Raw genomic sequence first — 72089 nt, 5'->3', positions numbered from 1 at the left:
AATGATTGAATGATAGATAAAGTTAATGCATGGCAGTAACAGAAATAAATGGAACATACAATCCTATCTAGTACACTATACATAATTAAAATATTTATTCTCTAAGTCAGAAGCTCTCCACTGGGATAATTTTACCTGTCCCTCACTTGTCTCCACCCCCGTAGGAACATTTAGCAATATCTGAAGTCACTTTTAAATTTGTGCTTGGAGGAAGGTGATACTGGCATCTAGTAGGTAGAGATAAGTGATACTGCTAAACATCTTAAAAAAAAACAGTACAGCCCTCCCCCCCAAGTCAAAGAATTATTCAGTCCAAAATGTCAATAGCACCAAGTTTGAACAACCTTTCTCTTAGTAAATTGTAGACCTTCTCACACATCCTTAGAGTTTTGTATTCCTCAACTATATGTTGAATATTAATGACATTCTAAGATGTATACATGGTTCCTTTTCTGATGGATTGTGTTATCTGGGATGAGACAGGTCCCTTAATAATGTGGTGTGAGTTAGAATGGTGGGTGCTACAATGCAGTAGGTTTTAGCATTCACTGGAAAAATGAAGGAAATAGTCAAGGTTCCTAAACAAGAGTTAAATAGTACTTTTTCATTCACTTCTTAAATAATTATTTTACAGTACAACTTCATTAAAGCAATGTAGTTTTATTCTAAATAACATGATTCAAAGAAAAATGTGCTCCTTAGCCAAATAAATGTAACTTTGTTTTTTTTGCTAATAAGTAGATGCAATAATCTAAACCACCTCTCTCCCCTCCCCATCCATTCTTCCCCCCAACACACACCATTCTCTGCCTTTGTCATTAGAGTTTGGAATGAGCCTTTAGTCTTAATGAAGAGAAAATAAACAAGTTTTGGGTTTACATTGGAAAATAAGCTTTTTATAAATCTAAGTTATAAGAGTTTCTGTTATCATTTTTCTCTTTATCTTCAGGGAAACTCTCTCCCTCCCTCCCTCTCTCTCTAGCTCTTACAATGTCATTAACATCTGTTTACATTGATAATAAATAAAAAGCATCTGCAGGGATGAAGACACACTGATATGTTTTCAAACTTTATGACTTTCCCCTAGTATTTGATCTTCATAATGTGCACTTTCTGCTATGATCCAATTAATCTTAGACACGATACCAGGCATGTAGACTGTTTGGTTTTAATTTACTAGGTTATAACTAGTGGTATTTTCTCCTTGGTGATTGCTCTGCACCCATAAATTATTTGGTGGCAATTATCTCTTAAAATGCATCCAAGTGCTTTCCACTTGCTTCTTGAATTCCAAGTAAGCCTTCAGTTAAGATACTCGTAGAACTCATTCCAATGTTCTTTTTGTTCTTTCTTTAACAGAGAGATATATGGATGATTTATTTGGCTTGCACTGTGTGTAACTTGATGAGTGCTAGAAGCTACCTTCACCAAAAATAACTCCATCTGTGTACAATTCCATACTCCATTTCTTTGCCAATTAAAAATAATGGGTTTATACTCCAAAACTCCCTACTAACATTTAATTATCAGGTAAGCTGTAAAAATCAGAAGTTAAACAAATCAAATTTGGGGACTGGTTAGGTACTGTAAATTTCTGATGCGTGGGCCACAGACACTGCTTATATAAATGGATAGATCTATAAAAGGAATTAATGGGCTGAAATAGGAAGGTAAAAGAGGAGTTTTAACATCAGTCCATCTTGTCTTTGACTCCTCAATGTGTCTCTTATAACCTGCATTATTACTGCAGCCCCCTCACATCCCTAGTCCTGAGGTCCTCCTTTGCAAAGTGGCTGCTATTCTTACCTTGAAGGGCTGTTGTGCAGAAGAAGAGTAATGATAATGATTATGGCACAATATTTCTGAGTTTTTTACCTACACTATCTCATTTAATCCTCACAAATTATTAATTCTTACAAGAAATGAAGTTAGGAGGTGATTAAGTAATTTTCCTCTAGTTTGCACAGCCATTAAGAGGTAGGGTTAGGAACAAATCCAAGCCATGTGGTCAGAGCCCGTGTGTAGCACTGTTTCACATATGACACTGAATAGCAGCTATGCCTGTTGAAAGAAGGGGACATACACATTTGCGTCATGTGTTAAAATTATAGTGGGTAGAATATTTAATATATCCTAACATCCTGAAATACTGCAGTTAACTGAATCTCTTTGTCTTGCACATCATGGCCAAATATACTAGAAAATTCTAGCCTAGGATCTCCATCCTCTGCTAAAACTATTAACTATAGAATATTTTGACAGCTAAATCTGTGTTAGAATGGATGACCAAAGTGTTTCTCTACGAATTGGGCCTTGGCATTAGTTCTTAAACTAAATTTGCTTTCCTTAATTATCTAAATCAATTGTTTGAATGGCTCCATATCTATACAATAGTAGCCCAAATTCACACTTAATTTTAATTAGCTAAGCATAAAGTAGCTGAGATGGCAATCAAACAGATGGAAAATTGATAGCAGTGAATCCACACTGGCCTGAATGTTGAAGCCCATATAACACAAAGAAGTTTTTTTCTTCCCTCTACTGTTGAAAAAAGGACAATTTCTCTATGAAAAACTTAGCAGACCTGGCTGGTCTACTCTTATTTTAAATAGTGCATGAATAATGGTACTTAGGCAAGCCTGTCATAGTATATATAACACCTGTTCACAAGCTTGGTAATTTTGCACGCTTATCATTGGAAGTAATTGAAGAGCTGTGAGTTTACAAGTAGATAATGAGACTTAGAATATTTCTGTAAATAGTGTAATTAAAATGGAAAATTAAAAAATACCATAAAAGATATCATTGGGCGATGGATAAAAAGCCTACCATACAACGTCCCAAGAAGCCTTACTGAATAGATCTCAAATTGGTAACTCTCCTAAGGCTCTGGCCCTCCTAGTTGCAATCTCAGTAATTTTATACATTAGCACCCAGTTTTATATTATAGAGAAGAATTAAGTTCTGCACTATCACATGAATAATATGGTTATTTTTAATGTATAGTGAAAGATCATTCCTATAGGAAGTAGAATACTCCAGTTGACAAACTTCTACGAAGGCTTCACAGTAAATGTTTTTTATATATTTTAGGCCACAATCATCTCCGTTGCAACTATTTAACTCCAATTTATTATCTACATTTTTTTGTATTTTAGTTTTCCCTAATGAACACATATAATAATAAAAACATTTTAAACAAATAGGAATATTATTTAGTGATATGATGGTAACCATGAGAAGAAAGAGAAGAATAAAGTCTCCTTAAAATCAGTGGCAATGACAGTAGGGGAGAAAACTCCCTTTTTTCCTATTTGATAATTTTTAATAACAACAAAAGGTTGTTACATAATGGAATCAAAACAAAGGCAGTTAGCTGGGTCATATGGCTAACGGCGTCAGCATTGTGTTCGTCTCTATCACCACCGGGACTCACCTTCAGGATCTCATGGCCTGTTATTCACCCCTTCCTCACCCATGCCTGCTCACGGAGCCTGCTCTTGCCCCAGGTCCTTTCACATTGCTCCCTCTGCCCCCAGATATTTTCAGGGCTCACTCTCTTACCTTCTTCAGACCTTGTACAAGTCTTCCATTCTCTGCGAGCACTTCCTTGAGCAGGTTAATATTGATTCTTCCCCCAAACTCCCTGTGCCTTTTTCCTGCTTGTTTTTTTTCTATAGTGCCCATCAACATCTAACATATGGATATGTATTACATGTGCATTCTGTTTATTGTTGACCCTGGTTAGAAGATAAGCTTCCTGAAAGCAGAAAGCTGTCCATTGTGTTACTGCTAGAGCTCTAACATAGAAATGTGCAATACATACTTATTGAATGAATAACTTCCAATGCTCTGGTTAAGGTGACAGGGTTAGTGGTAGTGAGTTGGCAAAGACCCTTTTGTTAGGCAGAATTGGAAGCAGCATTGTCAAAGTTTGTTGGTATTGTACTTCCACAGACAACCAAGCCCAAAATATTTCTCTATTGTTGATGTCCCTTACCAAGCATTGTATATATTTTCTAATCACTTACATATTTTATCAAATAATCCCAACAACTTTGTAAAATAGGTATTATAATACTCATTATACAGAAGAAAAAAATGCAGGCCATGAGACTGTAATTAACTGATTCACAGCCACTTGGCTAGTCAGTGCCAGAACTGACATATTCAGTCAAGTTGTAGTCAAATTCTACAGGCCTAGGAAACATTTAAACATTTTAAATGACTTTGCATTGAGAGCATATCAGTTAAATGTTTTTGTGTGCAAATTAGAGCCAACTCAATACCAACTGGCTTGAGTAAAAGTTATTTATTGTCCAATGTAATTAAAAAGGATGGGCAAGCTCTCCCAATGAGGGTTTATTCCTGAGGTTTATGGTATCTCAGGATGACAGCTGTATTTCCCTGCAGTGTCTTTAGCTCTGTCCTATGAGTCTGCTTTATCTCCAGCTGATATTCCTTATGGTCAAAAGACAGGCACCACCAGGTCCCTAGCTTTGTCGTTTTCTTCTTTACAGGTCCCCCCCCTTTATCACTCCACTAAATTTCATGTTTTTCCTCTGATTCAAATGCTTGAGAACCAATACTCTGATTGACTAAAACAAAACCAAAAAATACTTAAGACTTACCTATCAAACTGGAGATGGGGTTGTTCATTCAAACTACCCCAAAGTGGCAGGTGGGATGCATATCGTGTAAGCAGCCACAATGTCCAATATCGAGTATTGCTTGGCCCCCACATTTTCTATGTTTCATTTAAAAATCTTCCCTGGAAGCTCTATGTCTAATGATCACATACTAGATGTAAAATGGAAGGGACTTCTTTCACAAACATTACTACATTAATACAGTAATTACTTTTCAACTCTAGGCAATGGGATTGGAAGGAAAGAGACATACAAGAATATAAAAAGAGAAAACAAGGGGAGAAAACAGAGAAAAAAGGGACAATTAGCTTTTATAGAGGAGAGATGACAGGAAGGAGAAGTATGCTTCAGCAGAAGATGTAAAAATATTCATGACAAATCCTGCTCTGGTAACAGTTTTAGTTAGATGTTTAGCTTAGTGTGATTTTTATCTTTTACTTGGTGATGAAACACAATGTAAAATGTTAGCACAAAGAAAACACAGCGTTCTGGTTTTGTCAGATGTAACCAAATTAAGAATCTGTAGCTATGTAGTATTAGCAAGTACCCAATAACAAGGTGGCCTCCACAGTCAGAATGGTGTCTGCCAAGCGTAACATCTCTGCTTTCTCAGGCAAGTTATCTATATCTCAGAAACAGATTGTTTCCCAAGTGAATTTATCAGGCCTGAAAGGCAATTGACAGCCCCAGAGATAGAATCCCTCTATTAGTTTATAGAACAGGTATCTCATATGTGTGATTCTGACTACAGCATTGTCTCAGGTTGACGCAACAGTGAGCTTAGCAATTTACGTTAAATGACAGAAAATACTTTTCTTATTCTGGCTCCATATAATTCAGGAGGACATTGAAATATTTACTTACACCTTCTCATTCACAACCTGCCAGAATAAATGAGGAAGCTTGGTATGTGTTTGGGTATATACAGTATTTAATAATTTAGTAATTACATTGTTTGGTAATTTGAGTTATTTTAAAAGTATGGTAACTTTACTTCAAAGTATTCTGATCTCTGATCTTGTTTGAAAAAGTTAGGAAACCTGAGCACAGTGGGGCGCCGTGCGCACACTATAACAGGAGATCCACAGTTGTGGCTGCCTCTGTAGATGAATATGTTCTCTCCCATTTGCCATTTACACTATGCATGGGATAGCACCCGCCTCCTTTGCAAGCTTTACTAACCCATTACTCTCTATGTAGCCAGCATCTCCTACTGAGTAGCAAAGAGAAAAAGTGGTCAGTCACTGTTAAAGGCAGCAGGGCATTTTATTCAGACTACTGCAGTGAGGGAGAGAGGCTCCAGTGTAAACTGAACCCAACTCCAACTAAGACAAGGGTGGCAGAGATTTTTAAAGGGAGAGTGGAGAGGGAACAAAAAGGGACTATGGAGGAGTAAGGCAGACTTGGCCGTGTTCTGGTATGATGGTAAATATTAGGTGTTAACTTGACTGAACTAAGGGATGCCCAGACAGCTAATAAAACATTATTTCTGGGTGTTTCTGGAAGAGATCAATGTTTGAATTGGTGCAGAGTAAAGGGGATGGTCCTCCCCAATATGGGCTGATATCATCCAATCTGTTAAGGGCCCAAATATAACAAAAAGGCAGAAGAAAGACAAATTCACTTTCTGCTTGAGCTGGGGCAATTGTCTCTTTTCTTCAGGCATTGGCACTCGTGGTTCTTGGGCATTTCAGGACTTACACTCTCATACCTATGATTCTCAGGAGACTCGAACTGGGACTACACCTCCTAGTTTCCTGGTTCGTCAGCTTTCAGGTGGCTGATCATGGGACTTCTCAGCCTCCAGAATTACATGAGCCAATGTCTACAATAAATCTCCTCCTGTATAAATTTTTTTTTTTTAATATATCTTTATTGATTTCAGAGAGAGGAAAGGAGAGGGAGAGAGAGAGATAGAAACATCAATGATGAGAGAGTCATTGATCAAGCCCACAACCCAGGCATGTGCCCTGACAGGGAATTGAACCCTGATCACCTGGATCCCAGGTCGATGCTCAACCGCTGAGCCACGCCCGGCCGGGCACCTCCTGTATAAATCTATATGTAGTTTCTTAGTTCTGTTTTCTTTGGAGAACATGCCTAATACAGTTGATACTTGAACAATGTGGGAGTTAGGGGCACCAATCCCCTACACAGTAAGAAATCTGTGTATGACTTTTGACTCCCCAAAACATAACTACAGTTGTTCATTGGTATCCATGGAGGATTGGTTCCAGGACCCCCGTGGATACCAAATTCCACAGGTATTCAAGCCCCTCAGGAGCAGTGGTGTAGAACCATGCATACAGTTGGTCTTCCATATTCACAGGTTCCCAACCATGGGTCAAAAATGCTGCTTTTGATTCAAGATTTATTGAATGTCTGGGTGTGAAACCTGGGGATACAAAGGGCCAGCTATATACTTACTGAAAAAATATTTGCATATAAGTGGGCCCGTGCAGTTCAAGCCTGTGTTGTTCAAGGGTCAGCTGACATCTGATGAGTCCTTTTTGCCACATGGGAATTCACAGTTCATACCTACAACTCCTGCTTTAAAATTAAGACACAAAGCAGTAGAGCAACTTGGAGGCAAGGAGAGGAGAGGGGAAGTGGAAAAGGATGGCAAGGATCTGCAGCCTGGTCGGCAAATCTCCTATATGAAATTGCTCTTCAAACTCAGTGTCCATATCCACTGGAAGGGGAAGGGAGTTGCCAGGGGAGTTGGCACAGGATGCACAAGGCCCATTGCCTTTGGTAAAAGTTTTACTAAATAAACAAGTCATTTTGAGCACACTTTAAATAGCTGCGAGTCTGCATGCTCCATGGCAGCCCAGGTTTCATCTGTCTTGCTCGCTGTCATCACTGCGGAGCCCACTGTCATGTTAGTCCTGCACTATTTCACCTTCTTCTCCCCCTTCCCCCTCCTCTGCCTCCTCACACTTCTTTATATATTTCTCCGTTTCTCTTTTTCTATTCTTTGACTCTTAGTTTATATTAAAGATGCTCAAGAAATTGAGAATAAAGTATTTAGTCTGTATTTCTGGACTGTTAAGAATATAAATCTTTTCAGGTCTCTATTTTCAGTAATAAGTTTTATGTATATATAAAAATCTTAGGTATATATATTCATATATATATGTATATATACTTGAGAGTGTATGTGTGTGTGTGTGTGTGTGTGTGTGTGTGAGAGAGAGAGGGAGAGAAAGGGAGAAATGGAGAAAGAAAGAGAAAGAGAGAGAGATCCTGGAGTCAAAAAATTATAATTCCTGTGTGTAAATTATCCATTTTGCAATTTCCTACGCAGGCTCAGTCATTTGGTCTATTTCTTTTCCTTTTGGAAAAAAAGTATTTATGGTCTAATTTTAATGCAGAGAAATTCAATAATTAAAAAGAGCAGTGCTGAATGTTGTTAACACACAAAAGTCAAGGTGTCAAATAGTCATTTGAGAACATTTAAAAAATTGTGTTCAGTTTAAATCACTTTCTAAGGTGTTTGGTTGTAGGCTTTATAATTTTTTCAGATTTTTCTGGTCTCCCAAATTTAGCTTGAAAACATGCCAAGAGGCATATAATTTTCCCCCATAACTTTCTGCTCCCTCTTGGAATGCAAATTATTTCAGAGCAACATCTTACACAATATTGTTAACTCTTTCACTTCTGTGGTCAACTGCGGAGAATAGGAATGCATGTCACTAATATCTGTTAACATTCCCCAATGTTTGGGATAAAGTGGATTTTAAGGGGACCAGTGCAAAATAGCAGAACCACAGAAATGACTGTCTGAATTTCCATTTCTTGAGTCTGCTTGATGATCCCAGAATTTTATTACTTGTCTTTGTTCTTGACGGAGCGGCTGGTTGACTGACAGGCTCGCATCGGATGCATGTCTTATAACTCACAAGCTGTCACTTCTTTTTTCTGATCAGCACCTTTCATTGGGGAAGATAAAACAAATTCCTCTGAGATTTGATTTTTTTTAAATTCAAAACTGGGGGAGTGAAGGGTTTTCATAGTTATAGCTATTGTTATCATTTAAAAAAAAAAAACACACGCGTCTTTGAATGGTAAAGTGTTTATTCCCTGCAGAGTGGCTGAAAGGTCACTATCACAATCTGTCACTGTGCGGTAACCTCAGCCTGTTCTTTATTAAAAATCAGAAAGAGAGTTGAAGGGGAGAGATGTAAGCAGAGGGAGATCCTAAACTCATCTCCTCCCACAGACACGCCAAATTCAGAGATATGTATGTATCATTCACCTCTAAAAATGATCTGAAAACTAGATGAACTGCTCTGCAACAAGAGACAGAAGAGCCACACTGAGGTGGGAAGGGGAGGCAAAGACCCTATCCCCAGATTGGCAACGCTCATTAGGGAAAGATCTCATCAGACGGGTGCACCTTCCTAACGGAGGGGTTGGTGCTCAACAGCTGCCACCCCAACCCACGGAAGCTGCAGAAAAGAGATGAGCCTCAAGGATATATGGCTGAGAACACCAATGAGGTTGCCATCTGAGGGATCCAAAGTGCTATAAGAAACTGAGACTCCCCTCTTAAAGGGCTCATGTGTGGTCTCACTCCAGTAACAACAACAAACGAGAACAGGAACTTGAAAAGCACCTACAGGATATGGAAAGGACTCCTTTGCTAACCTAAAATATGGGCTAGAAAGGTAAAGGGCAGTTAGAATGTTTCCTGGAAACTGAGGAGCTATCAGACACCATGATTACACTCTCCACCTGCCCTGCTATCTCAAGGGAGTGAACTTAGACACAGCACCCTCCCACTGCTCTGCTAAGTCACACAGGGGCCAGAAGTTAAGGCACAATCCCACTGCCTTGTTAAAACCAGAGGGAGTATAGCCAGTTGCAACACTTGCCTGCTTTCTGGATAGGCCAAGAGTGTGACTGGCCAGGGCATTCTCCCACTCTGCGGCTCAAGTTGTGAAACCACACTCCCTGCCCTTTGGCTGTGGCAGGCAAGCATGAGTGGTCATGGCATGCTCCTGCACCCAGCCTAAAGCTGGCCTTTGTACATAGGCAAGGCCCTTTCTCCCTGTACTGCTGAAGCTCGAATGAATATTTTGATGCCTTCCTGAAAGCAGTGATCGAACCTCGCTCTCTACACTCTGAAGCTGACTTTCACAAGCCAGCTGGGGAGCACAGACCTCACAGGAGACACTCCTTGATTGCCTCACCCCCATGGGCAAGAAGGATGGTGCACTGAGCTCCTTAGAACTATAACAAGCTGAAAGACAGTTTTTGTCAGGCCTCCACTCCCAGGGCACTGCACAGAAAGCAGACTGAAACAGAACCCTGATCTTCCTGTGAAACAGGCCTTTTTACTTAGCCTGGAGCTTCTGCCTAAGGGACAAGCTTCAGGTTTCCCACATACCTGAAGGCTAAGGAAGTTCTTCCAGGAAACAAAGGCAGGGAGACACCATCCCTGTGCACTCCACTTGGCCTCCTATAGTTCAACAATAATGAGGATTCCCAGACAGAAACCTGTCTGGAATCCTGAATTTGGTAAATGTCACAGAGGCCACCTCCATATCTTACAGCGTAGAGGCCGGCAGAGGTAACAATTGCAGTCCCACAGAATTATATAAGTTTACACACTATAAAATCTGCTGCCTGAGGATCTACCTTCTGAGCAGATTGAACTTGGTACTAAATGTCCCTTCCTTTGGGACACTGAAAAGTCTTGTTACACCTTAATTAATGGGAGCATATCAAGAATGACTTAGGTGGACTGGACAATAACAAAAATTCAAAAGACAGCCAAGAGTTAAGGCAAGGTGTGTATGATGATCACCTACTCAAGGTCACTCCTTCAATGCCAAGGAAGGTAGCTGTTTTGTCTAATACATAGAAACAAACATGGAGTCAAGCAAAATGAGAAGACGGGAATACGTTCAAATAGAGAGAACAAGACAAAACCCTAAGAAAAACCATAAGGATATGGAGGTAAGTAATGTACTTGATAAAGAATCCAAAGTAATGGTCCTTACAACGCTACCTGAACTTGGGCAAAGAATGGATGAACGAAGTGAGAAGTTCAACAGAAAAAGAAAATATAAGAAAGTAACAAACAGGAGTTATAACTGAACTGAAAAATATAATAGAGGTATTCAAAATCAGAGCAGAGGAACAGAAGAACAAATCAGCAAGCTGAAAGACAAATCAATGAAGCCTACTAGGACAGGAGCAAAATGCAAAGGGAATTTTAAGAAGTGAAAATTCATTAAAGGACCTCTGGGACAATATCTAGCAAAATAACATTCATATTATAGGGGCCCATGAAGGAGAAGAAAGAAAAAGAAGAAAAAAAAAAAAAAAGGCTTGAAAAATTATGTTCTTTATAATTAGTATCTTGCCTCAGATTATAGCCTCGCCTCCCCTGACTGTGTCAGATGCTGGTGTTACCGTGAAAGAGACAGGCAGGCCTCAGCCTGAACAAACTTTGTTCTGGAAGGACAGGGCTCTAGGAAAGAAGCAACATTGTAGGTTGACTCTTTTAATTACAAACTTTCTTAATGAAGTTATCTCTTCTTCCCCTTTCAGTGAATGATTGCTTAAAGAGATTACTTTCCCTTCAAATTTATGAAAGAGTAAGGCAATCTGTCCTTAATGATAAACCCTTACTGATCACCAAATATGTGTCCTTTTACTGTGCCAAGTTTGGAAAACATGTGAATAAATATATTTAATTTTCTATCCTTGGGGAGTTGTAGTGTGAGATAAGAAGCAGATGATACAAATGTGTAAACCTAACCTTAAAAAATAGGCATGCCATAAAATGTGAAGAGATAAAGATTAGTGGCAAAGCAGATGAGGGGGAAGCTAATTCTTTCTAGAGACTGTGTGGAGGAAATCGAGGTCAAAAGAAGGTAAATAAATGGTTTGGCCTTGTAGGGTATGCAGGAGTTCACTGGACCCACAAGAGACCAAGAGGATAGTGGGGAAAAGGAAGGAGATGGTGACTTGGAGGGTAGTTGTCCTAGTAGCATAGCCTAAGGCTCAGGTGAGCAAAGTTTGTCATACCAGGGCATCTAAGGAGAAATGTTAGAAATAAGGTGGGAAAGGACACTTTTCCAAGGGGGCATGTCCTAAAGGGTCAGGGAGAGCATAAACTAAGAAAAAGAAGGCAAGGAGGCTGTGTATGGAAAAGATCATTTTGTTTTCTCAGGAAAAACAAGACAGCAAGGAAAGAACAGATCAGAATGTGTCAAATGCTCAGATTAGGAACATGAGCTTTATCTTGCAGGGAGCAACAAAGGGGTCAATTGCAGGCATTGTAGCAGAGGGAAGATATGTGCAAAGCCCTCTCATAGAAAGATTAATCTGGCAGAGTGTGATGGCATGGAGGGGTAAGCTGGAATAGGCCAGTGGCTGGGAACCAGTTATGACTTCCAGGTCAGAGTGATAAGCGCTGCAATGAGGATGCTGTCAGGGAAAATGAGATCACACCAGGGCCAGAAGGAACGCCCTTAGCTAGACCATGTAACTTCTTATTTTTCTGCTCTTCCACTAAACCACGTTGTTCTCTCCAGCTCAGTGGATGCCAGGCCAGCATGGACCTCAGATAGGGTCTGCAACTCTTTCATGGGTGAGCACCATTCTATTTGCAGTTACCTTTTCCAGCAGATTTCCACTCCATCTTTTGGTTTTGGAGAATGAAATAGAAGAGAACAGGAGGAATAGCTTGTTCAACCTACAGTGGTTATAAAGAAGATGTTGAACATTTTCACGTGCATTTACTTTGGCAGTGGGAACACTCCCTTTCATCTGCTGCAGCTTGGAGCATCACATGGGAGAGAGCAGATGAGAGTAGCTGCAAAGCCCTTGTTTTTCTACTTGAGGCATTAAACACAGGCCAGCCCTCCCTTCATGACACTGGGCCCTAGAAAAATGGAATCCTTCTTCTACGTGGCCTCAGTTTTCTCTGTTCTACTTGGATGCTGTAGTAAGGAGAAAAAAACACCAGGGGGTGAGGGGAAAAGTTGGGCTGGTATTCTGAGCACCATGGGGGAGAGCGCTGCTGAATAATTCACTGATAATGCAAACAGGCTCCAACTGGCAGACAGTTCCCTTTCATCCAAATGATTTATCTGAAAATTAAAAAGTCTAAGTGAAATCAAAATAGCAGTATTAATTTACAGAACTCAGAGTGTAAATTAGAGGAAAACATTTAATATGTATACCAGAAAAGCATTATGGGAATGGAACTAAAATAGTATGACTTAAACTTTTATTTAAATCTATGGCAACTGCCATTTACATTCAGTCCAATCTGGAAATTAGATTGCAATGATATAGAGATGCTATTAAGGTGTAGATAGTAGGGCTGTATTCTGGTCCCCAGGTGCCGCTAATCGAATTGTTTAGATGACAATAGATAAATATTGAATACCTCTGTGCAGAAAGGAAAACAGATCTCATATGATCCATTTTATACTCAACCCATAGGCAAAGCCAACTAAAGACATTCTTCATTTATTCAGACTCTTTAAGTCTGCATTTCGACCACTTTTCTAAATGATGATAGATAAATGCATGAAGCCAAGATATCCAAAAGATGGAATTATTTTATCAAAGTTAATTCCTCCACAGAATCACTACCTTAAAGTTTTCTGCCAAAGGAGAGTAGTCAAGGCAGAATTGAATTATGTTTCCTTGGCAAGAGCAGGAAGAGAGAAGGTAATATGTGGAAGATTTGATGCCGTTTCTAATAGGCTTTTTCCTTTCCTTTCTGACATAGTTGGTTTATCTGTTTTCCGGAAATCAGCTACAGGGCTGTATTTGTAAGAGAGAGAAAGCTCAGGAGCATGTGCCACATGCATAACACACTTAAAATCATTGAATATTTATAATTTGGATAACAGCGTTTCCGTAAAGTCTTGTTGCCCTGGCTTATCATAGGGCAGAGAAAAATAAGTAAACATGTATTACAAAAGGTAATAAATTTATACGATCTGCGTGTAGCAATGAAATAAATCCAAAGGGCTTCGAGGTTTCATTTGAGCGCCCTTATGAAAATTCAATAGCTTTCCTGAAACTTCTCCCATCCGATTCTGAATGCAAATTTATTTCTAGAGTTCTCATGCAAAGGAGGTCCGCGTGCAATACTCTTGGAGTTTACACATTTAGCACCTAATGGAATCCAAAGGGCAGGCAGTACATGAAAATGAGCAGTGATGGTAAAATTGCTTCAAATAATGGCCACATAAATGAAAATCACAAAAGTTGAGCATTATGCTGAGATTAAGGGTTGGGGAAAGTACTTGTCTATTTTAAAGAAAATGTTATTATTTTTCTAACTAAAATCATTCTCCTTTCCCCTTCCCTTTTACCTTTTATCATCATACTATACCAACAAATTAGGTTGCTCTATTTGGTTACCGATAGACCCCTGTGTCACTGGTCTTCATTTGTATACACAGTAAAGTTTCAGTGGCATTGGAATAGCCTGTTTTGTCTGCTGTCCCCAATTATCTACATAGCCCATTTTTTCCTTTACTCCTTTACACAGAGGCCACCTTTGCAGACCCCCATTCATTGGCTAGAACACATGGCCTGCTTTATTTTCCCACTATCATTTTCTAATAAATATTTCTTCTCTCATCATTCCCTCCTATTCTCTGATTTCTCCCACCCACCCGAAATATAATCTCTATAAGGGATGGTAATTAGAATTGTTTCTTTCACATAGCAGGTGCTAAATTAATACTTGCTACATGAACTATTTTTCTTAGAAATAACCATCCAGAAGGTTTTCATAATCTTTGTCAGTAATGGGCAAAATGTCAGTTCTAACTGTTAACAAAATTCAGAACCTGGGAATTAAGTGCAACGTAAGTGATGAGGGAAGAATAAAAAGCTGAATTTTCTAACTTTTTAAAGTCTCCAATTTATATTTAAAAAAATGCAAAATGTATAATTCACTATAATTTAAAATCTGAGGTACCCTACAGACTTCTATAGCATCAGTTAGAAGCCAGTTATCTTCATTATGATGGGGACTATTTTATAGATGTATTTCAAGGCCTGCATTAAAAAAAAAAGATAGAAATGAATGACTAGGGATTGTTTTTAATATTGTTTTTATTTGAATCTGACTTTGAAAAAGAAAAAAAATGGGAAGTAACAGTGTATATAGTGTCCTCATGAGTTACAACTATAAATCATGATTTTGATAGACTAGGGCAAGTGCTCCTGACACAAAAGGGATTGCACTATTTTAAAGTTGTTTAGGCCAAGGAATACTAGCATTAACATGAATTTTAACTGTTCCTCAACATTTTCATGATTATCAACATTTTCATGATCATCAACATTTTCAACATGTTTCACCCATTCAATAAACATCTGTATTCATTTGTTCTCTGCCAGGCCACGTACTAAATGATGTAGGTAAAAAATGCACAAGACAAATACAGTCTCCGCCCTCATGAAAACTACATCCTACATTGTGGTGTAAAGCAGTAGGAGCAAATGGATTGGATTAGGATGAGTGTATAAAATTATGGGGAAAAGTAATTTAGCTTAATTGAGAAATGCGGTCTTCAGAAAGAAAATATATCTCTTGTGAAGTACTGAGTTCTTTATCACTGGAAATATTTGAGTAGAAGCTCCTCAGTGACTGTGAAGGGATTCTCTATTAATGCTTAATATATCAGAGAGAGGGTATATTAGACAACTTCTAAGGTACTTTCCAAATCATAAATTCAATGATTCAGTATTCAAAGGGGCTCAATATCCACGATAGGTGTATTCAGGTTATTAAGTATGTTATGTAGCAGTGGGAGAAATTTACCACCAAATTAATTGCCTAACTAGCACCTAGAAACTCTGCAGCCCAGTCTCTATGCCATTATTGCAACAGGATGTATAATATCACCTGCAAATTGGAACGTCTGGTTTGTGATCAGCTTTGCAGCAGTTTAATCAAGCGTCTACATCTCTTTATCACAATCGTTTAACATGATTGTAAATGCCCCCCTCTTTGTGGTTGTCAAAAAATTTTTTCAGCAAGAAAATTTTTCATTGGCTTCTTAAATATATTAGAATTAAGTGTTTGTGAAAATTATCCAGGGCTATGGCTTCGGGGTTTTCCTTAACTATCTTGCATTGTGCAGTCTTTTTACTGGAGCCTATCTGATATTATCTCTGATTTACTTACGTTAAGCTTGCAAATCTACTTACTTGAGGTCCCTGACAAATGACACCCGACTTTGTTTGTGACAACTGCCAGAGGGATGGTCCGCATGGTGCATTCTGATAACTCTTAATAAGTGATAAATGTGGCATTGAGTAGAGTTTACCCAGCACACCTGGCACTGCAGACCCACACAGCTGTTAACCGGTGCGAACACTTGTTTACCAGCCTTGCTGGCGGTTTGCTCATATGAGTCAGCTTCCTGGGCTCACTACTGCTGCTAAATGAGTCCAACTCATCTTAATAGCCCTGTTGGCCGTGTCTGTGCTCTCCGGTGCTGCTTAAATGAGAAGAAACCAGCGTGATTGAAAAGTGACTTTCTTGCAGTTCATCTGGGTTTGACCTTCCCAGGAGCGGGAACTCGGGTTCCCTGCACATTACCTGTCTCTTCTGGGGCTTCTGCCAAAGCAGCGAGCCTGCCGCTCCAGCCATGCACTCATAGCGCTCAGACCTTGCTGCAGGGAGATAGCCATGGGTTGGAAAACTGCCTGAATTCATCCAGGAGGAAAGCTCACAGGTGAGAAACAAAGGAGACTCTGTTTCCCTGGAGCATTTTTGAGCATTTTAAGCGTTAGATTCATCTGGCAAGGTTCAAAATAGATGATCTCTCCCCAGTTAAGTGTTTGCTTTGCAACGATTCTACCTCTACACCCTGGAGGATCAGGGGTTTATGTTGGTTATAAGAGTTAAACTTATCTAAGCTTTTAGGGGAAAAAATATACTCAAAGTGCTTTTGATATTAATTCTTGTAGCTGTAGAAGAAATGTTGGCGCTGAAATGACTAGACAGTGTCAGGGTTCTCTCTGAAAACAGACACAAGCAGCACGCGATTCTCAGCTACTGCTGAGGAGCATCTCCCAGACTTGAATGTGAACTGCGGTTGGTCACGATTTCAATGTGCAATGAAATGCTGGAGCTAAACCAGTTTGTCCTCAGTTGGGATGAGGGTGCATGGCAGGCTCAGGTGGAGTTGGGTTTATGAAATGGTGAGGGGTGAAGGGATAAAGAAATAGAGGGCAATATCCCATCGAGGCAAAGTGAAGGAGCAAAGAGCAATGCAGAGCGAGAACATGTGGCTGAGAACCAGCTCTCGGCCTGTGACAGTCTTCTGCCCACTACATTTAACCACGGAGGTTTCACTAAGAGCAAAAGGACCTCTTTCCTAGTGCCAAGCAAAAAGCAATTCTAAAACAATTGCATCTGTATTATTAAGGGTGATTGTTATAAATAATTAAATCAGGCAATGATTTGGCAAACCAGAGATGTCCTTTATTGCAAAAAGCACAAAAAGCATGAATACGTGAGCGAGGCCCTGATGGGAACCTGATTTCTTAACCAAATGCAATCTTATTATTCAGGGGCCACTTCTTTCTTAACAATGTTTACTAATGCTTTATGCAGTGTTATTTTCCCGTGCTATTACAACCACCATAAATGATTAAGAAAATCAAATGTTAGGACTGATCTTTTTAAAAGAACAGCCATTGGCTTTTGTTCTCAAGCCAAATTTAGCATCCTTTCATGTTCTTTATAATTAGTATCTTGGCTTAGATGATAGCCTCGCCTCCCCGGAATGTGTCAGATGCTGGTGTAACTGTGAAAGAGAAAGGCAGGCCTTGGCTTGAATAGACCATGCTCCGGGAAGGCAGGGTTCTAGGAAAGGAGCGACTTTGCAGGTTGACCCTTTTAATTGCAAAACTCCTTAACAAAATTATCTCTTAAGACTTCCTCCTTCAGTTAAAGTTGGAATAAATAAACAGTGACCACCTATTACATTATCAGCAGAGCACCCTTTACCTTCTGAAACTGACTATAGTCTCAGCAACAGTGAAGTAATTATCAGCACCCTGGTGTGGCTTTTCCAGCTACCAGTTAAGTAAAGGTAGGAAGATCTCAGGGGTGTGGATTGAGATTCTGTTGAGCTAAGCACATGAAAATCTGATGGGCCTGTAGAAATAAAGAACTTTTAAGCCATCAAGCCCCTGTATATATTGCACCATATGAGTTTGTTGTATTAATTCGCCAATACACATCTTCCTGAATCTCCCACTAAAATGTTTCTTCCTTCCTGGTATTAAAGGGAGGAAGAATAATGGTAAAATTGAAACATATTTCATCAGCTTAGTTGAGAATTTATGGGCCAAAAATATAGGGCACACATGAATACATAAGAGAAAAGTCTTGGTGTTAAAGAAAAGTATAAATAGAGGCTTCCTCTGGTTTCATGAGAGAAAGATCATTTCGTGTTAAAGTAAAATTCAGAGTTAGATAAGGTTTTATCAACCAAGAGACTGAGAAGGGAGCGTCCTTATGATATTTACGGTTCCATTAGAGTGCTCCCAGTTTCGTATCTATCGCTACCACATGCTTCCTCTTCTTACTGCAGTTTAAACATCAGCCCAATTATCCTTACTCAGTTCTGAGAAAACCCCAGATTTCCGGGAAAGCTTCTTCTTCTTGTCACCTTATGAGGTATCCTGTCCACCCAGCTTTGCACGTGTCATACCTGCTTCCAGCACTCTTTCTGTACTGATCATTCTAGCCCCAGCCACAAACAGCGCATCCACACTGCATTGGTAACAGAGAAGATGAATAAATCTCCGCTGGAACGGTGGTGTCTGGCCCCTGAATAAAAAAGGAAAGTAACTTTATTAAAGAACATATTGATTAGAGCATGACTTCCACCCAAAAATAATCTTAAAGGAAGTATGCAAATGTGCTAAAATAGTGCGGTGCAAGCCAGCATTCAACCCATTCCAGCTCACTCAGGAGAGAACATGAGCTCAGACTGTGGGGAGGTACACGTGAGGAGACATTTACAGGTAACATAAGAGAGCTTGACTAATTACACAATTTATGGCTGCATTAAGAAAGCACAATCCTAGCCAACCTCAAATTAGATCAGTCCTTGGGGAGGAATTTGCTGAATCGTCTGGTAGGTAATGAATAAACAATTTTGAAAACATGTGATTTTTATCCACAAATGTCACTCATTCATTAAGTGGTTGTCACCTGTCAGACAGAATTCTAATCATTTATGTGTATTATCCTGATTTTATTTATGCAACAACCTTAGGAGATAGATCCTATTCTTATTTTCATTTTACAGATCAAGGAACAATTACAAAAAGTTTAAGGAATATGTCCTGGGTCACAAAACTGTTAAGAGTGCATTTTTTAATTACTTGGCTATAAGATTTAGAGATTTTTCAGAATATTAAGGCTAGGAGAGATTTCAGACATTATTTCTCTATACTACATAAACTTCTATAAATTACACAAAACTGAGCTTGGCATGTTAATGACTTGCCCATGGTAATATAAACAGCTATGCCTCCTGGCTCCTCGCCCAAAGTAACAGCTTTAGCAACATGATTCACTGGTTTACCTAACCACACACGTCAGTGTTGTGATATGCCCTAGTTGTGTGTATCCCTATTGAGACTCATGCATTCTCTCTGCTCCCAAGAAACCTTTCTAATGGATTTTCTTTTGCATATTTTAGAAAAGACAAATCTATGACTAACAATCTTTCTTTGTCCCAATTTGCACAGATGAACTTCATTGTGAGTCATATCTTGCAGAGGCTAACACTACTTGAAACTCTGACTCCTGATGTCTTGAAATCTTAAGACAGATGAGTAAGAGCATATTTACAGCACGTATCAGGCTGGCTTTTCTCTCCGTCTGCCCTTGTCCCCCAAACAAGTCCCCAGCATGTGAACCTTCCTCTCCCAAAGTGTTGTGGGTGTTAGACAGGTGTGATTTAGAAGTGGCTTATAATCAGATGGTGTAAAGTAAATAATGTTAACAGGAGAATAAAAGGTCCAGAATATCATATTATCTTTTCCCCCTAAAGTTAAAAGTTTGATAACATTTGCCCTCTTAGATTAAAAGGAAGAAATAAAATGCTTGGGCAAATATTCTCCAAAAGTTAATATAGGTGGCCTTTCACGGCATCTTATTTTTTATCTCTTATTAAATTCTTCTAAGAAATCTCAGAACTTTTAAATAAATTTTCTTGTAATGCATGATGTCATCTAGTGATGATTATAAGAATTATGGATTCTGTTTGATATAATTTATATTCATTCAGAACCAATAAAATCAGTCATTTACTCATTTAGTAACTAAAGCAATTTTTTCTCTCACAGGACACTACATTAATCAGGAAAGGCTGAATTTTGCTGAAGTAACAAATTAACTCCCACATCTCATTATATTCTTACCACAAGTCTAAAGTACCTTTTGGGAGTGGAGGGTGGCTCCGTTTCACATAGACACCCGAGAACTTGGGCACTTGGAGGCTCTACCATCTTAGGATACAGCCAACATGTGGCTTCTAGTGTTGCTATAGCAGGAGGAGAGAAAATGAGAAAAATACATAATCCCCACAGATTACCCCAGACTGCAAACAGGACATGGTGATTCTGCTCACAGTCCTTTGCGAGAATGACTTACATGCTCTCAAGCTCACTACTGAAGATCAGTGGGGAGCACGTGACATATTTGGTGCACAATAGAGTCATTTCCGTTGGTGATTGAATAATGGCTGAAAGTATGGGCTTTGGAGCCTGGCCCATCCAGCCAGGGTGATGTCAGGGCTCTGTTATTTACTTAACTGGGTAAATTTCATAATCCCTCTGTTTCATCTTCTAAGAATGGAGATAATTATCTTATGTACTTCATAGGGTTTTTGTGATCTTTAATGGAACGACTCTCATAAAAGTGGTTAGCACAGGATCTGTTACACAGTAAGAGCTCAATAGTATTTGCTAATTGTAATATCACTTGACAAATATTTATGACCACCCACTAGAGAGCCGGGGACAGAGGGAGAGAGACAAAGGAAGTAAGGCGCCCACCTTCATGGAAGTCTTGGTACATCAGAGAAGAATATTTTACAGATTTTAAACTTTTATTTGAATGCTCATTTTGTTCTAAGAGCTTCTGCAGGTTTCCTATCAAAAGGATAAAGATAAACGCTAACTTGCTTGAAAGGGAGAAAATAACAGAACAGAACAAAAAGCTCCTTAAGCATGTTTAAAAGAGCATCGGGCTCTGAAACAAGGACTTGCATTTGCAGAAAAATATTATAAGTAAAGTTCGTAAAATTGAAGATATGAAAGGGTCCCCTCTTTCTGTAACTGACATAGGTGTATGTAGGAAATGTGACAAAAAGAAGAGCAATTTCAATTGCAAAAATGTTATTTATTAACTATAAAATGTAATTCTCTTGTAGACCTGCTTATAATGCTGATGGCTTTTTTGTTTTTCATCATAATTCAAGGCTGGGCAGTTGACCTTGAGCTAAAGTCCTCCATCCTAAAAAGCAAACCAAACCAAACCAAACTAAAAACATAACAATAATGAGTGAAAACTGAGTGAAAGAAAGAACAAGATCTGCAGCCAGTGTGGCTCAGTGGTTGAGCATCTACCCATGAACCTGGAGGTCATGGTTCGATTCCTGGTCAGGGCACATGCCTGGGTTGCGGGCTCGATCCCCGGTGGGGGGCGTGCAGGAGGCAGCCAATCAATGACTCTCATCATTGATGTTTCTCTCTCTTTGTCCCTCTCCCTTCCTCTCTCTGAAGTCAATAAAAATATATATATATTTTTTAAAAAAGAAAGAACAAGATCTCTGAAACTGTTGTTTTTTTGAAGGCCATAGATTGAGTTATACAAACTTTATAATTAGCCTTTAGAAGAAAATCCAGGTCAAAACTCAGTTCAATTAACCTCTTGAGTGTCTCATTAATCAAAACCTGCTTAAAGTGATTATTCTGTTCTAAGCACAATGAAATGTGAAATACACTGTTTATAAATCCCCACTGTTTGCTGAAACCATGACATAGCAGTAGGTTTTGTTTGTTTCCGTCTTTATTTCTATTTAGTTGGTTGGTTTGGGTTTTGTTTATCTGCTTTATCTTTCAAGATGTTTATGAGGAAAGAATTACCTGCTCATTTCATGGTGTGTACCTTTCATTTACTAGTCCATGGCTTTAGGAAATATGAGATACATTCAAAAAGGAAGTTAGTTTAAATTTAAAATGTGTACGTCATGGTAGACAAGCAGCTCAGAGATTGTATCAATGCTATTACAGTCACTGACAGATTTGGAGACTAAAATAAAAAAAAAAAGGAATCAGATCGGAACAGTTGAAATCTCCTGCCCTCAATTCTCCTAACATATATTCAGTTAGATATGACAGAAACAGTAATTGCAGAACTTTCTCAATCTGTCCATCACTTCATTCAACAGCAGCCACAAGGATTAAAATGACACATCTATAGGTCATGATAATTTTAAAGGAAAATGTGTTATGGTGCATTGTGGGTAAAATATGCAAATTATAAGACAGCAGAGATAATTAGATTTTCTCAAATCAGAATAAAATGACCTTCTCTGAGTGAACCCCAATTTTTTTGGAAACATGAATGTATTGCACTCATTGTTATAAGAGCATGCCTTGTAATAAAGTCAGGCTTGACAGATGAGGAGATTAAGAAGCCTGGAGATTTATAATTTAAAAAAAAAATAAATTGAGGCAAAGAAGATGCTAGATTCCCCATGCATGCCACATTTTCCTCAATATTATTTCAGTTGTTTTGATAATCCATAAAGGCTGTTAATTAAATCTAGCAGAGAATAGTATAAAAGTAAGGGATGTTAGGTCAGAAGAAGTGATAATGATTATTTATGAGAGATGGAACTGTGAAAATATTTGTAACTTTAATGAAAATGGTTGCGTAATTTTTTTTCATGTTACATTTCCACTGTGACCTGACACCTAGTAATATATTTGGGAAGTTAGAAGGACTCAGTGAATATTTGTTGAATCAATGACTAAATAAAAAAATAAGTTATTATGCTATATTGGTTCTATTTCTCATTTCAGACTTATTATGCAATGCCTATGAAATATTACTGCCAACTTCAGTGCCACCAAAATTGTTATTTTTCTTTAAACTAGATACATTAGTCTGTGAATTACTGGGTTTGAGTGGATTAAAATGAAGATTTGAAATCTTATTTGACAACATTTGCATGCTACATATTTAAAATCAGTCATCTGCCTACCTATCCATTGCACCGATTCCCTTTGTTTTAAGTTATAACTAGAAGTGGTGTGTTTGCCCACATGTGATATACAGGTGTGTGTGTGCGTGTGTGCATCACATGCACGCATGAATGCATGGTTTTCTTGACATCTTTTGAATTGACAAAGCTTGTTTTCACTGCCAAGCATGCCTCCCTCTACTGTAACCAGGAGATTAATTTGACTTTTAATGTCAGCAATATGACTGTGCTCTGACCTTTGGGTTATAAATCAGTGTTTGTATTCAGAATCACCAATTAGAAGATCTGTGACTCTGAGGCAGTAATTTTTTTCTCTGAGTTTTGTTTTTCTTGACAAAAATAGTATTTTATACTTACTCTTATTACTATTTACAGCTATTCTGAGATGCAAATAAATGTTAGGCTCTAAAGAACTAGATGTGAGAAATTCTCTTCATTAGCCCTTAAGATTTCAATTAGCTTATTTGCAGAACAATTCTTCTGGCTCTAAGAAAACATCTAATCCTAAATCCAGTGCTTTTCAGATGAAGATGTTGGGGGCCAGGGAGTACAATGGCTGCTGTGCAAAAGGGGGCATCTTCCTCTGTCACCTCATTTCCTGATAGCCACAATCCCCCTTTCCTTTAAGTCACCTCTTCCCAAAGTATATATCCTAGGAAACCATTCCTAATTTTTAAAAATCTGTATTTCTCATTTTATGGTGAATCTAGCATATATCTCCCATGTAAATACCCCAAACAGATGATCATAGCTCTGAAGTGATAGATGCTAAGATAGCAGCTTAGGGTAAAAATGATGTCTGGACACTCATGGTGAACTGAAGGTCAGGACATGTATTCTTTCTGACAGACTCAATGTTATACTTTGCATTTGACCCCAACCCCGTCCCAAACTTATATTGTTGATGTTCTAATTCCCAGTATCTCTGATTGTGACCTTCTCTGGAGGTAGAACCTTTACAGAGGTTATCAAGTTAAAATGAGATCATTGGAGAGGGCCCTAATCTAATATGGCTGGTGTCCTTATAGAAAGGGGAAACTGGGAGACAGGCACACCATGCAAACATGAACGTGGCATTTACAAGCCAATGAGAGAGGCCTGGAACAGAACCTTCCCTCACAGCCCGCAAAAGGAACCAACCCTGCCAACACCATGATCTCAGCCTTAGGTTGCAGAGCTATCTGACAATGAATTTCCATGTGTGCATCATCCAGGTTGTTGTAGTTTGTTACAGCAACCTTATTTTAAAAAATATTCATTATGTAAAAGACTGAGAAACAGAGGCATAATATATAATATTTCAAGGAGACTGGGAAACAAAAGTTGCTGACAGAACAACCCACCTCTGCCATTGCCAGCACCAAAGAAAGACTGAGATCCCTGAAAGGCATCACAGGCAGAGACAGTGGACTCTAGAGTGATAGAAACTCTCTCCTATCCTAAGGGAAAGAGACTACATATGGAATGGGTCTCACTGACATTCTGTGTCCTTCTGAAGATAAGAAAAATAGTAATATTACTATGGCAACAGTCCCTATTCCCTCATGCCTTCACAATGGTGAAAACCTGATATACTGAAGAGGTCAGTCAGGCATCACAAATCACAGGCATTCTGAAAAAATGAAGTGCATATTTCATTGGAGGAAAACATTAGCTGCTCAGAGATTTTGCTTTGTGGAATTCGAGACAGAGCTTTGGAGAAATGCTTAACTAGGTTGCCAAGTTAGAATATTTTCTAGGAGGTTGTTGGAGGATATATATATATATATATTACTTTATTCCTTTCTTAAATTTCTGCTCATGGATTAACACTGGGAAAGTCATTTGTAGACTACAATTGTGTTCATTATTGATGAACGCAGTGGTTTTCTTTCAGTGTCTGTTGCACATCATCGGCAACCATGAGAGGGACATACATGATGCAAATTAAAGTAATAAAAACTAGAATTTGTGAAGCCAGACTAGTCATGATTGATTACTTCTTTTCTAGACTTAGCATCCTCCACATTAATTTAAATTTTGTTATTTATTAGTTAGATATATTTTTCTCAAAAAATACTTTCTGAAACAAAAGACTAGTTTGTATATTTTATTTTTTCAACAAACCATTCCCTATTTTTAAGTATATGTTACTAAATATATGGTATCAAACAGCTGTGCAGACCTCAAAGTAATAAATAATATAAATAATTCTCCAAACTGTTAATCTGACTCTTTGACTCTCAAAATGGTCTTACACTTTTTGAGGAATAGTTTCAAGTGTATATTTGTCAGGGTTCTCCAGAGAAATTGTACCAACAGGATCAACAAGATATGTGTGTGTGTTCATGTGTATAGAGAGATTTAATACCAGGAATTGGTTCACATGATTATGGAGACTGGCAGGTTCAGATCTGCAGTGTGGGCAGGCAGGTCAGGACCCACAGGAGCCAATGGCATAGATGAAGTCCACATGCAGTCCACTGGAGGTTCCCCTCTTGCTCTGGGAGGCCAATATTTCTATTCTATTCAGGCCTTTAACTGATGAGATGAACATATTCATATTATGGAGGGCAATTTTCTTACCCAAAGTTCACTTATTTAAATGTTAATCTCATCCAAAAATACCCTTCAAGTTGACACATAAAATTAAGCATCACAAAGTGCCATGGAACTTTCTACTTGAAACAGTCAGGGCTAGCCACACTTTCAACTTTGCTATTCTCTCCACTTACAGCTAGAAGTTTTTGCCTTCATCTGAGGACCTTAATATTCCAGAATCTAGGGTAGGAGTGTTTTACATGCATTTTAAAAAATCTTTTGAGCTGATCTGACCTGGAGGAGGTACCCTAATCCCATATTTGTACTCTATTTTTATTTTTATTATCAGCAGTTCCTCTCTTCATTGTGACTGGGAATGGAGTCCAGCTCTAAATTTCACCCCTGTTGCCAAGTTTCTAATTTTAAAACTCACTGAATGCCTCAGTATTTTTTGATAATTAAGGTTTTAGCAGATGTTCTTCCATAGAAACAATGCCACAGTCCTCAACTTAGCTTAGTGACAATGTCCCATCAACCCAATGTCAGGCATGCCATATAAAAGCTTTCTGCCTGTTTTCTAAATATCAGCAATGCTTTTCTCTGCCTACCTGCTGAGAAAAAAACAACCTAATGTTTGGTAAGCTATTGTAGAGTGATTACCTAAATTTCTTCCGTGTGCATCTGAAACCCCTCTAGACATAAGAATCGTACACAGAACTCAATGGATAGGTTCAGGGATGATCACACCATCTGCCTCCTCCTGCTCTTCACGCACAAAGTAAAAAGAACACACATACATCAGTAGCCTTCCATTCTTTATCCAACATATCAACGTAGCTCCTCCCTCCATTTAACTCCTACTCTCTTGATATTCTGTCTCATTATTGCACCATTTCGTATTCCTATTTCCTTGTGTTACCCTGACATGCCCATGTCTTATGTATGCACTTGACTGTGAATTCCCTGGAGGACGTGTTTTTGCCACCACTATGTGAGACCCCAACATTCTTTGCAGGTGGATCTGAACAGAGCCTCATAAGCTTTCTCAAAACTCTCCGGGCTATGTTTATCTCACCTCTGAAGAGGAGAATGTTGACCATGACCATCAAACTAGTTTGTGAACAGTGAGTAATAAGCCAGGCAGCACACCCACCCTGCCTGTTTCTCAGTGAGCCGGCTGGAGGAACGCTGTAAGGCGCGTCTTAGCTCATTTCACCCAGTCGCTCCATGCACGCTTAAACATTTGCAGACTCTGAAAACAATAAAAGCTTCTACTGTTAATTAGCCAACGTTTTAAACAATAAAATTGATGAAAAATAGGTTTCACACATAATAACTTAGAGATACAGCAAAAATAAGGCTCTATCATTGACTTTAAATGGGCTGAGGAGAAGGTAAGGTTTAGTCCAAAGAGCTTCTGTTTTTGGCTCCTAATTTTACCAATCATAAATTGAGAACCATACCTATTGCTTGGTTATTTATAGGATAGTCTTTGATAAAAACCAAGTTCAGCCTGGCCAGAGTGGCTCAGCGGTTGAGCATCGACCTAGGATCCAGGTGATCGGGGTTCGATTCCCAGTCAGGGCACATGCCCTGGTTGCGGGCTCGATCCCCAGTCGGGAGCATGCAGGAGGCAGCGGATCAATGACTCTCATCATTGATGTTTCTATCTCTCCCTCTCCCTCTCTCTTCCTCTCTATGAAATAAATAAAGATATATTTAATAATAATAATAAATCTAGTTCAGCCAACACATGATCTCAGCAATGTGACTGATCGCATTGTCAGTCTTCTGTAGCAAGAATGCTCAGCTGAGAGAATTTCCTGTCTTGGAAATAAAGATGAACTATAAGGAGATAAAATCTGTAAAGATCGCTACATCATTCTCTACCACTGTACTCATTTCTTTATAGAGTTTGCTATTACCAGGGCTCAATTTAATTAGACCATGTAAATGGAATAAGTAGAATGTGGAGTCGCTGCAAGCCCATTGCTTTTGAGAAAATTTTATGAAAGTACAGAAAAGTGCCTAAATCATACATGCACAGCTCAACAAGTTTTTGAACAACTGAACTCATCTGTGAAACCTACATCAAGAAATAGAACTCTGCAAGTATTCTAGATGTCCCCTTCCAATTACTAACCCCTAAAGAATATTGAGGGTCCTGACTTCTGACAAGATAGATTTATTTTGCCTAATTTTGTATATACATTGCAAGTACAGTAAATTATATAATTTATTATACTTCACATTAAAAATTTAGTGCCTTAATTCTTGTGCTCAGCCATTGAGTTTATAAGACTGTTATATGTATTTGTAGATTGCTCAGTCCCATTGCTGTATGATATTCCCCTGTGAAAGCAAATTATAATTTATCAATCCATTCTAATGTTGATGGGTATCTGGATAGTTTCCAGTTTGAGGTTATTACAAATAATGATGCTTCTATAAATATTATGAACCATTATTTGAGGGACTATGTGTAAGCATTTCTGAAGGCAGGTTGGATTTCCCGTGATTTCAATTCTTTCAGAGAATTCAAAGGAATTTCCAAACATTTAAAATAAAGACAAATGCCATCTTGACTACATACCTCCCCTAGACCTGTGCCTCATTCCTCTACTCCCTTTACAGCAAGCACCTTAGAGTTACTTATCTTCTTTCATTTTTCTACTTGAACCCTCTCTCAGTTAAAATAAAGGGTCATATTGTCAAATTGGACTCACAGAGATCTTTCACGGTGTCAAGCTTCACCAATCATTTCAGGGATACAAGCCATCAAGTGGCACAGGTGAGGCGATGTCTCCCTATGTCCTTCCTTGCAGTGTAGCATGTGCTCTCTGGCCCAGGACAAAATAACTGGCCTCCAATAGAAAATAGACAGTTATCTCGCACAGCAGGGAAGGTTTAGGTAACAAAACATCTCCATTTCATACTCCCACAGGTACATAGTTGATGTGATATTTCCCAGGAACACAGGCTTCAGAGATCTGCTCAAACCAAGCTGGCCCAGTGTTGGGGGCAGTGGCTTTCTCCAGGGGTCAAGGAAGGGAGATAAAAGGGCTGGGCTTCAGAGGGCTTCCCTCCATCCACAGGCACAGCCTGGGCAAGAACGCAGAGGAAGCTGTGAAGCTGAAAGTTACTTTCCCACACTTTCAAAAATAAAAGGCAAAATTTGTTCAAGTTGGCACAAAAGAACAAGTTTTGATATTTTTCAATGAATTTCTCTTCTCTCTACTATAAATTGATATGCAATGAGGTGACCAAGAAAAGGGCTTCTGGAAGTACAGGGAAAAGCAGCATAGAGACAGATGAGACAACTAATAATATTAACAATAATAACGTATACAGTAAATACTTTTATGAATGCCCTTGTTAATTGTCAGATTTGCAATGCCTTTACCTTTTCTAAATAAGTATTTACTTCTTTACCTGACTCTATAGTAAGGACTTGGTATCTTATAAGAGGACCCTACAAAAGCCACGTCTGCTCCTGTGCATGGCTTTGACCTTATTCCAGGTGTCCATCAATCTCTAATTCGGATTATTAACTCTAGAGCTTCTGCACCTCCTTGATTAGCCCTGGCCCTCTCTCCAGTTAATTCACAAAAGAGCAGTCAGAGTAATCATTTTACACTGTAATCCAGGCCATGCCCCTCTTCTGCTTGAAACCTGCCAATCACCTCCTACCTCATTCAGAGTCAAGGCCAGAGTCCTACACTGGCCTAGCTCCTGCCCCACTTAACTCTCTGACTTTAGCTGCCCTCCCTTTCCTCTTGATCGCTGAGCTACAGCCAGGTTGTTCTTGCTGCTTTGGGAATGTGACAGGTAAGCTCCAGCCTGGAGAGCTTCTTACAGGTGTCCCTCTTCTTGGATGTTGTTCCCTAGGATATTAATATGGCCTTTTTCTCGGTCCCCTGTAGGCTGCTTGCAAACAGCAGTGTCCCAGTGGGAAATCCCTGATTATCTTACTTTACAATTGATTCCCATGCCCCTCCTTCTCTGCTTTATTTTTCTGCATATTATTGTCATCTTCTAAGACACAATTAAGTGAGCTTGCTTATTTGTTCATGGCATTTCTCCCCTCCCCTCATTGCTCCACTGAGGCAGGGATTTTTATCTGTTATATACACTTACTCTTCTCCTTTCTAATATCTAAACAATGCCTGGCATGGAGTTGGCCCTCAATAAATATTTTATGCTTTCATGAATGAAACAATAATTGAGTGAATAATTTATGTTTTCTACATTCTTGCAGCTCAGAGTTTAAAAACAGAAATATCAGTCCTCAATTATTGCTTTGCTCTTAAGTATTCTAGGAAGTCATTAAAGATTTGTGACTGATTGAGTAACATCATGAAATCTCTGTTTATGGAAGATGGTTATGGAAACATTGCTAAAGGTGGCATGTTTGGAGTAACACTGGAGAGAAGACAACCAGTTGTTAGGAGTAATTTAATAATGGTTTGTACTAAGATAGCAGAAATAGATGTGATAGTGCTTGGGGCATTGATCCTGAACATTTTATGAATGATTTTCTAGGTTGTGTTTTTTTGTTTTTTTTCTTTTTGGTCTTTTCTGTTTTCATTCAAATAGTTGACCTTATGTCAGCAAATCCCAAAATGAAAATTAATAACCAGAGGGTACCCAATCATATTCAGGGGATTCAAATGAAGTAATGTGCCTTCTGAATCTTTTTTTCCAGAAATAAAAATTTAAATAAATAAGTACCCATTTGTTACCAGAATTTTAACGTTTGAGGAATACCTGTGGGAAATACTACCTTAGCATTCCTCACAAGATTCACCCACGCAACCCATCTACCTACAAAATAGCAGAGCATCTTATTACAGGGGACAGAAGAGAGCGGCCGTGGGAAAAGTGGGTGCTTCTCCATCCTTGCTTTCCACTGTTTGTGGGCATCCCCTCCCCAAAAACTGAAGAGAGCAAATTGCTCTTCAAAGACCAAAACACACATGAGAGTCTGGAGCAAAGGAAAAGCAGATGGAGGGGGAGGAAGAGGGGGTGAGGAGAAATGGAAGGGAAGGGCTGGCACCTCTAATCTAGCACAGTGATCATTACAGTGGTCACGTGATGCCAGGAGCTTTATTTTAAACCCCTGTCTGCTACCTCTGGGTTAAACACATAGTTTTGAATATGCCTCTCATTCAAGTTGCTTTCCATCACAGTCAGTGACTACAGTCACAATTACTGGGCAGCTTTGTGTCCTTACAGAAAGGCAACAGGGAAGCACAGGGAATGCGATCCCTTTTTTGTTCATTCAGGAACATTCCTTGTTTCTAGATATAAAGTAATTATATTTTATACCTCAATAAATGCTCTCTGATAGGGCCAACTGCTAGTACTCCAATATTAATGATAATAAGCGTTAGGGAAGAAAGTGATTTGAAGTTTAGAATAGGCAATGATTTAATAGATTAGTACTGGCCCCAGGAGAATTTCTCACCATGAAGTTTTTATCTTCAAATGGAAATTTGTGGACATAGATGCTGTACTTATATCAACTTGGTTTCTCGTAAAGAAAATGGTTAGTGTGTTGGGATTACTCAACTATTTTTGGAAATACATATCAATGCTGGTAATTACAAATTCCATCTATAATATAGCAAGGGGTTTTTGAAATTAATCTTTATTAATTAGTAAATATTCATATCCTTCACTCTTATTACTACTATTATATGAATATATAATGGCTGGCCCTGCCTTGTGTAGCTAAGGGGTTAGAGGATCTGCCAGAGCACAGAAGGATCAAGGGTTCGATTCCCAGTCAAGGGCACCTACCTGGGTGGCAGGTTAGATCCCCCCAGCCCCAGTTGGGGTATGTGCTGTAGAAAATCAATCCATGTGTGTCTCTCACATTGATGTTTCTCTCTCTCTCTCTCTCTCTCTCTCTTTTTCTCTCTCCCTCCTTCACTTCCACTTTCTCTAAACAGATGTTTCTAAACTAAATGGTTTGTTGATATAATCAGTAACTATAGAATTTATTACAAGCTCACTCACCTGTAGATCCACAGGGAGAAATAAATGTTTGTTGTTGTTGTTAATTGTTATAAGCTCTTAGTGTCATTTCTCATTGGGATCACACTTTAAGATTATAAAAAAGAGGAACAATTAAACCCAAAGTATGTGGGGGAAAGGAGATAATATAAATAAGAACACAAAGCAATAACATATAAAACAAAAATTCAAGTGGGCAGTAAACTGCTGAACTGGGATTGAAACATAAATCTTTTTGCTATGAAGCTAAAATCCTTTTTGCTTCATCACTGTGCCTTTTTTCTTAAAAGTATATTAGACTCGCCTGGCCTGGGGGGCTCAGTGGTTGAGCGTCGACTTATGAACCAAGAGGTCACTGGTTCGATTCTGGGTCAGGGCACATGCTGGGTGCGGGCTCCATCCCAGTAAGTGGCATGGAGGAGGCAGCTGATCGATGTTTCTCTCTCATCGGTGTTTCTATTTCTCTATCCATCTCCCTTCCCTTCTCTCTAAAATCAATAAAAACATAATTTAAAAAAGTATATTAGGCTTGAATGCTAGATATGTACATCAGTACAAATATTTCGCCAAAGCTTAGTCATAAAAGGTTTTGCTTACGCTAAAGTTGATTCTCCAATAATTTAAAGATAACCTGATGACAAGTATTTTCCGTATCTTCTGCAAATTTTGTGGTTTATAGTAGTTTATTCAATAATACTTATAAAACATAATACAAAGCAAATTCCTTCTTAAATTTGGCACATAAATAGACTTAATGATCAGAAATGTGTGTTTAATTTTAATCTGAGAATTAAATAATGTTTATAGCTATTATTTTGCCATTTGAAAGCGTTTATGTGGATATGTGCTTTTAATATAGCTTAAATATTATTTTTGTCATTTTACCCCATGTGTTTTTCTATTTTTAACTTGGCTGCCAGGAAGTTTGTAACAGATATTAACATTCAGTTTTAATAACTATTTAGTTCTAATTTAATGGCACACAATTCTTCCATATTACCTAATTTTATAGGCATTTAATATTTGTCCTATATGTGATTTAATATTTTATGCCAGTGTCAGTACTTTTGAGGCAAGTAAGCTACAAACAATAGTTAGAAAAAAATAGTATAAAAGGTTTATAAGAAAGGTTTGTGTTTTTTTGTTTATAATTGTTTTGTTTTGTTCTTAAAAATCAGCATTCACATTTTTTAGGTTAATATCCCAAATCAGGCATCTAGCAGCACTGCTTTTCACAAGGTTTATTATAAACTATAATAGCTATTAAAAATAACAGTATGCATTGGCAGGTTACTATAATACTGAACTCCAAAAAATGCATATGTCTACACACACATACACACGTACAATCTTCCCCATACACACATGTTCAAGCATGTAATTTTAACCAAGTGCATCTTTAAAAGTGAAAAACATACTTGTAAATTCAGATAACACACATTTTAAGTACTTGTATCAATTACTTAACATAAGTATATTTATGTGAATAACACATAAACCTCTTTCATGAATTGTAAAAGGAAAAAAGGACTATGCCTTGGTCACCGTGTGGCTTAGTGAAAATAGTTTCTGAGTAAAATATTGAGGGAAAGGCATGAGCTTTTTCTGTATTTGATAAGGCCTGGAAATGAAGGTATAAACATCAGTATGGCAATGCAGAATAATTTCCTTCAGGAGAATTGGATGGTATAAGTATCCTATACATAGGGTGATATACATGGAGATATGTCAGATTTAATTGATGTTTCTGAACTTACCTGGAGAGATTACAGGTAGAGAGGTATTTGATCTTTTTTATGTGGCCTGTCACTGTACCTTTCTGACCTGTTCAGGGAAATCTTTCATCATTGTACAAGCCATTAATTCAGCCCATTACATACATCCTCTTGTTTAGAAGACACTGCTTCATATGAATATCTCTTGATAGAGTTTCCAGGTTGGTCATTTGGTTGGTGAGTTTTTGCTTCCTGAGTTCTTAGATACAGAGCTTTGCATGTGGAATGTGTCCAAGGTCTGAATGTGTCCCTGAAAAATTTATATATTGAATCCTAACCCCCCAAAGGTGGTGGTAGTAGGAGGTAAGGACTTTGAGAAGTGCTTAAATTATGAGAGTAGAGCCCTCATGAATGGAATCACTGCCTTTATAAAAGAGACCCCAGAGAATTTCCTTTCCCTTCCACCATTTGAGGATACCACTAGAAGTCTTCGACCTGGAAGAGGGCCCTCACTGGATCATGCTGGCACCCTAATCTCAGACTTCCAGCCTCCAGGAAGGTGAAAAATAAATATCTGTTATTTATAAACTCTCCAGTGTGTGGTATTTTATTATAGCTGCCTGAATGAACAAAGACAATTGTTATCTTGACTAGTTTGAATTGATGAGAGTTGGAAGATTAAATCACCACTAGCTGGTAAAATCTTCATGGGCTAAGGTGAAGATTTGAGTATTTAAAAAATTACCCTGCTCTCTCCAGGGTCTGGGCCTAAGGGTCAACAGGAGAATAAAAAAATACCTTATCTTCTATAAAACTCATGAACAAATCTGCCTCTTTTCACAATCAGATGGTGTGAGACTGAGAAAGGCCAGGTCCCTTGGACAAATATCCTAATCCCCCCCTGTGCAGGAGTCATTACAAGAGGTCTGTTGTTGGAGTTCAAGTGAGGCTGGGAAAGATCGCCGTTGCCAGGCACTGCTCTCTAGGAAGCCCAACTAAGACCATGGGAAAACAGAACCATTTCCAAAGATCACAGGCTTTGAATTAAGGGAACCCAAAGAAAAACACAGGGTGGTGTGAAAGTTATGAACTGAGATGGCTCCTCTGGCTTCATCTGGGTAGTGCGAGCTGGTCTGACTGATGCATTTCACGCGCACGGGCCAGACCCCATTCCCCATGAACACGTACAGTCCTCTGGGTTTCTAACACAGTTGGCTTTTTCAGTTACGTGTTAACCACTCTTGAACTAACGATGTAGGAGAGCAGAGAAAAACTCTGAGGGTGAGAAATTCTCAGAAGATGTAAACTTTTAAAACACAATTAAGGACACTCATTTTAAGTCAAACTGGTTTTTAATTATTGATGTTGCTACGGGCCTGACCCTCCAGATTTCAGTCTTTCTGTAAACACATTCCTCTAGATTTGGCCGCAGAATCCCCGTGGGCAAGAAACTGCTAGATGGAATTTCTAATTAAAAAAAAATAGAAAGGGCTCCCAGCAATTTAACCCCAAGCTCCCTCGTCAAACGTTTACCTTCACACTCCCTCTTATAAGTGTCCCCATAGCCTCTTGTTCATATTGACGACTTGTACTTGACAGCGCCCGTGAAAGAGCTGACTGCTTTCCTCCAAAAGCAACACCCTCCATCCTAGAATTGCTTCAACACCTTGAAATTTACCTTTCAGACTGAAAGGTTTCATACAGGGTGATTAATACAATTCACAAAGGATCTATTTATAAAGGGATTCCTTGTGCACTTGGGTGATAGTTGCTAAAGTAATTTTCTTTCGCTTTGGGTCAAGGCTGCAGAGCATTCTGACTTCACAGGACCCTCGGGTATTTACACAGGTGTGGAGCCCGTACATATTTTATACACATTTGTTTGCCTCTCTGTGGTTTTTCTTTGTCTCTTCTGTCTTCTAGTCTGTCTCTGTCTGCACCCCTCTCTTATACTCTAGCTCCCTGTTTATGGGGAAAACATGTTGCTTTACAGTTGGTGAAAGTTCTGGGACGCTACATTACCATCTTCAGTACATTTTCAGTAAATTTTTTGATTCCATGTTCCTCTCCCCAAGGCGACTGATATTAACGTCTCACAGGAAGCTAATAAAAGGAAGATAAAAATGTATCTTTGAATTTCACCTTTACAGTTTGATTAGGGGTTTTGGCAGGACCAGAAGAATTTGATATCCAAATCACAACTCTCTGCATGGTAGAACTCTTTTAATTTCCTCTCTCTGATTTCCCATAATAAATATATTCATTACATACTCAAGAGACTAAGTGTAGGATACTTGGAATACTTGCTTAGTAAGTAAAATGTTACTATGTACATTTACTTTGAATTCATTCTAGAAAATTGTGTCACTGATCATTTCGTTGTATTTTTGTTAACATTAAGTAAAACTTACTTCAAATAAACAAAACTCAGAAAGAACAGCTCCTTTTTCTTCTCTACCAAGATGCTGTCTTCAAATTCAAGGCCAAGGAAAGTATCTTCTCTGTAGTGTGCTAATTCTCTGATGCAAGAGAGATAGGGTGTTAAGAAAATGTGGGTCTGTGGTGTCATAGTAGATGCAAGCTTTAAAATAAGTTAAAAGCACCCTAATCATTCCTGAGGGGCAGTGAAACTCGAAAGCAATATTACAGTCAAAATACTAAGGAAGGCTATTCATTCTTTTAGATGGATTTGGTTATTTCTTAGGTTATTTCTACTGCTCCTAAAATAATTCCTGTTGCCACCTGTTCTTTCTGGAACAGGCCTTTTAGACATTGAACACTTGAAAAAGACTAGGCCAATTAGGGGCTACAGGGTACAGGCTACTTTATTAATAGAGAATCCCAATTAATATGTCTGTCTTTTATTCTGTTTAACTATCTTTGCAAATTATACTAATAAGGATTGAGCCTTTGTATATTCAGGTGTGTACTAAGCTTTGGTTTTCCTCAGTAAGCTCATAAATCGGTTTTCTTGACTTAGACTAAGATGAGGCTCTAAAGCTTAGTCACAATTAAAGAAGTAACTTATGGCTGAATAATCTCTCAGTCACAGGTAAAAAGATTCTCAAATAGGTTATCATTATAGTGGTGTGTTTTTTCTTTATTTTTGAATGGAGGTCTAGATATTTGGGAGTATTGATTAGTGATGATAAAATGGACTTGATTTTTTTTTAAAAATCAACTGAACGGGGCCTGATTGTTTTATGCAGAAAACAAAATAAAGATGTTTAACTTCCTCAGTGGATACAGCCTAATAAAATTACCAAAGTTTGAAGGGATACCTAACTTAGGAATTAACCAGCCATATATATTCTAGAAATGAAATTTCTTGACCTTTTGTGATCAGCATTTTGTATATTTCTGAGTTATTTGCCCACACTAACCTTCCTTCCCAGAATAATAAAAACAGGAAAAAAATTCCCTTGGTACCTTATATGACCTTGGCTTTTTCCATATATTTTCCTGCAGCAGCTGAGAGATGGAGAAAGGAAGCCACTGTTAAATTTTAATTAATCTTTAGATATTAAAAAATGCCGAGAGAATGAATATCTTAGGTGTCGTGTGTTGTTGTTGTTTTATAATTGACATATAGCAGTGTATGTCAGTATAATCTAGTTTTATTATTTCCATTATAAGGCAATATAAGAAATTTTCGCATGATTTTTTGTGTGTGTGTGTGTGTGTGTATTATTTAGTTCCTAGAGATTGTTACAAACACAGAATGCTGAATGCAGATTTCACACTGCCAAAATGTTGAGGGATCGTCATCATATTTGATATTGAATATTATGACATAAATTGGGAAGCACTATACTTGCAAGCTTACCTGGACCCTGGAGTTACACACGCTTAAAGCAAGGAGTTTGATAAACACCAACCTATTTGACCTGAAACTAACGTTTTTTTAGAGGCAGTCAGCATAAGATGACAGCAGTTCACTCTATACCTAGAAAGTTCCCAAATCCAAGAAAGATATCTGGACCCACAAAGTTACGGACTCACTAAACTAATGTTCATCCAAAATAGCTCTAAATATTAAATAGACAGATATAGACTGGCTTTGAATCAACAGATAGATATTTGGATTCTGGCCTTTTCTCTTAAACTTCCTAAAGCCACATTTTTCTTCATGCATAAAATGAGGATAATTTTAGTCACCCTATAAAATTGAAATAAGGGATAAATGAGATAAGGTTTTGAAAGTATTTTGCAAAATGCCAGACAATTGGTAATGCTCACTAAAAAAGGTATACTTTTCCTTTCCTTTGCCTTCTTAAACATGCACCAAGAATCTACTATGGATATAACTCTCTCTGAAAGGTATAAAATTATATAAATGACTGATGAAATAAAAAGTATAAGACAAGAATATGAAAATTATAAATTGTGGTTTGTGTTCAGAAGGTGAGGACTTCTCTAATTGGGATGGTACAAAATATGACCATGTGGAAATAATAGAACATAGGTTGGGGTTAGTATCCTATGGATAACCTTAAACACCAGATTAAGGAGTTTGTATCATTTTTTTTTTTTTTTTTTTTAGGTGATAGGGAGCCACTAAATGCTTTTGAGGCAAAAGAAGTGCACAGTTAAGAACTATTTCAGCTGACCACTTTGAATACTATTAATATAGTAGACTAGATACTGCACTACCTAGTATCTATATAGGATAGGATAGGATAGGATAGGATAGGATAGGATAGGATAGGATAGGATAGGATAGGATAGGATAGGATAGGATAGGATAGGATAGGATAGGATAGGATAGGATAGGATAGGATAGGATAGGATAGGATAGGATAGGATAGGATGGGGGAGACAAGCTGGCTTTGCAAGGAGGTTATGGATTCTGACTCTGACATGAGTGGCTACAGCACAAGCATAACCTTGAAATGGAAATGTTCAGTTGCCAGTGGGAAAAGTAACACTGGAGCTAGAAAATAAAGTTTAAAATAGAAGTAGAAGAGTGAGTACTGTCAAAGTACAATAAATTGTGCTATGTAATTGCTGAGGGGGACCCCCATTGTGAACAGGCTTGGCCAAGGAACTTGCTTTACAGTGGAATAAAATATCATTTCTGGGGTGTGTTTTGAGGGCTTGGTCACAGTCTCTTTTGCTCTTCCACATCAGCCAGCTGTATCCCCTTCATGTAGGCCTGACTCTTAGAGCCTGGACAGTTACAATGAAGAGAGCCCACCATCACTCCCCCCACCTTATCCATGTCCCTCCAACCACCACAATAACTGTTGTAGACCTTTATTGCGCAGGTTCTGCAAGGGAAACAAAGCTTCATTGCTATAGACCACTATCATTTTTGGGTTGCTTGTTTGCATAGCATAAGTTGGCATATTTTCACTGATGGAGATAAAAGTAACCAAGTAACTTGAGATGGATGCCACTTTATTCAAGAGTTAGGGGGATATACATTTTTTTAATATGACTGTAGAATATTAGCACTATATGAGATCTTATAGACAATTAATATAACCCTCTTGATTAACAGGTGAGGAAATTAAGGAATAAGAATTAAGGGTTTTTCCTGGAAAAACATGGGCAACAATGCTAGAAGGGTCTCTAAAGACCAGGGTACTTCAGGTACAAGTTCAGAAACTCTTCCCTTAATTGCACTCATTTTTTCCACTACAGGTCAGAATTTGTTTAAAATTACAATAAAGTTTGGAGTAATGATACAAAGAGTAACACAGATGTCATCCTTACCCACTGATTAATTATATTTTAAAAATATCCATGGATCACCTACACTGCACCAGGCAATTTACATATATTACTTCCACTGAGTTATCTAAGAGCCCTGCAAGCTAAGTATGATACTCTCTGGAAAATAAAGCCAGACATTTTGAGTAGGATTCATAATTGCCAAAAGGAGATGAGATTAAAATCTGGATGATCTGTTTCTAGAGGCAGGCTCTATCAATGCTTAACTAAAGCAGACCCATACAAAAGAGAAGCTGCTCCTATTTCACTGTCCATAAACAGTGTTTCATCTTTGTTGAGGAGCAAATAGGACACCTGGAAAGAAAATTAAAATTAAAATATAGAGGTAGAATCTGTCATGTCATGATCATTGCTGGAAATCCTAGATAGTCATCAATTATTTATCAACTAATCTGTTCCTGGTGCTCTTCTACAATTGTTCTGAAATTTAGATACTTAATCCCACTTGAGACATCTGAAAACAGAAGCTTTAGACTCAATTCAGTATCTCACTCTACTCAGAAACCTTGGGCTTTTGCCAATTGAGCACAAATTAAGGATTGGTTAAACTTCAAAAGGCTAGAGTGGGGAAAGGCTGTCTGGATTTCAAGTGAAAAGTGTGTTGAGAAACAACAAAGGTGGGGGTGGTAAGTTGAATCCTTGTGATGAAAAGCTGTAGGCTATGGACTTTATTCTTAATTCATCAGGCAAGATCAAGGCATGGAAGACTTCAGAACTCTATCAAAAGTAGACATAAGGAAGATTAATCTGGCAGTGGTAATCATAAAACGCATTAGATCAGGGAAGGACAGAACATAGGGAGGTAAGTAAGATGGCTGTTCCAATACTTTAAGTAGTAGAAGCAGTAATAGTAATAACAATAGTAATAATAATGATAATAATACCCAAATTGAAGTACTGGCAGTGAAGAGAGAAGAAAGTGGAGAAATATCTGCTATACAGGCATTACTGCAGCTGAGATACAGTCTGAACCACAGTGTAGCTAAATCTGTGCTATCACTACACGCCTTTGAATGTTTTTTTCTGTATCCAAGGGCAGAATATATGCATTCTGAAAATAGTAATGTAATACTCATTTGCTTCCTGTAATCACATCACTGTGATATGTAATGGTATGCTGAACACTCGGGTAGTTAAGGTATTCTTTGCCAGAAACTGTGAACCACATGGAAAAGCTTCAAAAACCCATTTGAAAGTGCTGTGTGGATCCTTTTGGAATTCTATGTACATTTATTACAACGGCAGTGACTGCTGTGTCACATAAGTCAAATCAATGTGCGTTAAAAGTGTGGCCACCCTACTGCTGATTCCCTTTCAATAACATGCTTTCTAATAAAGAGCAAACTTGGCCTAAGTGTTCCTTTTTCTGTTTATCTACATGACAGTGTTTATCTACATTAGTGTCTTGCCTTCTTGTGCGCAGGCAACGGCTGCATTATTTGTAATTTAGGACATTTCACAAAGAAAAAAAGGAATCAAAGATTTATGAGTTTCTGAAGGCGTCCAGAAACTAATTTTCTACAGTTAAACTCTAATCCTTCCTTTTCTCTTCTAACATCTTACTGCTTCTTAAACAGAGATTAAATAAACAAATCTCTCTCTTTTTTTTTTTTATCTTCTTGCATTACCTTAGCTCACTTCACATTTGCGTGTTCTGTCTGCTTTGGAGGCACACTTTGCTAGAATTTTCTGTTTCACATCTGAACTGACTGCTACACACACACATACCTTGGATACCCCTCCGTGCTATAATTTCACTCCCCTTTTAATCATGGAGTTGAAAGTCGAGAGACAACAGTTGGGCTTTTATTATGCCAATTCCAAGATGTTTTAATAAGAGACCACGTGGAAAGCAGGGGGTGCGGAAAGTAGGCATGTGGAGAGGGGAGCACAAATATTCCTTGACTTCAAAGCAAAGAGAACAGGATAAGTAAGCCTCTCTGTAGCCATCAACTATATGTATTTATTACCTTTTAAAATTGGCCAGAGGTTCTGAAATATAAATAGAAGGGACTACTTGGGAGTCTGACACTATTCGCTGTCCTTCTCTGAACCATGCAGAAGTGTACTCACTCCGAGAACAGTGTACACTTTTAATCTTTTTTTAGTTAAACAAGAAAACATGCTTGCTTTAACAAATTCAAACAACATATCAGTGTATACAGTAAAAAGTGTAAGCCCTTCCCTGCCTTCTTTGTCCTTAATAGTCCTGTGTTTATTATCCTAGGAGGATCTGTCTGTGCACATAAATATGCATCTTATACGTTCAACTATAATTTTGTGTTGGTCTTTTAAACAAATTGGGATCAGATTCTTCATTCTGCTCTGTAACTTGGCGTTTTATTTAACAATATGGAGTGGGTATTTTTCTAAGTCAGAATCTAATTCAATTATTTTAATGGCTGCCCAGTTTTGCATTTATAGATATTGTGTCATTACCACCCCCCCTCAATTACTTTTCTTCTCTATTTTTATAGCACCAGCAGCGTTCCCATGAGCTTACTTGTCCATAAAGTTTGCCCTCCATATCTGCATCCGCAGATTCACCCAACCCAGGTTGAAAATATTTGCAATTAAAAAAACAAACTTACGTTGTTGTTGATGAGTACTTTGTAGTTAGGCCCTGAATGGATGGTTGGCTGAGCCTTTACTGAACATATACAGACAGTTTTTCTTGTGATTATTCCCTAAAAAATACAGTGTAACAATTATCTACATTGTTTTGGGTAATATAATAAATTAGAGATGATTTAAAACATAAGGAAAGCTATGCATAGGTTATCTGCAAATACTGTGCCATTTATATAAGGAATGTGAGTATTCATGGATTTTGGTACCCAGGAGGGTCCAGGACCCAATTCCCCATGGCTATTGAGGGAGGATTGTATATTTGTATATATGTGTTCATGTATTTCATAGAAAATATATTCCTATATATTGATCAACACTTTAAACATCATTTTCCTCCTTCATATAATGAATGACAGACTCATTTACACACACACACACACACACACACACACACACACACACACACAATATTTTGCCTGTGTCTCCATTATCTCTATAGACCAGAAAGCATATTTTAGGCAAATATTTGTACATTTTATAACTAGACTGCAAAATATTACTAAGTATAATTTCCCTAATGAAACACTTCTGTACTTTGTCCAACCTCCATCCACTTAGCTCTAAATATTCATTAAAATATTCAAGTATTCTCTTCCTATTATGAATCAGCACCCATAGTCATTTCAGCTTCATGGTCCGGTATTTTCCTCTACTTGACATTCATCGACATGCTGGTGATGCTATTCTACTTTTCTCTTTTCCTCCAGTAATTTTAGTATCAGCCTCTATCTGCAGTAAAGAACAAAGCTGCTGTGGAAATGACAGTTTCCCCAGATGCCATCTAAGTACTGTCCTACGCTCTGGATTTGTTTGTTCTTTTTAGAAGATCAGAGGGCGCAAAACATGGACTGCATTTGACAAGATGCTGGGTTGAACTCATTTTTGCAAATGTCATGCTGTGCCTGACAGTTTTTGCAGCCAGAAGAGTGATTTAGGACAGTGGAGGAGAGAATGAAAAGTATTGCAGCATTTGATATTTTCTTTGTGATTTCACAGACTTTTCAAAAGAAATATTTTGTGATATAACAGAAATTATTGTCATTTTTGGTGACAAAAAGGCCACAGAGTTGAAGTGATACTAGTTTTATGAAAAGCTAACAAATTAATTTAGTCGTAAATGGTGGAAAGTTTATTTGCTCCTGTAATTATGGATAGACACTTCAAGATGGGTATAAAAATTAGAAAAAAGAAACAGAAACTGCATCTTTATTGAGTTATTGTAAAAGAAGTTCTGGAGCCATTGTAGCTAAACAGAAAGGAACTATGTTTCCAAAACAGTTGTGAAAACCAGGGAAGCCAAAGTCTCTAAAACCACTCTTTTTCAAAGAAGCATTCATTCCTACAGAAAGGAATACTTGGGATTTAGAGTATGCATTCATTTTGAAGATGTTTAAATAGACAAAATCCCTGACTCTGTCCATATGACAGCCCAGGAAATATAACTGGCAGTATGTAGGTTACTTGCACAGCCCAAGGCTGCCTGTTCATCAGCAAACAGACATGATAAGTCTATTTATATTGGATGGAAGTCACAGGAGACAAAAATCAACAGTTGAATCAAATCAATTGTCTTAATATGCAAGGAATCAATGATTCCAAACTAAAACCTGCATTCATTTCAGTTGATTGGCACCAGCTGAAAATCAATTTGATGGGATCATTTGGGGCTCCATGCAGTTCTGCATTATCTGTATTATTTGCTGGTTCCATTGTAGCACCTACCAAGAAAGGCTAGGCAGAGGCCTGAAGGCAGGATTTATGCAGCCTACCTAAATGCCTTTGGGCTATAACCATTTTAAACTACTTAAACTTTATTAGTCTGGGAATTCTAAAATTTGGGAGTAAAACAGTATATTGTGTATAGTTTGATATTTAACAGTAACAAAGAGGGATGTACAAAGGGCCAGAGAGTCTTTTTCTTCCCTCACATTTGCATAATCTCACTATATCCCCAATGAATTTAGTAAAGATTAATTGTGCTCAGCTCTGATGCACAGGTATTATAAACAAGGTGGCTAAGAGAAATACCCTTAATATTGAAATTAGGCCAATCTACATGCAATACCACCTTTAATGTCTCAACAATTCGAATTGCTTCACAAAAAGGACAATTTACCTAAAATACTTGAGCATCTGGAAGAATGTCTTTTATTTAGAATTCGCCTACCAGAGAAGTCATTAAGAAATTCCAGCAAACACTAGCTCTGTTTTCAAGACAGGAGGTCCAAACTAAACTATGAGTCAAAAGAGCCATTTGGCTAAAGTATAATTTCATCCAATTAAATCCATGCTGTAAATATATTGGCAAATTATTTAGACCGTTCAATAGCTGTGGGAATGTTGCCAACATAACTAAGATGGAAGGAAATCTACTTTATAAAAATGACTGCTTCTTCCACTACAGCATTCAGACATCATGGTTCTGGAATGCTTTATTGTGCTCTAGATCCAGGACTAATGGAGCTCAATGATGCCCTCTTTAAATTTTGGGTTGCTATTTAACACAAAGACACTTATTTATCTTAAGTCAACCACTCTAAGTTCACTTAAGAGTATAGGTCTTTAATAAAACCCAAACATCAATTTCACTTTAGATTTTTTTCAAGGCCCCTACTTGCCCATTTGGCACTTTTGTGTACATTAGATAAAGCTACTTTTGGAATGGACATAGCCTGTGTCAGCAGCCCTTGGCCTCGACTTTGCCCCCTCATCTGGGCACCATTCTGCACCCGCAACCTGCTCAACTGTACATCATAGCCCTGCATCTTCAAATGATCTCTAATTGGGTACCTGTCACATTATTTCCTCTACATGCTTTGAAACTTTCCTACTGATCTCAAGCTTTACATGATATCCAGAACCTCTGATCCTTTGCCAAAAATTTTGCTATATATTTTAATAAAGTAAATTATTTAAAGGTATCTGATTTATATCTCTTCAACCCCCTTTTAGTCCAAATGACTATATATTCATTTTCTTCTTGTCTCAGAGAAAGAAGTACTCCTCCTCTTATCTGGGACTAGACTGTTCTTCACTGTCCCACCTGCACAGGGAATTGGCTACTCCCGTCTTTCCTGCCTTGGTTTTGCATGTTCAAGCATATTGCTGATATTTCCATTCTCATGGAGATTGTCTTTCACAGAGCAGAAGTATTTAATTCTAGTGAAGTCGAGTTTATTATTTCTTTCAGAAATTGTGCCTTTGGTCTGTACCTGAAAAGTCATTACCAGGCCCAAGGTTATCTGGACATCCTCCTACATCATTTTCTAGGTGTTTGTAATTTTACATTTTTTGCATTTAGGTCTATGCTCCACTTAAATTATTTTAATCCTAGCATTGAAATATATTTTAGTGATGATTTAGGCTTTATCATATATATCTTAACTTTGCCTTCCTTTTTGAAAGGCAACTTTGCTAGACATGGATTCTTGATATTTTTTCATCATCTAGAACATGTTATCCCATTTGACTCTTGTCTTTCTTACCAAACTTTCATAGATATTTATGAATAAATATTCATGTATTGTTTTCCATTTGGGTTATTTAAAAAAGATTTAATTTTTCTTTTTTTAATAATTTTTACTAGTTTTACTCAGGAGAGGGTCAGCAAAACTCCTCATGCTTATCGACTTCCTTCTGTGATTTTCTTCTTTACACACAGGAGACTTGGTTGTCAGGTGTTTTCAATTTTATATGAAGGGGTTGCTCTTAGAGTTTTAGCATGAGATACAGTAATCACTTGGAAAGTCCAGAGTAATTCTCTCCAGACACTGGCAAATGAGAATATACCTCTTAGAGAGAATGTAATCATTGCTTCATCTGTTTCTAAGTACTTTAAATCCCTTCAAAGGAAAGATAGTCATAAAGGAAACAGAGTGCTCCTGAACTTACCCAAACATAAGAGTATGTGTATGGATGTTTATATATGTGTTAATTAATTGGGGGGGGGGTGGGTATCAGAAAGAAGAAAATAATTTTCTTAAGATGTCCCTCAAAGTTTAGCTCTCTTTAACAACCTGTGTATTTGGACATTGGAAATGAGCAAGTAGTATTTTGGCAAATTTAAGTGAATTTGCAATTTTTATCTTGGTAAGATAGAAATGACCCTGAATTGAGAATTAGAGCTCATTTAGCTTTATTGCCAGCACTGCCACTATCTGGCCCTGTTAATTTAGACAGGTCTCTTAATAGTTATCTGCTTCCTTATGTGTAAAATTACTTTAATTAAATCTGAATTACATACCATACAGAGACATTATAGGACTAGAAGCAATAATGTAAACATAGTATGTAAGTGCAAACTGTCACATACATCTTGTATTTTAGTAGAATTTATAAAAAGAGAAAATGAATCTTCATGGACTCCACATGGATTTACTGAGCAGCCACTATTCTAGGCAAACAGGTTCAGCAGTGAAAAATCAATGTCTCATGGAGTTTATTTCCGATGGTGCAGACAGCGAACAAATAAATGTGTATGTGCAATTTAATTATACATTTACATAAGAAAATATTTTAAAATTCCACCTCAAGTTTTATTGTAAGCTGAAATGACAGTGAAAATTCAAATTAGCACATGTCTATTAAATGTTTTTTCACCTTGGAGAAATGAATACAGGAAGGGGTGTTTTCTTAGAAATATAGATCTAAATATTACATTATTTGGGGGATCATAGTTTAATTGGACCACTTTTATTTATGTTATTCTGATGAAATACTGTGTTGTTTTATAGATAAGTCCAGCCTATCTATAATTCACAAATATGTATTAAGTTTTCACAGTGCTAAGACCCTGCTTGCCAGGAGTGGAATGATTTCAGAGCCTGCCTGGAGGAAGTCCCTCCCCACACTGACTGATGTGATGTTAAATACCTCTCACAGCAGGACTCTGATGGACTCACACCAGTGGGACAGGACGGATGACACCCTTCCCGTAAGAAGGTTTTGACAGAAGAGAAGATGGAGGGAAGCTCAAAGATGGTGCACATTTACACAGAGCCATAGAATGAACACAATTAAGGAGGCAGAACAGAGTAATTCTAATTTCTGTGAATATTTATAGTATCATGGAGGTAAATATTTATTCAGTGAAAATATTGAGCTTTTACTACATGTCCATCACTCTACTTGAGCTGATGATTCAAGACTAATTGGGCATGGATTGTGCCTGCAAGTTGCCTAAAGTCAATTAGGGTGAGGCAACCGTGGAAATGCGCCAGTATCTCACCGGGCCCTTCCACTCAACAGTAGATGGAGCGCTGCAGTAACTTGACAGGAAGGAGTCCCAGAGAAGCTAATTCCTTATGGAGAACAGGAAAGACTATAAAATGTAAGCAGTTCTGAGCTGACTTTTGAAAGATGTTCCCTGAGAGATATGATGGGATGGGCGGTGGTGATGGTGGTAAGAGGGTCTGCAGAACGTTTTCTGGGCAGACAGCAGGATTAAGCAGTTCGAGATACGTGCACAAAACATTTATGAACGTAGAACTGGGGAAACACTTTTACTGCTAAGTTTCCACAATTCCATGAGAATGCGCTTCACTGCACAACGCAACACTGCAAAATACGGGGGTTGGTAAAAGAAGGTTTACAGTTCCTGAGTACATGAAACAGTTTATTCTTGTAATCTTGTATTATTATTTACTACTGTATTATATATTTTTCCCTATGGACAACTGTAAACCTACTTTTGCCCACCTCTATATTGCAGTTATTATTCTGAAATATTGGATTGTTTTAGTCTTCTCGCTCTACAGAGACAAAAGAGAGGAGCGTATTCTTATATGTAGGTCTGCCAGATAAGCTTTACAAAATACCTTCGAAAACTCAGATTGAAAATTTACACACCTTCAAACATTATTAATATCACCCAAAGGGTTATGGGTAAACAACTCCACCCCATCTAGCCAAGGTGTTGGAAATTATTTGAAACTGCAGTTTTCCCCAGTCTCGGGGTGTTTTGTATTATACAATGCTAAAATGTCATTAAAAGCTATCATAGGTTAGCACTGGAGAAAAGACATAGAGAATATAAGTTCTACCACTAGGGATCTGTTTTGCACACTACAGGTGGAAAAAATGCAAAAGAAGATGTGGAAAGACAGACAGCATCTGGAGAATATTTTATTACTATTCTTTAAGCCACTATCACATAAATTCCAACATAAGCTCCAGGAAATCTCAAGTCTGTATGTTTCTGAAATACTCATAAACCTTGACAGGACTTAATTCTCACTATTAAAATAGAGAAACTACCCTTGCCCACTTAACATCAATCTGTTTTTAGAGCCAGCTGGTTCAGCAAAGGTTGAAGAGTTGTATTTGCATCATGGATCTTTCTTTTGGTAAATAGGTGCTTGTTTACTTCTGAATTAGCCAAAAAAACCTACAAAACTTGCCAAACTTGCAAAATATCCTGCTAGGAAAGGTATGAGTGAATGGTTGTAAGACTTTAGGTTAGTTTTTTCCTTAATGTAATTTTTAAACAGTAATCTTCCATATGTAAGAAATTGGATCTGAAATAAAATTTATTCTCCGTTCACAATTTGCTCACCTACCAGAAAGGCATGCCTTTCTCCATTAAGAAAAAATTCAACCACACAAATTAAGTGCAGCCCACTTTCCAGTTCCAAAGGTATAGTGCAGGGAAGGAAGGAACCGTGGAAAATAAAAGGGACTCTGGAGGCTCATGCCCAAAGAAGTTTTCAATCACACTTTAAAATTAAGTGTCTCAAATCAGGATTTAATTTACAGTTTAAGATTTAATAACACAGTCATTGCATGCTAATTAAACAGCAATGGATCATTTACCAACCTGTTTAATGAGGTGTAACAACTATTGCATATAAAACATACCGACATTATTATTACATTGCCATTAAACTCAATAAATCTGTTTGAATAATTATTGGTATTTAAGTACTATAAAATTGCTCACATAACTAGGTATACCTATTTATATTTAATAAAACAAGAATTTCATTGTAGGAATAATTAAATTCCCAGGACCACATTCCTACGTTTGTATGACAAAGAAATTCCTCCTGGCAACAGTGGAAGTCACAGCTCCAGTAAATGAAACATTCAAGAGAGAAGAATTCAGCCCACACAGGAGGAACTATCCTTATCGTTCGTTTGAAATCTCATCTTTCTTTAGGGGCAAAGCTCACCTTTAAGTTAATCAATAAATATAATTGTAAGAGCAGTCCCACCATTATTCTTTGGCCCTGAGGATCGTAAATCCTTAGACTACCTCCCTTTTGCTCACAGGGCATAAATTCGAGAGCCCTGCCTATAAAAATGACCTGACCTAAGGTGCAGAAAAGCAGTAAGTTTTACGTTGAGAGGTTTGGTGAGCTGGTGAGGGGCTGAGGGTTCTGCTGACCGGAATAAACACAGGTAACGAACCCTGTGTGCTGCATGTGTGCCCAGGCTGCCCCCGAGATGAGGAAGGTGTGATACCTTCAAGAATTGATTCTTTCTGAATAATAAATGCGATGTTGTGATGTGAGGTGGGAACACGGAACTCCAAGTGGGGTAATGATTGGTATCAAAGACTGGAAGAATTTGTATGAGAAACATCAGATATTTGGATGCTAATTTGTAAATGCAGCTATCTTCCCCATTTATCCAGAATTTTTAATAAAAATTTGCTGTGCTACTCCAGAGAGTAAGTAGATTATTGTGGTATCCAGTTTGAGGGTGGCGTTTTATAGAAAGCAGACAGTATGTATTGGAGACAGAGATAAGCATCCATTTGAAGCTGGATATTGGAGCTAAATGCCATAAGGGTAAATGTGGACACCCTATGAACACCATCAAATACGTATTGGCTGTTCAAATATTTTTATGTAAATTTTAAAGTCCAGATGGCTTTGCGAGATCTAAAGACTTGTGGAACCCTGGCAGCAGACACTTACATATTTACATATTTAAATGTGTCACACACATATTTGTTAATTTCAGCCAGAGATCAACAAGGGTCAGATAAACTTTGTCATCAAATTAGAGAGGCTTGTATTATGTGACTAAAACAATAAAGAAGGAAAAATGGTCAGAGTTAGTATAAAGATCAGTGCATGGGGTTGGGATAAATACATAGAATATGGAGGTTTCTTAGGGTAGTAAAGCTACTCTGTATGAAACTGTCATGGCGGGTACATATTATTATATATTTGTCCAAACCCATAGAATATATACCATCAGGAGTGAACCCTAACGTAAACGGTGAACTTTGGGAGATAATGATGTATCAATGTCTGTTCTACATTTGTAATAAGTGTAGCCTGGTGGGGCACGTTGATAACGGGAAAAGCTATGCTTATGTTGGGGATGCGGTATATGGAATATATCTGTATCTGCCACTCAATTTTGCTATGAACATAAAGGCGCTTTTAAAAATAGTCTGTTAAAAAAATCAGTCTATTTAAGTGCTAATTATGTGCTGCAGAAATTTTATAAAGAAGAACTTTGAGAAGTGGGGAAATCAGGGAAGACTGAGAAGGCTTTGTGGAGTAGAAATGTGAATTTTCCATAAAGAGCAGAATGTGAGTAAGGGGGGTGCATAGTCTAGGTTATTTCAAGACAGAGAAAGAGCTTGAAAAAGTGTAAGAGGAAGTGTGGGAAAATGTCTTAGTATAATAAAATTAATAAAAAATTACACCAATTAAAATATAGTTTTTTTTAAAATAAAAAGAAAAATTCTAGTGTTCTTATTAGGGTAGATACAGCAGCATTATTATTAAATATCTTATGAGCAAAAAGGGCTAGATTCTCTATTAAAGGACACATTGGGCCACTGATGGACTTTGAGATAAGAAATGCCATGTCAACAAATGAGCTCCTATCTATACGTTTGTTCTTCACCAAAGTGAGGGTTGTGGTTAAGGAGATTCCAACAGTAATTTGAGTAAATTATTCTATCATCTTCCCTTCCTTGAATGATTCATTGGTTTCTGCCAACAGGCCAATATGTGTCTTACTTCTGATTTGCTTATACAGATTCCCTGTCATAGAATGTCCTTGCTACTTTGCAAACCTCATAATAATCTACTTGTCATTCAAAATCAGCCATGTGTGGCCTTCCTCTGGAAACTTGTGATGATTTACCAGGCCCTTGGTAGACCTGGTAGAATGGAGCAGCTTCGCTTTAAGGTTCCTATCATCCTGTATGTATTACACTCACGGCACCTGCATATGCTGTTACATGCCACTGCTTACTTTTTATTTCTCAGTTTAGGCTAAAGACATTTAATAATAGGTCCATATTTCACACATCTACTTCTATATTTTAATTTTTAAATTTTTTGTTCGACCTTGACTGAGATGTAATTGACATATAACACTGAGTAAGTTTAAGGTGTACAACATATTGATTTGATATACTTAATATATTGCAAAATGATTACTACCATAGTGTTACCTAACATTGGCATCATATCCCATAATTACCATTTATTTTTTGTGATGAAAACATTTAAGATGAACCGATTATCTTATTTATTTTATAATTGGTAATGTACTCTAACTAACATCTCCCCCTTTCTTCAAACCCTGGCCCCTGGTAATCATCATTCTAGTCTCTGATTCTAGCATTTGTTGTTGATTTTTTTTAATTTGACATATAAATGATATCATGCAATATTTGTTTTTATCTGATTTATTTCATTTAGCATAATGCCCTCCAGGTTCATTTATGTTGTTGCAAATGGCAGGAATATCCTTTCTCATGGTTGTTGGGAATGACAGGATGGCCTTCTTTCTCAAGGCCGAACGATATCCCATCATACAGGTCACATCTTCTTTACCCACCCTTCCATCAGTGGACACAGCTTGTGTTCATATCTTAGCAACTGTGAATAATGTTGCAGTGAACACCAAGGGAGTGCAGATATCGCCTCATACCTCACACCTGTTAGGGTGACTGTCTTCAAAAGATAAGAGATAACAAGTGCTGGCGAGTATGTGGAGAAAAGGAACCCCTCTTGTACTGGAGGGTGTACTGTAGAAGCAGTTTGCAAGGTCTTGAAAATCATAAAAGCAACCACTATATGACCCAGCAATCTAACTTCTGAGTATATATCTAAAGGCAATAAAGTTAATTGGATCTTTAGGTGCATAGAAGTTGACTAATCACTAATCTTGGTTTGTGATACCCTCTAATCGTCTTGTTCATCTATCTATCCCGAGCCTTTAGTAGGGAACTGGAATATAGTCCATAGAGTAGGAATTTGATAAATGCATCCTCTCTGAATGAATACATACTGTGTCAAGTAAAATTTTAAGATGACCTCTCTGACCTTTGCCCTTGCTGTTACTCCTATGATGATTTTAATTTTTATTCCAAAGGGAATTGTCATGACAGGCCTAATCTAATCACTGAGTCTTTTAAAAGCAGAGTTTTCTCCTACTGGTGGCAAAAGAAGTCAGAGAAAGTCCAAGAGTGAAAAGGACTTGGAGAGCCTGTTTCTGGTTTGAAGATGAAAGAAGCCATGTAAGAAGGATTATGTTTTGCCCCTCAGAGTAGAGCGAGGTCCTCAGAGGGCAGCCAGAGGGCAATGGAGACCTCACCTTATAGCTTCAAGGAGATGGATTCTATCAAAAACCTGAACAAGCTTGGAAGTAAATTCTCCAGAGATTTCGAGTTAGAGCCCAGCCTAGAGGGCACCTCAAGTTCCATCGTCTAAGAGCCACAGCATAGGAGACTGAGAGAATTTTAAAGCTGCTGTCTGTGTGGTAATTGGTGACACAGCAACAGAAAATAATACACAAAATCCTTTTTCATGTATTTGTACAACAATCTTATGAGCAATGTATTATGGGCATATTAGTACATTTGATATAAATAAACAACACAGCTGTTAATCTAGTCCAGGAAGAGCAAGGTTGCCATGATGGCAGGAATTAATGTTTAATTTATGGAAAGTGTCAAATGTTAAATTAGTTATGTTTTTGCTTCAGAGGTGCATTAGCAGAGTGCAATGTTTTTCCGGTTAAGGCTGGACTATTTCTATCATTCTCAAAGAGGAGATGTTTCTCTCCTAACATGGAATAGAATTTTCAGCATTGACAGGTGCCTAGCTAGAGGAATAAGCCAGGAGAGAGGGATCTTACACAGCACACATCAGAAGTCAGATCAGATACAAGTCACCCAAAGGAAGGGCAATGAATTATGACAGCAACAGGAACAGGCTCACAGAAGGTGACCAAAGCTAAGAAGTTTATGGGAACCAAAAGAAACGTGAGGTCCAAAGAGAACGTCTCCTGTTCTCTAGAGATTTTAAGAAAATGTTTCATCTGTCTTTTCCAGGTATCTTCCAAAAGGCAAACACTGAGGTTGCACTAAGCTTAATGTTTGCATTAAGCCTCCTTAGAGCATACAATTAAAATAATATCTGTTATTTCATAGGGAATATAATCAATAATATTACAATATCTATGTATGGTGTCAGATGGGTGCTAGACTTGTCGGGGTGGTCACTTTATAAGGTATATAAATGTCTAATCACTATGTTGTACATCTAAAACTAATATTGTAAGTCAACTGTAACTGAAAAATAAATTTATAAAAGAAATAATATCTGTTAGGAGTTTGGGAACATAGGAATCACAACAGTTTCTAACATAAATATAAAAGCAGAAGGAACAGAGGACTTGTAAAGATGAGACATCACAGGAGAGCCCTCAGGTGGATATTGAGACTGTAAGGAGCACCTGTTTTGAAGAGATACGGCCCACAGAGGGCAGGGTGCATGACATCAAATGTCCTGAGGGTGGGATGGTTGTTGGGGAGCTGCGCCATCATCTTCAGACAGGTCAGCCAGACATTCTTAGATAATACAGAGCCTTGGGCTGAAAGCAAACCCCGAAGGAAGGAAATCCGCCCCCAGCCACAGCAGTGCCAGTATTGTTTCTCTTTCACACGTGGGGTTGGAGAGGTGGAGAAAGAGAGAGGGAGAGAGAAACGAGGCGTGCTAATTAGGGCAGTAGACTTTCATCATGTAAGAAGTTGGTGTTTTCTTTGGAAGAAATGTACTGAATGCTCACTGCACAGAGGCGTTTGCCTAGTTAACTTAGAAGGAAAACAGGCTTGGTTATGGTTGATGGATAAAATTAACTGGATTTTGAGACATATTCCTTATTTTACAAGATCAGAATCCAATCCTTTTCCAAGCAAAATTAGGAGTCCCCATGGCTTAAGCAAAAAGCCTTATTACCATCTGGCTGACGCAAAGTGAGCTAAACGTACAAACTATAAAAAGTGCAAGAATGTCAGGACTCCTTCTCATGAGGGATGATTGATGTTTCACAAAGGAGACCCTAAAATCAAGGAGCGGGGGAGCGTTGCTTTTAGGAGAAAGGAGAGAATTCAAATCTCTCTATTCGTTATGATTAAAGCACTACTCGGCTCTAACGCAACTGAACGGCAGGTACCATTTACAAAGAGAAAGCCGAGCAACCAAACCTAGGCTCAAAAAGATTTATATTTCTCCTGGCCGGCGTGGCTCAGCGGTTGAGCATCGACCGATGATCCGGGAGATCACGGTTCGATTCTCGATCAGGACACAGGCCCGGGTTGTGGGCTCGATCCCCAGTGGGGGGCGTGCTGGAGGCAGCCGATCAGTGACTCTCTCATCATTGATGTTTTCATCTCTCTCTCTCCCTCTCCCTTCCTCTCTCTGAAATCAGTAAAGATATGTTTTAAAAAAAATTTTATTTCCTAGGACACACACACACAAAACAAAACCCAAAGAGATGAATGGAGCTGCAGGGAGTGGCAGTTGAGGGAGTAGAGGTCTTGAAGAAAAACATAAATGAAAATTGCTGAAAGGGGGTAGAACGTCAGTTCCACCAAGCTGCTCAGAGGCTTGTGCAAATTTGGGAAAGCTTCTTCCTGGGGGTGCAGGGTTGATTGGGGGCAGGGTAGGTAGTGCCTTTTGCATCCTTTCCTCCTAGTAGTTCCAGGGCTTGGGGAGTTTGTTTCAAGGACAAATGTATGACCATTCAGAGTGTTCAGAGTGGCCCTGCACCAAAACACCTGCCTTGGGGTTCACCAGAAGGAGAAAGGTAATTGCAGTGAAAACAATAAATTGTTGGCTGTAAAAAAAAGAAAATAATGACTGTTACGTGTGGCCTAAAATAAAAGTTAATTTAAAAATCAGGCCAGGAACACCCCAACTGTGGAGGGTGAGTGATCAATAGGTCGCTAATATTTGCTAAGTTCCCTGCTGGCTTAAGATTTCAGGACAGCCCCTGGACAAGTTATAAATGTAATTGGAATCTTCTCAGGCAGCAAAGGAACATAAGTGGGAAGACAGTGAATCACAGGATCGTTATTTCAGTCACTGTGCTAAAATGTGACCCCAAATCTCAGCAGCGTATACCACTGAAGGTGTGTTTTCTGCTCCCAGGAAGTGTCTACTCTGGGCTGACCTTGGCTTGGCTGCATAGTTGCTTTTCGCCTAAATCTCCTGGGTTTTCCGTAGAAGTGAACTATTTGATGAGTCAGATTAAGAGAAATGAGCGAAGAGATGGCTAGAAAGGCTAAGCGAGGAGGCCACAGCCCCGGTGCCCCTTACATGGCCTGACCAAGTTTTCACTGTTCTTCGCCCTTTATCCTGTCCTGGCTGGACTGACCTTTATTGGGCTCCTCTCGTCACAGGCCCCTGGGCTTTAGCTTCCCCCCAAGTTCCAACAAACGCTACAATATAGAGCAACCTCCCTACAGCTCGCCCTGAGAACTGGCTGACAGCAGCAAGAAATTCCCCAGCAGAGCACCTGGCTGCTCACCCCCACACTTGCCCAGTTCCACCTGAAATCCCTGCTAGCCCTGCTTACCCGTCCCAACAAAGGCCCTTTTCGTTTTGATTCTATGATACTTGCAGGTCCTGAGATTGGAGAGTTCTCTTTATTGCACTAGTTTCTGAATAAAGACCCTGCTTCTCTAAGTCGGGATTTGTTTTTATATGACATTTTTAAGGGGATGGAGAAATTGGATATGGTCACAAGCTCTGGTACATGTGCTTGCCTGTGCTTTCAGTACAGTTACTACTTCAGTTATAACTAGGGTTAGGTTTGTGGAAGAGAAGTTGAAACATTTCTTTAAACTATCTGACCTGAATGGATTGCAAACACGAAAAGCTGTATTTTCCTTTCCTCCAAGATAACATTCTGGTGTGTCTGGGACGGTTTACACTATAAGAGTTTATACCTAAGGTGGATTGGTTAAGAGCTGTAATTATATTTGGCAGCCCCTCACTCTTACTTTCAAAGGAGTCCCAGTTTAGATGACAAATGATACAGTCAACTTAGACATTTAAATGTTTAGATCTGAGTAGATTCTGCAACCTACAGGATAAATTTAAATAAAAACGCCCCTTGCCCCCAAAGGGAAAAAAGAAACACCCAAGCTCATTGATACAGAGATCAGATTGGTGATCACCAGATCACCAATGGGCAAAACAGGTGAAGAGAGTCAGAAAGCACAAACTTCTTGTTACAAAATAAATAAGTCATGGTGACTATAGCTCGTCGTATTGTATTGCATAGCGGAAAGTAGCTCAGAGAGTAAGACGAGCGATAACTTAATTAGCAACAACTGAACTATTTTCATTCTTTGAGTCCCATCAGGTATGACCTTTCAGTTTACAACTTTCCACTGGCCTTTTCAACTGCAGGAGCTTATATATATCCTGTGCCTGAGCAGCTTCAAGGACAGGGACTCTCAGGATTGAGAACAGGTAGGGGCAGGTGCTTTGTCATTCAAGGTGATAGTTTTACTGCAAGTCGCAAGTAACTGATCAAATCCTGCCTGTTCTTAAGAACATATGCAAATCCACATAATAGGATCTACAGTCCTAAAAATTGGTTTTTAAAATGATAATATTTATTTTCTATTGCTGATATAAAAACTTCTACTCAAAAGTACCAAGCGTACAATGAACTCTCCAAAGGTGAGCTACTATATTTTGATTAACATATAGAAGATTTCTTATACATTTAACCAGGGGTACATGGTGAAAAATGTTGGGGAATATGCTGAATTGTGATATTAACAATTTTTTTTTAGCATATCAACTGTTTATTTATTGATAAGCTTACTGATTTTTTTCCATCTAACCTCTACATTCTATTTCTGCACATATTATATATTTTAAAGTATTTGGCCTAGTGAATAATTTTCACATTAATATTTTAGAACCAGTGGAAAGGACTCAAATATTCTTATTTTCACCTTCTGGAAAACTAATTAATATTAAAAAATACAACTATTGCACTTTATGTTGCAAGGAAATGTATTAAAAATAAGGAAAAAAAGCAGAAGTGGAGATTTAAGTGGTAAATTTAGCCTATTAGGTTGTAAATAACATTTTGTTATTTGTAAGGTAAACTTGAAACTTACCATATTGTAGCTTCTTAATAAATACCTGAAAAATTGTGACAAAAAAGCCCTTTGCTTACTATGGATAAACAATTAATATAGAAACCACCTTCCTTTGTATAGTGTTTATTTTTTTCTTCAAAAAGGAGGAATTCATCTTTTGTCGAAATGAAAACCCCGCGGTTACTGAATACAATAACTCCAACAGCCACTCCAAATCCTTCGTTGGAAGGAGTGTGGCAACAAGGCTTCTCTTGGGGCTCAGCAGAGGACAGAAACTTTTAAATGCTCTGTGGAGAAAACATGTGCTAGGATGTCTTTGCTTTATATTTTTGGATATGTTTTCAGATAAAATTTCTGTAATGGATACACTAATAGGACAAATGTGTTTCTGTTAAGTAAATCATTGCAAAAAGAGAGGAAAGTTCAGAGTTGCTGTACTTAAAATATAGCTAGGTGTTTTATAAAATTATGTATATGTATGTATATACATACTGAAATAATTCAGAATAAGAAATAAAAACGAGACATGCTTTGATATAGGATAAGGAGTCCTAAATGATCCATTTTGCCTTTGAGATGCGTTACATTGCCTTAAACATAAAAAATATAAATGGAAGTTGTGTGTTTAGTGCTCTGCCTCCCAATAGGGAATGTGCTAGTCTCTCTCTTTTCTCCACTGAACTATTTTGCTTCCCATGAGGGTACTTAGGGATCAAGCCGTAAATTTCCAGTTAAAAGGGATCAATTGTTATATTTATTTCTTTATTGTTAACGCCCATTCACAGTAATGATCTAGGTCTACACTCGAGACAAAAAAACATTTGCACACCCTACCCTTTAAGTGAACTTCAATCATCTTATAAACAAAACCTAAGAAAGTGCTATCTTAGTCCATACTTCATAAACTTACATTCCACAAGCAAAAGAAACAAGGGCGAACCCTTGAGCCTTTGCGTAGTTAAACATACATTTTGCAGCTGAGACTTTTCCTTGTACTGATGGGAAAAGGCACATGCTCTTTCCCAGGCTGTTGTTGGACACTGTCATCAACAGTGGACTCACTGATGAAGACAAATGTGATAAAGGTGAAACAGAACTCCTTCCATATCTCTCATTTTCTTCTCATCAGAACCTGCCACATATGGTGATATATTGGTATAGGAGGCAATGTGTTACACACACACACACACACACAGGCACTCAAATATCTGCCAACAGTATTCTTTTTATTTCAAACTACGTTTCTAGCAATAAAACCACCGACATTAAGCATAGGACATATTAATAGCAACGACAATTATATAACTATAAATTAAGTTTATAGCCTTGAAAATAGCTTTTTATTAAACCCGGGGAGCGTCGTTATGAAGATATGTTTGAAAGGATACATGAATCCAGTCAAGGGTGTTAGGATGGGAAGGTGACAGAGAAAGAGAAGCTGACCGACATTACTTTGACCTAAAAAAAGTGCATGATAATTCACTAGGTGGATTCGGGGGCCTGCAATGAGCAACGTGAAGCCAGAAATGAATTACCCACAAATTTGGACAAACCATGAATAATGTAAAATATTGCTGTCACTGAGGCTACTAAAGGTAGCCCAGATGCCACGGCAGTGACTCGCTGGGGCGATGGCTTACAGCGACATCCTTGTGAAGGCAGCTTGGTATCACAGGGTGTGCGGGCTCTAGGCGGATTTTCAGGGGAACAGTTTTTAGGACAATCTCTCTCGTTGCTTACTTCTTTAAATGTGGATAAGCCTAGAGAAGTTCTTGTGAATAAAGAGGAATTAAACTTGGCTTTAGAACGCAGGAAAGATCACCAAGAAGACATTTAAGAATATTAAAAGAACATTCTATATAGTATAAAAGAATTTCTTTCAGAAAATTATATGAAAATAAAATGTGTTACATTGTTGGGTAGGGACTTTCTCCAGAAAGCAATCCCAAGCAAGCAAAATGGACTTATACTAGATATTGTTTTGGCGTCTGAGAAATCTGTGCAGAAAGTATTTTTCCTCCAGGGTTCTTTTGGAAGCAGAGCTGATCCAAGTTCTTAATTTTATCTCTCAAAGTTTCGGTTTCCTGATTTGTAAAAATTGAATCTGACCTTCACTAGATCTCTAAGTTCCTCTCCAGCTCCAAAGTTGCGAGATTGCCATGTGCTTTGTCATTTTCTCTTGGTTCTGATGCCTTTCAGCCTCTGAATACATGAAGAGTTGTCGCCTAGTCAATGTAAGACTGATAGCACTAGGGATTCCAATTGTTTCTGAGAGCAAGGTAATGCAGCATATAGTATGGACTTCCTTTCTCAAATATGGTATTGGCAGTCAGAGTTTTGTGAAGTCAAAGATGGAGCAAAATGTGATAACTGATACCAAGAAGTAACTTGGGACCCAAAAATATTCTCTATACACACATGCACACACACCACAACACACACACTTGTGTGCACACACACATACACCCGCATATCTGGTTTGCATGTGTATAATAAGCAGAGCTCTGTAACATATTTTCTCATTTAGGTACAAACTATGAGTCAGAGCTGAGAAAAAGGCCTCAGATAAAAGTGATAGCAATAATAATTATTATAAATAGCAGTAATAGTACCACTACAATGTTAATAATTAGTATCATTTTTATCAGAAAATATCCACATATAACATTAACTATGTGCTGAGAACTGTTGTATACATTTCACATACATTTACTGCTTTTAAAACTTATGACAGCTCTGTTATAGGCACTATTATTGTTTCTATCATCTTTAGAAAGAATAACACATAAGCGCAGAGAGAATCTAATTTACTGGAGTTTACAATATGATAGCACCTGTTAAACGTTTTAAATACTGCATACTCTGTTCAATCCCCGCAGCCACACGGTTGGTAGATAATGCATTTTCTACTTTATGGGTGAGGAAACTGAGGCTTGAATAATTTAAATTACTTGCTCAAGTGCAATGGCAAATTAATAAAAAAGAAGGTATTTGCATAAGTTCTATTTGATTTCATAATCAGAGTTCTTAACCATAATACCTGGGACTTCCCAAGGATATTTCCTTTTAATAGGTTTATTAATTTAACATCTGGCCACAGGAGGAGATAAAATTAAGATGTTAGGAAGAATATTTTATAGCGTTAATCACAATTCAAGTTTATTCAGATGCCAATGAAACCACTTCACTTTCTAAGATAAGATTTGCATTTGGTCCCAGGCTGATGGCCCATTGTTAAACTGAGATATTAGGTTCAACCATGTAAAATTTCTGATATATCACCATTTCTGACCCATAAAAACAGCGATTTTATAATTTAACTTAATACATGGTCCCTCGAGCAAATTTTGAGCAAGAATTTGAAAACTCAATTAAATATTAGTTTTTGATTGATTGACAAGAGGAAGCCTCCTGGCAGCTAATTTGTAATATATACTTTGATTATATTTGAATTCAGATCTCCTTGGCATTATTACATTTAATGATTCATGATTTTAAAGGCAGATTTTGTCTATTCATTTAGCATTCTTTACATGAATGGTTCCAAATTACCAAATGCCAAGGGCTTCAGAATTTAATAATTTTATTTCTTTGTGCTACCAGTAGCAGACTCTATATATTCAATATTCCTGTTTTCACTCAGACAACAAAGTACTCCCACGTATCAAAAAGCAGAAGAAATGGGACAACTACTTAGTGCAGTAACAATCAGTTACTCACACTGCAAGCTCTGATGAAGAAAGCCCTTATAATCCATCCACGCACCACCCTGTGCTGTTTCTTAAGCATTTGTCTTTCAGCTACGAACCCTCCCGTCTACACTCAGCTCTATGGTGCTGGGCTGAGATCCTGCAAACTATATTTTCTCTTACAGACTGGCTTCTTAGCTCTTGTCAAAGGGCACTAGATGAGGCTGGAGAGCAGTGAGATGGAGAAGAGAGGTGGCCCTTCCTGGTTTGCTGGCTAATGATGGAAGAATCACCATAGCAAGAGCTTGGTACCCAGCAGCACAAATTAGTACCAGTAAAAATTGATTCAGTTTCCAATTTTTCCACCCATACCAGGACCCCCCCACACATGCCCCCAGAGGAACCAGCATCTGTTGTGTGTTTTCCCTTCCACAGATATTTGAGTCTAGTTCCCTTCCACAGATATTTGAGTCTAGTTTCATGGGGTCTCTCCTCTTACCTTTCTAAGTACTGAACACTTTTACTCTCCCCCTTTTAACCTCAGAGCTGGAGGGTTTGCTATCATTTCCATCTTCAAGTTCCCTCAAAGTTCTCTGCATTTCAATGCCCGTTAGACCAATGGTGTTCTGTCCATTGGAAGAATTAGCATGGTTCCTGTGTTCCTGCCTGATGCATCCCCAGTGTTCTGACTGATGTTGTTAATAAGTTGCTTCTTTAGCATGGAGTTGTTCGTCCAAATCCTAATATGAAATGTGAGAATGGTGTCTGGGAGTTGAACACATGTTTAGTAGACAGAAATCTAGTTGGGAAATTATGCTTTTTGAGAGACAGAGACAGAGCTTTTAGTGTTAAAGTGATCAAATGTATCTACTTTGTAAAATATTGTGATTAATATTTAGTAATTTAAATTTAGAAATTCTCTCAGTGCAAGGGAGAAAAGCATTCATTAATTTTTCCCCTAAAGATTTAAAGATTTGCAAGACATTTTTAAGCCTTTTGATCATCTGGAATTTATTTTTGTGTATGATGTGAGAAAAGGATTCAACTTTCCTTTTTTTCCTCTATATGGAAACTAATTGTCTCAGCACAACTTTATTGAATGATCCCATGTTTCCCCAGTGATTTGTAATGCTTCATACGGATTTTGAAAAGGTGTTAGTCTGTATCAGAGTTCTTAATTCTGGTTGTATTCTAGGTCAATTGGCTTATATTGTGCCAATACCATGTTCCTTTTTTCTTTGGTATTTTGTAGTTTCACTATGAATAAGTCTAGACTGTAGTTTTTTTACTTATTTATCCTACTTGATGCCTTAAATCTGTGGGTTCATGTCTTTTATCAATCCTAAATAATTCTTAATCATGATCTCTTCTAAAAGAGTTTTCATTTTACCTAGTTTATTATATTCTTCTAGGATTTTTCTGTCCCTGTGTAAATTATCAAGAGGTCCCAAAGCTTCTTAGGTTACTCTTAGATTTAAAAAATTCCTCTATTTTTTTTTAAAAGGTATCCACTTACCAACGAACAGTTACATAATGAATATCAAGTCAAATGTAATCATTAAAACTCAGAATTCCTATTAAAGTTAAAGACTTCTCACCCCAGGAGATAAACAAAAGGACCTTCCTTCTCCCACACTGAAGGACAGATCTGAGTCAACACAGGTAGCCTTTTAACTTTATCAATTAAAAAAAAAAAAAAGAAGCTTTTGTGGAATCTTTTGACAGTAGTAGGTATTAATAACTCCAGGAGTTCAGGTAAGTAGGGAAAATATCATTGTTTTAAAAATTAAAGTTAAATTTGAGTTTCAGTCTCTAATCTGACTGGATGGTAATTCTTTTTCATCTTAAGCATTATTAGGTTTCCCTTCATCCTCTGGACTTTGCAAATGATCTAGGCAATTGATCCAGTGGGACACATTCCAGGGGATCCTCTGATCATCAGTCCATGTAGCTACTGCTAAGATGCCCATTATCTAATCTCGCATGAGTTCTAGAAATTTGTATGGTCCTAGAAATCTATTGACCTTGCCAATATGTAATGGATATTTGGAATAGAGACAGTAATTCTTAGGAAGTTGTCCATTTTTTATCCATGAGTTCACCTTCTGCCTTAAAGTTAAGTTAGACCATATGCTAAAATCTGGCCAAAGGCTCTGAGCAAAATGGACATGTACTACTTTGGGGTGAAAGCATAGAAGAGGAGCTGTTAACTCTCAATGTGTTCCTTTCCCCTGCCTCAGGAAACACAAAACAACCTGAGATAGAGGAACCTCTAATAGTTTGACTTTCTGAGTAGCTGTGTGAAATATGGATGAACAACATGTAGGCTGAATTAGTCATAAACATTTGTTTGGATAGCAATTGAGACTAAAGAATTGTTTGTTACTGCAGCTTATCCCAGCCTAATACATGAACTGTATTATGTATTTTTCTGGCTATGAGCCTATTTTTCTACAGTCCAATCATCCTATTATATCATTTAGACATTGCCTCTTAAACCTTTATCACCTACCTGAATCTCTAATAGGCAATCTCATATGGAACTCTACTACTTGTGGAGTCCATGGTCTTTGAAACATTACCCAGACTTGGACATGCTTAATTCTTCATCTCTCTCCAAGTCAAGCCCTTTCCTTCAGACTTCAAACATAATCTTCATTGGCCTTTGCCTTTCAAAAAAACACAGGAGTATAAATTATCTCCTCACAATTTCTCCTAAGTTTAAGGAACACATAGGCCCTAACTTTCTTTATTGAATCATGAGAAGTAGGCAAACACAGTTCAGGCTTTTTTGAGTAGAAAGAGTGAAAATGTTTATCCCACAGCCTAGCATTAAGGTGTCATTCTTTCTGATTCTCTTAGAGCAGTAAATGTAAAACATAAATGTATATCTCAATGAATTGGGCTGCCATACATCTAGAGTTCTTAATGAGCTGGCCCTGAATCTTGACATCTCACAGATGATATTTGACTTACAAGCATTAAGCTTGATTGCACAAAATGACAGAGCCTTAGAAAGGATTCTCTTACTCTATTAAACATCCTGCATGACACAACATCATTGAGCAGGGTGTAAATTATATCTGTGACCCTAGTTACTAACAGCAGTTTTATACTCTGTTGTCCTGTTTTTCTTCCTTTCTTCCTGTTCAACATCTCTCCTTCACAAGACGCTTCTTTTTTTGTTTTGTTTTGTTTATTTTTGCCTATTTGTCTTTATTGTACAAAGCTGGTTTCTAAAACATAGGCTTCCCCTGCTCCCTGGGTAAATGTGGTTGTTTTCACTCCTGTAAGATTTTGTTGTTGTTTGTTTGCTTGCTTTAATGGCCAGAAACCTGCACCATACTTTCTTTTCCTCTTTTTTTTTTTTTTAATGTTTCTTTATTGTTGAGACCATTACAGATGTCCCCCTTTTAACCCCACCGATTCCCTCCACCGTATATCCATCCCACCCCCAGGCCCTCCCCACACCAATGTCCACGTCCATGGGCCATGCCCATAAACATACAAGTTCCCTGATTAATCTCTCCCACCCACACCCCCTCCCTGTCTTCCCTCTGAGATCCCTCAGTTTGTTCCATGCTTCTATGTTACTGGATCCACTTTGTTCATCAATTTATTTTGTTTATTATATTCCACATATAAGTGAGATCATTTGGTACTTGTCCTCTGACTGCCTCATTTCACTTAGCATAATACTCTCTAGTTCCCTCCATGCTGTGCCAAAGGCCAAAAGGCCCTTTCTCTTCACCAGCACATAGTACTCCATGGTGTAAATGTGCCACAGCTTTTTTACCCACTCATCTACTGATGGGCACTTGGGCTTTTTTCAGATCTTAGCTATTGTGAATTGCGCTGCTATGAACATAGGGCTGCATAAGTTCTTTGTGATTGGTGGTTGGGGTTCCTTAGGATATATTCCTAGGAGCGGGATCACTGGGTCAAATGGCAGGTCAATTTTTAATCTTTTGAGGAAACTCCATACTGCTTTCCATAGTGTCTGCCCCAGTCTGCATTCCCACCAGCAGGGTACTAGGGTGCCCTTTCTCCACACCCTCCCCAGCACTTGTAGTTTGTTGACTTGTTGATGGTGCCACTCTGACAGGTGTGAAGTGATACCTCATTGTGGTTTTAATTTGCATCTCTCTGATGATTAGTGACATTGAGCATTTTTTCATGTTTCTTAGCCATTTGTATGTCCTCTTTGAAGAAGTGTTTATTTAGGTCCATTGCCCATTTTTTAATTGGATTGTTTGTCTTCCTTTGTGTAAGTTCCTTATATTTTTTGAATACTAACCCTTTATCTGATGTGTAATTGGCAAATATGTTCTCCCATACAGTGGGGTCCCTTTTTGTTTTGTTGATGGTTTCCTTTGCTGTGCAGAAGCTTTTTATTTTGATGCAGTCCCATTTGTTTATTTTCTCCTTAGTTTCTCTTGCCCTAGGAGATGTATCAGCAAACATATTGCTATGAGAGATGTCTGAGATTGTGCTGCCTCTGTTTTCCTCTAGGATTTTTATGGTTTCATGTCTTACATTTAAGTCTTTCATCTATTTTGAATTTACTTTTGTGTATGGTGTAAGTCAGTGGTCTAGTTTCATTTTTTTGCATGTGCCTGTCCAATTTTTCCAACACCATTTATTGAAAAGACTGTCTTTACTCCATTGTATGTTCTTGCCTCCTTTGTCAAATATTAACTGACCATAATGGCATGGGTCAATTTCTGGGTTCTCTGTTCTGTTCCACTAATTTATATGTCTGTTCTTGTGCCAATACCAGGCTGTTTTGATTACAGTGGCTTTGTAGTATAACTTGATCTCTGGTATTGTGATCCCTCCAACTTTGTTCTTCTTTCTCAAGTTTGCCGTGGCTCTTCTGAGTTTTTTTGGTTCCAGATAAATTTTCAAACTGTTTTTTCTAGATCTGTGAAATATACTGTTGGTATTTTAATAGGGATTGCATTGAATTTATAGATCGCTTTGGGTAATGTGGACATTTAATGATGTTAATTCTTCCAATCCATAAACATGGTATGTTTTTCCATTTGTTTAAATCTTCCTCTATTTCTTTTTTCAGTGTCCTGTAGTTTTCTGAGTAAAGGTCTTTTACATCTTTGGTTAAGTTTATTTCTAGGTATCTTATTTTTTTCATTGCAATGGTAAATGTGATTGTTATTTTAGTTTCTGTTTCTGAGAGTTCATTATTGGTGTATAAAAATGCCATCAATTTCTGGGTGCTAATTTTATATCCTGCTACCTTGCTGAATTCATTTATTAAATCTAATAGTTTTCTGGTGGAGTCTTTAGGATTCTCTATGTACAGTGTCATGTCATCTGCAAATAATGACAGTTTTGTTTTCTCCTTTCCAGTTTCGATGCCTTTTATGTTTTCTTCTTGTCTGATCTCTGTGGCTAGGACTTCCAGTACTATGTTGAATAAGAGTGGTGAAAGTGGACACCCCTGTCTTGTTCCTGTTCTTAGGGGAAATGGTTTTAGTTTTTGCCCATTGAGTATGATGTTGGCTGTAGGTTTGTCATAGATGGCCTTTATTATGTTGAGGTATGATCCCTCTATTCCCACTTTGCTGAGAGTTTTTATCAAAAATGGGTGTTGGATTTTATCAAATGCTTTTTCTGCATCTCTTGATATGATCATGTGATTTTTAATCTTCTATTTTGTTTATGTGATGTATCATGTTTATTGATTTGTGAATATTGTACCAGCCTTGCATCCTTGGAATAAATCCCACTTGATCATGGTGTATGAATTTTTTAATATATTAATGGATCCGATTTGCTAATATTTTATTGAGGATTTTAGCATCTATGTTCATCAGGGATATTGGCCTGTAATTCTCTTTCTTTGTAGTATCTTTATCTTGGAATTAGGCTAATGTTGGCCTGGTAAAAAGAGCTTGGAAGTGTTCCTTCCTCTTGGATTTTTTGAAATAGTTTGAGGATGATAGGTGTTAATTCTTCTTTGAATGTTTGGTAAAAGTCCCCTGTGAAACCATCCAGGCCAGGGCTTTTGTGTGCTGGGAGCCCTTTGATTACTGCTTCAACTTCATCAGCAATTATCAGCCTATTTAGACTTTCTGACTCTTCCTGATTGAGTTTTGAAAGGTTGTATTTTTCTAGGAATTCATTTATTTCCTCCAGGTTGTCCAGTTTGGTGGCATATAGTTATTCATAGTATTTTCTTACAATCCTTTGTACTTCTGTTATTTCACCTCTTTAGTCTCTGATTTTATTTATTTGGGTCCTCTCCCTTTGTTTCTTGATGAGTCTGGCTAAAGGTTCATCAATCTTGTTTATCTTTTCAAAGAACCAGCTCTTGGTTTCATTGATCTTTTGTATTGTTTTTTCAGTCTCTATGTCATTTATTTCTGCTCTAATCTTTATTATTTATTTCCTTTTACTTACTCTGGGCTTTTCTTGTTCCCTTTCTAAGTTTTTAAGTTGTAGGGTTAAAGAGTCTATTAGGAGTTTTTCTTGTTTTTTGAGATAGGCTTGTAGTGCTATGAACTTCCCTCTCAGGACTGGTTTCATTGTGTCCCATAGATTTGGAGTTGTTGTGTGTCCATTTTCATTTGTTTCCAGGAAGTTTTTATTTCTTTCTTAATCTCTTTGGTAACCCATTCATTGTTTAAAAACATGCATTTCAGTCTCCATGTGTTTAAATGTCTTTTAGTGTTTTTATTGTAGTTGATTTCTAGTTTCAATGCCACCATGATCAGGGAAGATGCTTGATATAATTTCAGTCTTCTTGAACTTTTAGAGACTTGTTTTGTGTCCTAACATGTGGTCTATCTTTGAGAGTGTCCTGTGTACACTTGAGAAGAATGTATATTCTGCAGCTTTGGGGTAGAATGTTCTGTAAATATCGATTAAATCCATCCGATCTAGTGTGTCATTTAGAGTCACTGTTTCCTTGTTGATTTTTTGTCTGGAAGACCTATCCAGTGAAGTCAGTGGGGTGTTAAAGTTCCTGAGTATGACTGTATTGCTGTCGATCTCTCCCTTAAAGTCCTCTAGAAGTTTTTTTTTTTATAAATTTAGGTGCTTCTATATTGGGTGCATATATGTTTATCAGGATTATATCCTCTTGCTTGATTGATCCCTTTAGTATTATGTAATCACTTTTCTTGTCTCTCGTTATGGACTTCATTTTGAAGTCTATTTTGTCTGATATGAGTATTGCTAACCCAGATTTTCTTTCATTTCCATTTTCATGGAAATTTTTTTTCCATCCCTTCACTCTCATCCTGTGTGAGTCTTTTGTTCTGAGGTGGGTCTCTTGTAGACAGCATATAGTCGGGTCATGTTTTCTTTTCCATCCAGCCACCCTATATGTCTTTATTGGGGCATTTACATTTAAGGTTATTATTGAAAGATACTTATCTACTGACATTTTGTTTCTTTATAGTTGTTTCTCATTCTTTTTATTTCTAAGTCTAATTATAGCAGTCCCTTTAACATTTCCTGTAATGTTGGTTTTGTAGTGATAAAGTCTTTCAACTTTTTTTGTCTTGGAAGCTCTTTATTTCACCATCCAGCTTGATTGATAATCTTGCTGGATAGAGCAGTCTTGGTTTCAGATCCTTCTTTTGCATTACCTTGAATACTTCATTCCATTCCCTTCTGGCCTGTCGAGTTTCTGATGAGAAATGAGAGGACAGCCTTATGGGAGCTCCTTTGTAGGTAACAGCTTGCTTTTCTCTAGCTTCCTTTAAGATTCTCTCTTTGTCTTGGATTTTTGAACATTTTAATAATGATGTGTCAGGGCCTGGGCCTCTTTGGATTCTTCTTGCTTGGGACTCTCTGTGCCTCCAGAATCTGTGTGTCTTTTTCCTTGACCAGGTTAGGGAGGTTTTCTGCCATTATTTCATCAAACAGGTTCTCTAACCCCTGCTTACTTTCAACCTCCTCTGGCACTCCTATAATACAAATATTATTACATTTTTTGCTGTGCCACAGCTCCCTTAGACTGTCCTCCTGTTTTTTAATTGTTTTTGCTTTTGGGTCTCTGATTGAGTGATTTTTTTCTACCCTGTCTTCTAATTCACTGATCCAATCCTCAGCTTCTTCTAATCTGCTATTTATTCCTTCCAATGTAGTCTTTATTTCTGCTATGTCATTCTTCATTTCTGACTGGTCATTTTTCATAGTTTCCAAATCTTTTTTCATGCTGTTGTGCATCCTTACAATCAGTATTCTAAACTCTATATCTGAGAGGTTGCTTATCTCTGTTTCATTTGGCTCTTTTTCTGGAGACTTCTCTTGTTCTTTCATTTGGTGCTTGTTTTTTGGTCTCCCCATTTTGGCTAAATTTTAGGTAGATCTGCTAGGATTCTCAGTCCTTTTGGAGGGTCTCTCGTACATGGCAATGTCAGGCGCAGTTTGTGACTGGCCCTGAGTACCCTGCTTGGGGCTATCAACAATCCCAGGCTTGAGGTCTCCACTGCTGGGGCTGGATGTGTTTGGACAGGACCAATATGCATACCAAAGTGTACTTTTCTAAAGCCCTGATCCCAAAACAGATCAGGGAAAAACTCAGAGCATCCAGAGGTCTGCCTCAGTCTGCAGACTTGTTAATCTGATTCTCTTAATGAGCCTCAGGCTGTAGAAGCTCCACAGGGTGGGGCGGCTTGTTGTTATCAGTCTCTTAACAAACCTCAGGCTGTAGAAACTTCTGTGAGCAGGGCAAGAGGCTCTCCAGCAGGTTGGGGCAATTGCTTCCCCCTCAGGCCAAAACCTAAAGTTCACCTCCCCAGAAAGATGTCCCCCACAGTCCGGGGGAATTACTCTTCCTAGACTCTCTCCATACAGCTCCAGTCCACTCCACGTCTCCTCCGAAGGAGCCCAAGGTGAGTGGCTACACATGAAACTTAGTGCATTGGCTCTTTAAGAGGGTGCCTGCATTTCCAGCTGCCTCTCCCTGGCAGACAGAATCCCGGCTGCTTTTCACAGCCAGATGTCATGTGGGCACCTCTCTCAGTTCTGTGCTCTTGTCTGGGAAGCCCAGCCTGAGGGTTGGGCCCCAGAGTCCTCAGTAGGAACCCCCACAACTGAGATATTTCTCTGAACCTTCAACTGCTGCCTGTGGGAGCCCAATCGGCCCTCTCGTGTTCGCACTTCCTACCAGTCTCTGTTTGGTCTCCACTTTTCCTTCTTGGTTATGAGGGTGCTCTTCAGCTCGTCTTCAGTTGTTTTTCAGGATGGTTTTCAGGATGGTTTTCTGTGTTTTAGATGTAAATCCAGATTAATCCCAGGAGAGTGTCAGTGTAGCTTCCACTCAGTCTTCTGCCGTCTTGGATCTCCTCTTTATAATTTGAGAAGTGTAAGATTGTTATTTTGTGATAACTTTCTACTTGCTATCAGCGGTATGATTTACATAATATGAACAAGTAGACTGTTGTCATTCTTGGAAGATCTCCAAGGACTTCTGTCCCAAAACAATTTTTCCCACTTTAAGCTAGACTCTTTTTTGACTGTGGTATTTTTCCCTGAGTGCATTAGTCATAATTAGAACCCGGGTAGAGCAATGAGGAGAACTGTACATTAATGAGCCTTTCTACCCCGTTGCCCATTTTTAAGTCTTCCTTTCCCTCATATTTAAGAGTCTTATTTGCTATGCACTGGTAGTAAACAAGTCAATAATGAAAAATCACACAAAGGAGTTATAATTAATTTGTCACCCTCTTCTGTGCTTTTCCCCTAATTTCTTTCAATTTATAAAATAATTACTATGAGGAAATAGTAATGATTAACAACAAAGAGTTGCTATTATTCATATAGGAATTCATTTAGTTGGGATTTATGTGGCATAGCAAATGGAATCTCATATGGGACCACTTCTGCTCGACTAAAATTGATTTCTAAGAGTAAGAGGGGTAACCTCCTTGATATTATCAATAAAGATAGGAATTCGAACATCCTATGGTAATTAGATGCTAGATATTAGAAACAAAATGTAATTCAAACATGTATCCAAAAATGCATTCACTTCCATATGATCAGATTTCATTTTTGAACAACTGGTTTTGATTAGGGAGTATATGCCATTTGCACAAACAAACTTCTGTTTAATTGCGATGTTTTGAATTTTGCTGACTCAATAGTGATGCATTTTTACTAGATATAATAAATCACTTCAAAGTATTTAAATGAGTATGCTTGCCTGCTATTAATGTTTGAATGAAAAAATACTCAAGGGATTATTTGTTGTTCACTTTCTCTCTTTTATTGTTAGATTCAGTTTTCCTCATTCTTCTGATGTCTCCAAAATTTGGCATTTTCTATGTTTTTTCCCACATTTAAGGTTTTTTCCATACATATCTACTATTTAGATTTTTATATATTGTCTTTATAACATATTTGTCTGACTGAGAAGCAATATTTTAGCTTTGCTAGACCAAATCCCATGAGACAGTGATTGTATCTATTATGTGCACTGCTGTATCCCTAGAGACTAAAATAGTTCCTGAAACAAAATACAATTTTAATATATATTTTTGACAGACAGGATCTGGTTGTTCCAATTTTAAGTCACTTTAATATTCTTTTCCTATACATCTCTCTAAACATGTCACTGTGATCTTAAAGGAAAAGCAAACTACTCTCAAGTCCCATTGGTTTCATGAACTTCCTCCATCCTTTGTAGATTTTGCTTCTGAGCTGTTCAGCTTCTGTGACAATATCCAAAATGTGGGTATAATCATAGATACTGTGGTTCTCTTAATACAGTTAACCAAATATTTTCCACTTTTCAACTTCTAGGATCATGGTGGAATTATACTTCTGTCTTGCCCCCTTGTGATTTCATGAGGCCTTGATACTAGTTCTTGGCAATAAATTTTGAAAAAATACCATGAGTATAATTTAAGAACGAAGCATAGAACTCTCAGTGCAGAATTCTCTTTGTCCTTCTTGCACGGCCATTGGTCACAACCAAGAAAGGTGGCTGCTTTATCTTTCTGGGACCCTCAGTGACTATGACAAGAAGAGAACCTAACAGACTCTCAAGAGACATGAACGAGAAGTAATTCTTTCCTGTATTAAGTCACTGAATTTTAGAGATTATTACTACAGCATAGTTTAATGTATCCTAATGGATGTAGATAATTTACTAAGGTGCTCTCATTTTTAATAGAGTGTTTGAAACTCCCATGCACTGTGCGAAATGCCAGTTTTTATTACCTGGGTCTTTGCAAAGGCCATGTTCAATGTTGCCCAAATCCTACTTTTCCCTTCACCCATTTACTACTTCCTACCTGTTTACAGACTTTTCAGGACACACACACATATTTGTTAAAACTAAGGCCCCTTTCAAACTGTTTCAGATTTCCTCCACCCTGAAATATATTTGTCTCTCAGTGGGTGTCAGCCTCTACTATTGGAACAAGAGCTAGATCTCTGCCTTGAGGATAGTGCACAGTCTCTTCCAGCTAACT

The sequence above is a fragment of the Miniopterus natalensis genome, chromosome 1 (genome assembly GCF_054644295.1).
Source record: "Miniopterus natalensis isolate mMinNat1 chromosome 1, mMinNat1.hap1, whole genome shotgun sequence".
Lineage (NCBI taxonomy): Eukaryota > Metazoa > Chordata > Mammalia > Chiroptera > Miniopteridae > Miniopterus > Miniopterus natalensis.
Note: the sequence above shows the minus strand (reverse complement) of the source record.